Source organism: Tachyglossus aculeatus, chromosome 21, assembly GCF_015852505.1.
Source record: "Tachyglossus aculeatus isolate mTacAcu1 chromosome 21, mTacAcu1.pri, whole genome shotgun sequence".
In the NCBI taxonomy this organism is placed as follows: domain Eukaryota; kingdom Metazoa; phylum Chordata; class Mammalia; order Monotremata; family Tachyglossidae; genus Tachyglossus; species Tachyglossus aculeatus.
This window is the reverse complement of record NC_052086.1, coordinates 37,964,726-38,036,552: the sequence shown is the minus strand read 5'-3', so window position 1 is coordinate 38,036,552 and position 71,827 is coordinate 37,964,726. Positions and strand designations below refer to the sequence as shown.

The 71,827-nt window shown below is 46.9% G+C and overlaps 2 protein-coding genes across 3 annotated transcripts; one reads left to right on the top strand and one right to left on the bottom strand.

Annotated features, from left to right (window-relative positions):
• Nucleotides 1-16,065: 16,065 nt before the first annotated feature.
• DYNLL1 (dynein light chain LC8-type 1) lies at nucleotides 16,066-22,282 on the top strand. Its single transcript, XM_038763951.1, has 3 exons — nucleotides 16,066-16,185; nucleotides 19,225-19,362; nucleotides 21,948-22,282. Exons 2-3 carry the CDS (start codon nucleotides 19,231-19,233, stop codon nucleotides 22,083-22,085), a joined length of 270 nt encoding a protein of 89 aa, XP_038619879.1. The 5' UTR covers nucleotides 16,066-16,185; nucleotides 19,225-19,230; the 3' UTR covers nucleotides 22,086-22,282.
• A 14,475-nt stretch (nucleotides 22,283-36,757) lies between these two features.
• COQ5 (coenzyme Q5, methyltransferase) lies at nucleotides 36,758-71,265 on the bottom strand. 2 transcript variants are annotated; one of them, XM_038763083.1, is made up of 7 exons: nucleotides 71,068-71,265; nucleotides 63,718-63,867; nucleotides 51,878-52,102; nucleotides 43,056-43,162; nucleotides 39,349-39,437; nucleotides 38,289-38,400; nucleotides 36,758-37,351 (listed from the first exon to the last, which is right to left on the bottom strand). In XM_038763083.1, exons 1-7 carry the CDS (start codon nucleotides 71,252-71,254, stop codon nucleotides 37,250-37,252), a joined length of 972 nt encoding a protein of 323 aa, XP_038619011.1. In that variant the 5' UTR covers nucleotides 71,255-71,265; the 3' UTR covers nucleotides 36,758-37,249. The 2 variants fall into 2 exon arrangements, with proteins under 2 accessions (XP_038619011.1, XP_038619012.1); XM_038763084.1 differs by lacking the exon at nucleotides 63,718-63,867.
• Between the last annotated feature and the right edge of the window lie 562 nt (nucleotides 71,266-71,827).

The window sequence follows — 71,827 nt, the reverse complement described above, 5'->3', positions numbered from 1 at the left end:
GGCAAGTCACTTCACTTCTCTGGGCCTCAGTTCCCTCATCTGTCAAATGGGGATTAAGACTGTGAGCACCACGTGGGACAACTTGATCACCTTGTAACCTCCCCAGTGCTTAGAACAGTGCTTTGCACATAGTAAGCCCTTAATAAATGCCATTATTATTGTAACCTCCCCAGCGCTTAGAACAGTGCTTTGCACATAGTAAGCGCTTAATAAATGCCATTATTATTATTATTATGGGGAGGAGGAGCACAGGTAAGGCGGGGGGGGGGGCTCAGTTTAGTCCAGTGCTCTGCACACAGCAAGCGCTCAATAAAGACGATTGAATGAATGGGAAGGCCTCCAGTAAGTGCTCAATAAAGACGATTCATTCATTCATTCAATCGTCTTTACTGAGCGCTTACTGTGTGCACAGCACTGGACTAAGCGCTTGGGAAGTGACGATTGAATGAATGGGAAGGCCTCCAGTAAGTGCTCAGTAAGGACGATTGAATGAATGGGAAGGCCTCGGTAAGTGCTCAATAAAGGCGATTCATTCATTCAATTGTATTGAGCGCTTACTTGTGCAGAACACTGGACTAAGCGCTTGGGAAGTGACGACTGAATGACTGGGAAGGCCTCCGGAAATTGCTCAATAAAGACGATTCATTCATTCAATCGTCTTTACTGAGCGCTTTCTGTGTGCAGAGCACTGGACTAAGCGCTTGGGAAGTGACGACTGAATGACTGGGAAGGCCTCCGGAAAGTGCTCAATAAAGACGATTCATTCATTCAATCGTCTTTACTGAGCGCTTTCTGTGTGCAGAGCACTGGACTAAGCGCTTGGGAAGTGACGATTGAATGAATGGGAAGGCCTCCGGATAGTGCTCAATAAGGACGTACATACCTATGCGCAAGTACTGTGGAGCAGGGAGAGGGAGTCGGGGCAATGGGGAGGAGGAGCAGAGACCAAAATCAAGGAAAAAGGGAATAAAAATGGACAAAAATCCCACAAAGAACACCTGCGATATCAAAAATACCCAGTGGTCCTGAGCCTGACTAGGCCAACCGGAGCCGGAAAATAGTCCGGGGGGTCCAAGCAGGACCTAAACGGGCATCGGTCTGAGGGGGCAGTCCAATTTTTTCATTCATTCAGTCGTATTTATTGAGCGCTTACTGTGTGCAGAGCACTGTACTAAGCGCTCGGGAAGGACAAGTCGGCAACATATCGAGACGGTCCCTACCCATGCCATCACACATGTCCCTCGAGAGCAGATTGTCCCTCGTCCCCCTCTCCATCCCCCCCATCTTACCTCCTTCCCTTCCCCACAGCACCTGTATATATGTATATATGTTTGTACATATTTTTTACTCTATTTATTTATTTATTTATTTATTTATTTTGTACATATCTATTCTATTTATTTTATTTTGTTAGTATGTTTGGTTTTGTTCTCTGTCTCCCCCTTTTAGACTGTGAGCCCACTGTTGGGTAGGGACTGTCTCTCTATGTTGCCAATTTGTACTTCCCAAGCGCTTAGTACAGTGCTCTGCACATAGTAAGCGCTCAATAAATACGATTGATTGACGATGATGAGATTGGAGGCCTGAGCCCAGCAATCGTCCTACTGGGAAAACACGCCCCTGTCCGCTGTCGCTTTGATGGGAAAACCCCTCTCCAAAACCAGGGGCGTCCAGTCCAGATCCCTTCTCCACGAGCTCTGGCCTTCCTGTCGTCTTTTTGGGCAGCAGGCCGGATCCCGGCCTGGGATATTCCCTCCACACCCGACTCGTCCGCAACGCGACAAACGATGCCACACTTACGGGGCGAGGAAGTCTCATTGTCTGGAAGGGGCTCCATGAAAAGGGGTATAATGATCGTAATAATAATAACGATGACGATGATGACCAGAGCCAGAATTTGAACCCATGACCTCTGACTCCCGAGCCTGGGCTCTTTCCACTGAGTCACGCTGCTTCTCTTGGATCTGTGCCCTTTGGGCATTTAGTATTTGTCCCCCCCACCCCAGACCCCCAGGACGTTTGTTCATATTGATACATCATTTATTAATTTTAATGTCTATCTCGTCTTCAAACATACTAACAAAATAAAATAAATAGAATAGATATGTACGAGTAAAATAAATCAAATTTATTATTTTTAAAATAAATAAATAAAATAATAAATTTTAAATGCTAAGCGCTTGGGAAGTCCAAGTCAGCAACATCTAGAGACGGTCCCTACCCAACAGCGGGCTCACAGTCTAGAAGGGGGAAGACAGACAACAAACTAAAATATGGAGACAGGTGTCAAAATCGTCAGAATAAATCGAATTATAGCTCTGTGCACGTCATTAACAAAATAAATAGAATAGTAAATATGGACAAGTACAATAAATAGATTAATAAATCTGTACAAATATATACAACCGCTGTGGGGACCGGGCGAGTGTTCTCTCCCCTAGACCACACTGCTTCTTCGACAGGGTCAGTCAGGCGGTCGTATTTATTGAGCGCTTACTGTCTCAAATGACTTGACCAGGGTCATCGGGCAAGTGCCAAAGCTGGGCCAGATACCTAGGGCTCCTGACTCTCAGTCCAGTGTTCTTCAATAAATACGATTGATTGATTGATTGATTGATTGATTCCCACTAGGCCTCACCGTGGAGAACACTGTTGGGAGGAATCCAGGCCGCAGAACTGATTTTAAGCCCCTTCGAATTCAGCTCTGCGGGCTAGAACTCTGCCCTCTCTTCTGCTCAGGAATTTTCCTTGGCATCCTTTCATTCATTCATTCATTCATTCATTCATTCGTATTTATTGATCGCTTACTGTGCGCAGAGCACTGTACTAAGCGCTTGGGAAGTCCAAGTTGGCAACATCTAGAGACGGTCCCTACCCAACAGCGGGCCCACAGTCTAGAAGGGGGAGACGGACAACAAAACCAAACATATTAACAAAATAAAATAAATAGAAAAATATGGAACGCTTCACGAATTTGCGTGTCATCCTCGATTCCACCCTCTCTTTCGTACTCCATAGTCAATCTGTTGCCTGTTGGTTTTTCCTTCGCAACATTTCCAAAATCCACCCCTTCCTCTCCTCCCAAACAGCCACCACGTTATTCCAGGCCTCATCCTATTCCCAGCCTCCTCCTCCTGTACATCCTTCACTCTGCTGCCCCGATGATTTTTCCAAATTGGTTTAAATAGTTCTTCAAATGATAATAATAATAATTATTATTGTGGTTTGTTGCTTATGGTTCATTCAATCATTCAGTCGTATTTATTGAGCACTTACTGTGTGCAGAGCACTGTACTAAGCGCTTGGGAAGTACAAGTTGGGAACATATAGAGACGGTCCCTACCCAACAGCGGGCTCACAGTCAAGAAGGGGGAGACAGACAACAAAACAAAACACATTAACAAAATAAAATAAATAGAATAAATATGTACAAGTAAAATAAGTAAATAAATAGAGTAATAAATATGTACAAACATATATACACCCTCTTTTCCTCTGCTCCCTCTCACTTACATCTGTACCCTTTCGGCAGTTGAAATTCACCCCACCCTCAGCCTCAGAGCACTTAGGTCTATATCCATAATGCATTTCTTTAAATTCGTGTCTGTCTCACTCTCTTGACTCCCTCATGGGCAGGGAGTTCGTTCATTCATTCAGTCCATCGTATTTATTGAGCGTTTACTGTGTGCACTGGACTAAGCGCTTGGGAAGTACAAGCCGGCAACATAGAGAGAAGGTCCCTACCCAACAATGGGCTCCAACTTGTACTTCCCAAGCGCTTAGTACAGTGCTCTGCACACAATAAGCGCTCAATAAATACGATTGATGATGAACGGGCTCAAAGTCTAGCATGGGGAGGCGGACCACGAAACAAAACATGTAGACGGGTGTCAAAATCGTCAGAACAAATAGAATTATAGCTCTATGCACATCATTAACAAAATAAATAGAATAGTAAATATGGACAAGTAAATAGAGTGATAGATCTGTGCAAACATATATAAAGGTGCTGTGGGGAGGGGAAGGAGGTAGGGCGGGGGAGATGGGGAGGAGGAGAGGAAAAAGGGGGCTCAGTGTGGGAAGGCCTCCTGGAGGAGGTGAGCTCTCAGGAGGGATTTGAAGGGAAAAAGAGAGACAATTTGGCGGATGTGCGGAGGGAGGGAATTCCGGGCCAGGGGAAGGACGTGGGCCGGGGGTCGATGGCGGGACGGGCGAGAATGAGGCCTAACGGTGAGGAGATTAGGGCGGAGGAGCGGAGGGTGCAGGCTGGGCTGGACAAGGAGAGAGTGGGGAACGTGTCTACCATTCCCAGAGAAGCAGCGTGGCTCAGTGGAAAAGAGCCCGGGCTTTGGGGTCAGAGGTCATGGGTTCAAATCCCGGCTCCGCCAATTGTCAGCTGGGTGACTTCGGGCAAGTCACTTCACTTCTCTGGGCCTCAGTTCCCTCATCTGTAAAATGGGGACTAAGACTGTGAGCCCCACGTGGGACAGCCTGATCACCTTGTAACCTCCCCAGCGCTTAGAACAGTGCTTTGCACATAGTAGGTGCTTAATAAATGTCATCATTATCATTATTAACCCGGGCTTTGGGGTCTGAGGTCATGGGTTCAAATCTCGGCTCCGCCAATTGTCAGCTGTGGGACTTTGGGCAAGTCACTTCACTGCTTGGTACAGTGCTCTGCACACAGTAAGCACTCAATTAATACGATTGAATGAATGAATGGAAAGAGCCCGGGCTTTGGAGTCAGAGGTCATGGGTTCAAATCCCGGCTCCGCCAATTGTCAGCTGGGTGACTTCGGGCAAGTCACTTCACTTCTCTGAGCCTCAGTGACCTCATCTGTAAAATGGGGATGAAGACTGTGAGCCCCCCGGGGGACAACCTGATCACCTTGTAACCTCCCCAGTGCTTAGAATGGTGCTTTGCACATAGTAAGCGCTTAATAAATGCCATTATCATTATTATTATTATTATTATTCTCTGGGCCTCAGTTCCCTTATCTGTAAAATGGGGATTAAGACTGTGAGCCCCTCATGGGACAACCTGATCACCTTGTAACCTCCCCAGCGCTTAGAACAGTGCTTTGCACATAGTAAGCACTTAATAAATGCCACCATTGTCATTATTATTATTATTACCAACTCTGTTGCATCATTGTGAGCTCACAAGCCCGACTGCGGGCGCATCCAGCGCTTAGAACAGTGCTTGGCACGTAGTTAAACGCTCGACAAATACCGTCATTATTATTCTTGAGGCCTTCCAAGAGAGAAGAGAAGCAGCGTGGCCCAGAGAAGCAGTGTGGCCTAGTGGATACTGAGTGGTAACTGAGCCTCAGTTACCTCATCTGTAAAATGGGGATTAAAACTGTGAGCCCCCCGTGGGACAACCTGATCACCTTGTAACCTCCCCAGCACTTAGAACAGTGCTTTGCACAGAGTAAACACTTAACAAATACCATTATTATACCTGTATCTATGTATATATGTTTGTACAGATTTATTACTCTATTTATTTATCTTACTTGTACATATATATTCTATATATTTTATTTTGTTAGTATGTTTGGTTTTGTTCTCTGTCTCCCCCTTCTAGACTGTGAGCCCGCTGTTGGGTAGGGACCGTCTCTAGATGTTGCCAACTTGGACTTCCCAAGCGCTTAGTACAGTGCTCTGCACACAGTAAGCGCTCAATAAATACGATTGATTGATTGATTGATATGGCACGGTCTTGGAAGTCAGAAGGACCTGCGTCCTGATTCCGGCTCTACACTTGCGTTGGGTGACCTTGGGCAAGTCACTTCACTTCTCTTTGCCTCAGTTACCTCATCTGTAAAATGGGGATTAAAACTGAGCCCTGTGTGGGGCCGGGACTGTGTCCAACTTGACAAACTTGTATCTACCCCAGTGTTTAGAACAGTTCTTGGCACATAATAAGCACTTAAGAAGTACCATAATTATTATTATAATCATTATTCCTTGATTAAGCTCTCTTTGAGAAGCAGCATGGCTTAGTGGAAAGAGCCCGGGCTTGGGAGTCAAAGGACGTGGGTTCTAATCCCACCTCCACCACTTGTCTGCTGTGGGACCTTAGGCAAGTCACTTAACTTCTCTGAGCCTCAATTACCTCATCTGTAAAATGGGGATTAAAAGTATGAGCCCCACAAGGGACAACCTGATTGCCCTCTGTCTACCCCAGCATAAATAATACCATAATTATTATCATCATCAATCGTATTTATTGAGCGCTTACTGTGTGCAGAGCACTGGACTAAGCACTTGGGAAGTACAAGTTGGCCTCCCTTCTGCATCGCCTATTCCCTTGGATAATAATAATAATAATAATAATAATGGCATTTGTTAAGCGCTTACTATGTGCAGAGCACTGTACTAAGCGCTTGGGAAGTACAAGTTGGCCTCTCTTCTGCATCGCCTATTCCCTTGGATAATAATAATAATAATAATAATGATGGCATTTGTTAAGCGCTTACTATGTGCAGAGCACTGTACTAAGCGCTTGGGAAGTACAAGTTGGCCTCTCTTCTGCATCGCCTATTCCCTTGGATAATAATAATAATAATGATGATGGCATTTGTTAAGCGCTTACTATGTGCAAAGCACTGTACTAAGTGCTGGGGAGGCTATAAGGTGATCAGGTTGTCCCCCCGTGGGGCTCACAGTCTTCAACCCCATTTTCCGGATGAGGTAACCGAGGCCCAGAGAAATGAAGTGACTTGCCCAAAGTCACACAGCTGACAAGTTGGCAGAGCCAGGATAAATAAATAAATAATTAAATAGAGTAATAAATATGTACAAACATATATACATATATACAGGTCATCATCATCATTATTATTATTATTATCTGTCTCCCACAGCTGACAAGTGGCAGAGGTGGGTTCTGGACCTTACTCCGAAGATGTCATAAAGAAAGAATACATGGAGAAGCAGCGTGGCTCAGTGGAAAGAGCCCGGGCTTCGGAGTCAGAGGTCATGGGTTCAAATCCCGGCGCCACCAACTGTCAGCTGGGTGACTTTGGGCAGGTCACTTCACTTCTCTGGGCCTCAGTTCCCTCATCTGGAAAATGGGGACGAAGACTGTGAGCCCCCCGTGGGACAACCTGATCACCTTGTGACCTCCCCAGCGCTTAGAACAGTGCTTTGCACATAGTCAGCGCTTAACAAACACCATCATTATTGTTATTATTATTATTATTAAAGAGGGAGGTAGGACCTCTGAGGAAATTCAGCCTTCTGAGAGCGGAAGCCTCGAAAGGCTTATCATGAGAAGCAGCGTGGCTCAGTGGAAAGAGCAAGGGCTTGGGAGTCAGAGGTCGTGAGTTCAAATCCCGGTTCCGCCGCTTGTCAGCTGTGTGACTTTGGGCAAGTCACTTCACTTCTCTGGGCCTCAGGTCCCTCATCTGAAAAATGGGGATGAAGACTGTGAGCCCCCCGTGGGACAACCTGATCACCTTGTATCCTCTCCAGCGCTTAGAACAGTGCTTTGCATATAGTAAGCGCTTAACAAATGCCACCATTATTATTATTATTATTATTATTCATCGAGAAGCAGCGTGGCCCAGTGGGAAGAGCATGGTTCTTGGGAGTCGGAGGATCTGGGTTCTATTTCTAGCTCCGCTGCTTGTCTGCCGTGTGACCTCGGGCAAGTCACTTCACTTCTCTGGGCCTCAATTACCTCCTCTGTAAAATGGGGATTAAGAGAAGCAGCAGGGTGCAGTGGAAAGAGCACAAGCCTGGGAGTCAGAAGGTCATGGGTTCTAATCCCCACTCCACCACTTGTCTGCTGTGTGACCTTGGGCAAGGTACTTAACTTCTCTGGGCCTCAGTTATCTCATCTGTAAAATGGGGATTGAGATTGTGAGCCCCACATGGGACAGGGACTGTGTCCAACCTGATTTCCTTGTATCCACCCCCAGTGTTTAGTACAGTGCCTGGTACATAGTAAGCACTTAACAAATACAAGAATTATTAATATTATTATATTATAATACTGTGAGCCCCTCATGGGACAGGGACTGTGTCCAACCTGATTACCTTGTATCTCCCCCAGTGCTTAGAACAGTGTCAGAAATATAGTAAGCATTCAACAAGTACCATAACCATAATTATTACTAATTAATATTATTATTGCAGGATGCTCTGCTAAGCACTTGGAGAATACACTAGAACAGAGTTGGTCCAACCTGATGGCCTTGTATTTAATCCAGAGGGAAGGAAGAAAGGGAGAAAAAGGGAGAAAGGGAGAGAGGGAGAGAAGGAGAAAGAGAGGAAGGGAGAAAGAGAGGAAGGGAGAAAGAGAGGAAGGGAGGGAGGGAGGGAGAGAGAGGGAGAAAGAGAGAGAGGGAGAGAGAAAGAGGGAGAGGGAGAGAGAAAGAGAGAGAGAGAGAGAGAAAGAGAAAGGTAAAGAGAGAGAAAGAGAGAGAGAAAGAGAGAGAGAAAGGAAGGAGGGAAGGAAGAAGGGAAGGGAGAAGGGAGAGAGGGAGAAGGGAGAGAGGGAGAAGGGAGAGAGGGAGAAGGGAGAAGGGAGAGAGGGAGAAGGGAGAGAGGGAGAAAAAGAGGAAGGGAGGGAGGGAGAGAGAGGGAGAAAGAGAGAGAGAGAGAGAGGGAGAGGGAGAGAGAAAGAGAGAGAGAGAAAAACAGAGGTAAAGAGAGAGATAGAGAGAAAGAGAGAGAGGAAGGAAGGAAGGAAGGAAGGAAGGAAGGAAGGAAGGAGGGAAGGGAAAAGGGAAAGGAGAAGGGAAGGGAGAAGGGAAGGGAGAAGGGAAGGGAGAGAGGGAGGAAGGAAGAAAGGAAGAAAGGGAGGGAGAGAGGGAGAGAGGGAGGAAGGGAGGAAGGAAGAAAGGAAGAAAGGAAGAAAGGAAGGGGAGAGGGAGGAAGGAAGAAAGGGAGGAAGGGAGAGGAAGAGAGGGAGGAAGGAAGGATGGAAGAAAGGAAGGATGGAAGAAAGGAAGGATGAAAGAAGAAGGAAGGAAAGAAAGAAGGAAGAACGGAAGGAAGGAAGGAAGGAAACAAAAAAGCAAGCAAGAAAAAGCAAGCTAGAAAGCAAGAAAGAAAGCAAGCAAGAAAGGAGCAGGCTTGTCTCTGCCACACCACTTCCTGACTCGTCTAATTGGCAAGACGGGTTCCACCCTCATGAGAGGGTGGAACTTGAACTTTAACCCCAAGGGCACCTGTCCCCACCCTCCAGAGAGACGGCCTTATTCGATTAACACTCATTAGCCAGAGCCCTCGGGGGAAAGAATGCTATTGTTCTTCTAAACCAGAATTTGCCAGGCTGTATCCTGGAAGGAATTTCTGGTGGTCCTCACCAACCTCTCTCATCTTCTCCTGGCTTGGTAGTTCCAACCTTCCTTCCTTCCTTCCTTCCTTCCTTCGTATTTGTTAAGCACTTACTATGTGCCAAGCACTGTTTTAAGCGTTGGGGTGGATACAAGGTGATCAGGTTGTCCCATGAGGGGCCCACAGTCTTAATCCCCATTTTTACAGATGAGGGAACAGAAGCACAGAGATGTGAAGTGACTTGCCCAAAGTCACACAGCTGACAAGTGGGTGGTGGCAGGATTAGAACCCGTGACCTCTGACTTCCAAGCCCAGGATCTTTCCACTAAGCCACACACTTACTGTGTGCAGAGTGCTGTCTGAAGCTTACATATACACTGGTGGACTTGTACCTCCCCGCAACGCTTAGAACAGTGATTGACCCATAGTGAGTGCTTAATAAATACAGTGCTCTGCACGCAGTAAGTGCTCAATAAGTATGATTGAATGAATGAATGAAAACGATTATTATTATCATTATTATTACATAGACTTTGGTGCGGCGATCTGCTTCAAGAGCAATAAATGTGAGAAAGATTAGAGAAAAAAATATTCAAATCCTCAAAAGGAATCAAACTAAGATTTTAATTTAAAAAATTGTCTGATAATTCACTGTGCAGTCTCTATGGACAAATACACTTTTTAAATGGTATTTGTATTATTATTATTAAGCGCTTACTATGTGCAAAGCACTGTTCTAAGTGCTGGGAGGGGGAATACAAGGTGATCAGGTTGTCCCACGTGGGGCTCACAGTCTTAATCCCCATTTTGCAGATGAGGTAACTGAGGCACAATATCTATTCTATTTATTTTATTTTATTTTGTTAATATGTTTGGTTTTGTTCTCTGTCTCCCCCTTCTAGACTGTGAGCCCACTGTTGGGTAGGGACTGTCTCTATATGTTGCCGACTTGTACTTCCCAAGCGCTTAGTCCAGTGCTCTGCACACAGTCAGTGCTCAATAAATACGATTGATTGATTGATTGATTGACGGAGAAGTTAAGTGGCTTGCTCAACGTCACACAGCTGACAACTGGCAGAGTGGGGATTCGAACCCATGCCCTCTGACTCCCAAGCCCGCGCTCTTTCCACTGAGCCATGCTGCTTCTTCCTACATTCATTCAATCGTATTTATTGAGCGCTTACTGTGTGCAGAGCACTGGACTAAGCGCTTGGGAAGTACAAGCTGGCAACATATAGAGACGCCAGGCACTGTTCTAAGCACCGGGGTAGATACAAGCTAATCAGGTTGGACACAGTCCCTGTCCCACATGGGGTTTCCAGTCATCATCCCCATTTCAAGGCCCTGCTGAGAGCTCACCTCCTCCAGGAGGCCTTCCCAGACTGAGCCCCTTCCTTCCTCTCCCCCTCGTCCCCCTCTCCATCCCCCCATCTTACCTCCTTCCCTTCCCCACAGCACCTGTATATATGGATATATGTTTGTACATATTTTTTTACTCTATTTATTTATTTATTTTATTTGTACATATCTGTTCTATTTATTTTATTTTGTTAGTACGTTTGGTTTTGTTCTCTGTCTCCCCCTTTTAGACTGTGAGCCCACTGTTGGGTAGGGACTGTCTCTAGATGTTGCCAATTTGTACTTCCCAAGCGCTTAGTACAGTGCTCTGCACATAGTAAGCGCTCAATAAATACGATTGATGATGATGATGATGATTTTACAGATGAGGTAGCCGAGGCACAAGGAAGTTAAGTGACTCCCTGTCCCACATGGGGCTTACAGTCATCACCCCCATTTTACAGACGAGGTAGCCGAGGCACAAGGAAGTTAAGTGACGCACCCAAGGTCATACGGCAGACAGCAGCGTGGCTCAGTGGAAAGGGCACGGGCTTTGGAGTCAGAGGTCAGGGGTTCGAATCCCGACTCCACCACATGTCTGCTGTGTGACCTTGGGCAAGTCACTTCACTTCTCTGAGCCTCAGTGACCTCAGCTGTAAAATGGGGATTAAGACTGTGAGCCCCACGTGGGACAACTTGATCACCTTCTATCCCCCCCAGCGCTTAGAACAGTGCTGTGCACATAGTAAGCGGTTAACAAATGCCATCATTATTTATTATTATAAGTAGCAGAGCCGGAATTAGAAACCAGGTCCGTCTGAGTCCCAGGCCGGTGCTCTCCCCACTAGGCCATGCTGCTTCTTTGTCTATACTGCACAGTATATACATACCTAAGCCATTTACTGGTTTCCTAACTACTGTATTGTCCATATTTACTATCCTATTTATTTTGTTAATGACGTGCATCTAGCTTTACTTCTATTTATTCTGATGACTTGACACCTGTCCACATCATCGTCATCATCAATCGTATTTATTGAGCACTTACTGTGTGCAGAGCACTGTACTAAGCGCTTGGGAAGTACAAGTTGGCAACATATAGAGACAGTCCCTACCCAACAGTGGGCTCACAGTCTAGAAGGGGGAGACAGAGAACAAAATGAAACATACTAACAAAATAAAATAAATTGTATAGATATGTACAAGTAAAATAAATAAATAAATAAATAGAGTAACAAATATGTACAAACATATATACATATATACAGGTGCTGTGGGGAAGGGAAGGAGGTAAGAAGGGGGGATGGAGAGGGGGAGGAGGGGGAGAGGAATGGGGGGGGGTCTCAGTGTGGGAAGGCCTCCTGGAGGAGGTGAGCTCTCAGTAGGGCCTTGAAGGGAGGAAGAGAGCGAGCTTGGCGGAGGGGCAGAGGGATTGGGGGCATTCCAGGCCCGGGGGAAGACGTGGGCCGGGGGTCGATGGCGGGACGGGCGAGAACGAGGCCTAATGGTGAGGAGATTAGCGGCAGAGGAGCGGAGGGTGCGGGCTGCGCTGGAGAAGGACAGAAGGGAGGTGAGGGAGGAGGGGGCCAGGGGATGGATGGACAGCCTGGAAGTCCAGGGGGAGGAGCTTCTGCCTGATGCACAGATTGATTGGTAGCCACTGGAGATTTTTGAGGAGGGGAGTAATATGCCCAGAGCGTTTCTGGACAAAGACAATCCGGGCAGCGGCATGAAGTATGGATTGAAGTGGGGAGAGACAAGAGGATGGGAGATCGGAGAGAAGGCTGATGCAGTAGTCCAGACGGGACAGGATGAGAGCTTGAACGAGCAGGGGAGCGGTATGGATGGAGAGGAAAGGGCAGATCTTGGCAATGTTGCGGAGCTGAGACCGGCAGGGTTTGGTGACGGCTTGGATGTGAGGGGCGAACGAGAGAGCGGAGTCGAGGATGACACCAAGTTTGCGGGCTTGTGAGACGGGAAGGATGGTAGTGCCGTCAACAGAGACGGGAAAGTCAGGGAGAGGGCAGGGTTTGGGAGGGAAGACAAGGAGTTCAGTCTTGGACATGTAATGTCCACATGTTTTGTTTTGTTGTCTGTCTCCCCCTTCTAGACCGTGAGCCCGTTGGCGGGTAGGGACCGTCTCTAGATGTTGCCGACTTGGACTTCCCAAGCGCTCTACACACAGTAAGCGCTCAATAAATACGATTGAATGAATGAATGAGTGAATGGAAAATGGGGATGAAGACCGTGAGCCCCCCATGGGACAACCTGATCACCTTGTATCCTCCCCAGCGCTTAGAACAGTGCTTGGCACACAGCGTGGCTCAGTGGAAAGAGCCCGAGCTTGGGAGTCAGAGGTCATGGGCTCGAACCCTGGCTCCACCGCTTGTCAGCTGTGTGACTTTGGGCAGGTCACTTCACTTCTCTGGGCCTCAGTTCCCTCATCTGGAAAATGGGGATTAAGACTGTGAGCCCCACGGGGGACAACCACACCTCATCACCTTGTATCTGTCCCAGCGCTTAGAACAGTGCTTTGCACATAGTAAACGCTTAACAAATGCCATCATCATCATCATCATCGAGAAGCAGCTTGGCTCAGTGGAAAGAGCCCGGGCTTTGGTGTCAGAGGTCATGGGTTCAAATCCTGGCTCCGCCAATTGTCAGCGATGTGACTTTGGGCAAGTCACTTCACTTCTCTGGGCCTCAGTTCCCTCATCTGTAAAATGAGGATGAAGACTGTGAGCCCCTCGTGGGACAACCCGATCACCTCGTAACCTCCCCAGCACTCGGAACAGTGCTTGGCACATAGCGTGGCTCAGTGGAAAGAGTCACTTCACTTCTCTGGGCCTCAGTTCCCTCATCTGTAAAATGGGGATGAAGACCGTGAGCCCCCCCGTGGTCCAACCTGATCACCTTGTATCCTCCCCCGCACTTAGGACAGTGCTTTGCGCATAGTAAGCAGTTAGCAAATACCAAAAATATTATTATTATTAACAAATACCCTCGTGATTATGATTACGATTAATAATCAGTAGGCTCGAATGAATGAATGAGGGAGGGAAGCGCCTTCCCAGACTGAGCCCCTCCTTCCTCTCCCCCTCGTCCCCCTCCCCATCCCCCCGTCTTACCTCCTTCCCCTCCCCACAGCACCTGTTATATATGGATATATGTTTGTACGGATTTACTACTCTGTTTATTTTATTTGTACATATCGATTCTATTTATTTTATTTTGTTAATATGTTTTGTTTTGTTCTCTGTCTCCCCCTTCTAGACTGTGAGCCCGCTGTCAGGTAGGGACCGTCTCTATATGTTGCCAACTTGTACTTCCCAAGCGCTTAGCGCAGTGCTCTGCACACAGTAAGCACTCAATAAATACGATTGAATGAATGAATGAATGAATGAATGTTTTGTTGTCCGTCTCCCCCTTCTAGACTGTGAGCCCGCTGTTGGGGAGGGACTGTCTCTCTATGTTGCCAACTTGTCCTCCCCAAGCGCTTAGTCCAGTGTTCTGCACGCAGTAAGCGCTCAATAAATACGACTAAATGAATGAATGAAGCGCCTTCGCCTCAGCTGGGCCCTGCGAAGGGCGCATGATATTTATTCTATTTATTTTATTTTGTTAATGTGTTTTGTTTTGTTGTCTATCTCCCCCTTCTAGACTGTGAGCCCACTGTTGAGTAGGGACCGTCTCTCTATGTTGCCAACTTGTACTTCCCAAGCGTTTAGTCCAGTGCTCTGCACGCAGTAAGCGCTCAATAAATACGATTGAATGAATGAATGACTGTGAGCCCACTGTTGGGTAGGGACCTTCTCTATAAGTTGCCAACTTTGACTTCCCAAGCGCATAGTCCAGTGCTCTGCACGCAGTAAGCGCTCACTAAATACGATTGAATGAATGAATGAAGCGCCTTCGCCTCAGCCGGGCCCTGCGAAGGGCGCATGATATTTATTCCATTTATTTTATTTTGTTAATATGTTTTGTTTTGTTGTCTGTCTCCCCCTTCTAGCCTGTGAGCCCACTGTTGGGTAGGGACCGTCTCTAGATGTTGCCAACTTGTCCTTCCCAAGCGTTTAGTCCAGTGCTCTGCACGCAGTAAGCGCTCAATAAATTCGATTGAATGAATGAATGAAGCGCCTTCGCCTCAGCCAGGCCCTGTGAAGGGCGCATGATATTTATTCTATTTATTTTATTTTGTTAATATGTTTTGTTTTGTTGTCTATCTCTCCCTTCTAGACTGTGAGTCCACTGTTGGGTAGGGACCATCTCTAGATGTTGCCAACTTGGACTTCCCAAGCGTTTAGTCCAGTGCTCTGCACGCAGTAAGCGCTCAATAAATATGATTGAATGAATGACTGTGAGCCCACTGTTGGGTAGGGACTCTCTCTATATGTTGCCAACTTGTACTTCCCAAGCGCTTAGTCCAGTGCTCTGCACACAGTAAGCGCTCAATAAATACGATTGAATGAACGAATGAAGCGCCTTCGCCTCAGCAGGGCCCTGCGAAGGGTGCATGATATTTATTCCATTTATTTTATTTTGTTAATATGTTTTGTTTTGTTGTCTGTCTCCCCCTCTAGACTGCGAGCCCACTGTTGGGTAGGGACCGTCTCTAGATGTTGCCAACTTGTCCTTCCCAAGCGTTTAGTCCAGTGCTCTGCACCCAGTAAGCGCTCAATAAATACGATTGAATGAATGAATGAAGCGCCTTCGCCTCAGCCGGGCCCTGCGAAGGGCGCATGATATTCTATTTATTTTATTTTGTTAATATGTTTTGTTTTGTTGTCTATGTCCCCCTTCTAGACTGTGAGCCCACTGTTGGGTAGGGACCGTCTTTATCTGTTGCCAACTTGGACTTCCCAAGCGCTTAGTCCAGTGCTCTGCACACAGTAAGCGCTCAATAAATACGACTGAATGACTGTGAGCCCACTGTTGGGTAGGGACCGTCTCTAGATGTTGCCAACTTGTACTTCCCAAGCGCTTAGTCCAGTGCTCTGCACATAGTAAGCGCTCAATAAATACGATTGATGATGATGATGTACTTCCCAAGCGCTTAGTCCAGTGCTCTGCACCCAATAAGCGCTCACTAAATACGAATGAATGAATGAAGCCCCTTCGCCTCAGCCGGGCCCCGCTTAGGGCGCATGCGCCGCGCCGTCAGCCTGCCTGGGAACAGCCCCCGGCGCCTCCGGCCGCTCCGGGCCTCCGATTGGCTCCCCTCCGGAGGCCCCAGCCCCGTCGCCGTGGCGACCGACGCCGCGCGCGGGGCATTGTGGCCCGCAACAGAACGCGGCCGAAAGTTGCCGGGGGAGCCCTTGCGGGGCTGAGCCAATGGGGGCCGCGCGCCGGCGGCGGGGCGGCCAATCGCGGCGGGCGGCGGGGGCGCGGGGGGCGGGGCCCGGGCACTAGGCGGCGGCGGCGGGCGGTGGGGCCTTAGATGCGCAACCGCCTTAGCAACGCCTGCACCTGCTGCTGTTGCTGCTGCTGCTGTCCTTGTCCCCACGCCATCGCCATCGCCTCAGGGAGCAGCCCATCGCCGCCCCCAACCCCACGGTGAGAACCCCCCTCCCCAACAAGCCTCCCTCAACTAGGGAAACGCCTCCTCCAGGAGGCCTTCCCAGACTGAGCCCCTTCCCTCCTCTCCCCCTCGTCCCCCTCTCCATCCCCCCCACCTTACCTCCTTCCCTTCCCCACAGCACCTGCATATATGTTTGTACATATTTATTACTCTATTTATTTATTTATTTTACTTGTACATATCTAGTCTATTTATTTTATTTTGTTAGTATGTTTGGTTTGGTTCTCAGTCTCCCCTTTTTAGAAAGGGGCAGCATTTTGGTTAAGACGGTGGACGAAAGGGGCCGAATTTCACTCAGAAGGCGGTGGAAAAGGGCCGAATTTCAGTTAAAACCGTGCTGGAAATGGGCAGAATTTCAGTTAAAACGGTGGTAGAAATGGGCCCCACTTCACTTAAAACGGTGCTAGAAAGGGGCAGAATTTCCGTTAAAACGGTGGTAGAAATGGGCCCCACTTCACTTAAAACGGTGCTAGAAATGGGCGGAATATCAGTTAAAACGGTGGGGGAAATGAGCGGCATTTCAGTTAAAACAGTGGAGAAAATGGGCCCAATTTCACTTAAAAGGGTGGTGGAAATGGGCCCAATTTCACTTACAACGGGGGTGGAAACGGGCAGAATTTCAGTTAAAACGGCGGTGGAAATGGGCCCGATTTCACTTAAAAAGTTGGTGGCAATGGGCAGCATTTCAGTTAAAACGGTGGACGAAATGGGCCCAATTTCCCTCAAAAGGCGGTGGAAGTGCCCCCTTTTAGACCGTCTCCCCCTTTTAGACTGTGAGCCCACTGTTGGGTAGGGACTGTCTCTAGATGTTGCCAATTTGTACTTCCCAAGCGCGTAGTACGGTGCTCTGCACATAGTAAGCGCTCAATAAATACGATTGATCGATTGACCGTTTTCATGGAAACGCTGCCCCTTCCCTCCACCGCCTTTCCCGGGGAATGGGGCCCGTTTCCACCACCTTTTGAACCGAAATTGGGCCCACTTCCACCACCTTTTGAGTGAAATTGGGCCCATTTCCTCCACCGTTTTAGTCGTACTTACTGAGCGCTTACTGTGCACTGGACTAAGCGCTTGGGAAGTCCAAGTTGGCAACATCTAGAGACGGTCCCTACCCAACAGCGGGCTCACAGGCTAGAAGGGGGAGGCAGAGAACAAAACCAAACATATTAACTGAAATGGGGCCCGTTGGCTCCACCGTTTTAATCAATCAATCGTATTTATTGAGCGCTTACTGTGTGCAGAGCACTGGACTAAGCGCTTGGGAAGTCCAAGTTGGCAACATCTAGAGACGGTCCCTACCCGACAGTGGGCTCACAGTCTAAAAGGGGGAGACGGAGAACAAAACCAAACATACTAACAAAATAAAATAAATAGAACCAAAATTTAACCGAAATTGGGCCCACTTCCACCGCCTTTTAAGTGAAATTGGGCCCATTGCGTCCACCTTTTTAACTGAAATGCTGCCCATTTCCTCCACCGTTTATTTATTTTACTTGTACATATCTAGTCTGTTTTATTTTGTTAGTATGTTTGGTTTTGTTCTCCGTCCCCCCCTTTTAGACTGTGAGCCCACTGTTGGGTAGGGACCGTCTCTAGATGTTGCCATCTTGGACTTCCCAAGCGCTTAGTACAGTGCTCTGCACACAGTAAGCGCTCAATCAATACGATTGATTGAAGTGAAATGGGGCCCATTTCGTCCACCGTTTTAACTGAAATGATGCCCATTTCCACCACCGTTGTAAGTGAAATGATGCCCATTTCCACCCCTGTTTTAAGTGAAATTGGGCCCATTTTCTCCCCTGTTTTAACTGAAATGCTGCCCATTTTCCCCCACCGTTTTAACTGAAATTCTGCCCATTTCCACTCCCGTTTTAAGTGAAATTGGGCCCATTTCTACCACCGTTTTAACTGAAATTCTGCCCATTTCCACCGCCTTTTAAATGAAATGGGGCCCGTTTCTACCACCGTTTTAACTGAAATTCGGCCCATTTCCACCGCCTTTTAAGTGAAATTCGGCCTATTTCGTCCACCTTTTTAACCGAAATGCTGCCCATTTCTTCCACTGTTGTAAGTGAAATTGGGCACATTTCCACCACCGTTGTAAGTGAAATTGGGCCCCTTTCTACCACCGTTGTAAGTGAAATTGGGCCCCTTTCTACCACCATTGTAAGTGAAATTGGGCCCCTTTCTACCACTGTTGTAAGTGAAATTCGGCCCATTTCCACCGCCTTTTGAGTGAAATGGGGCCCATTTCCTCCACCGTTTTAACTGAAATTGGGCCAACCTCAACACCTGTTGTAAAGGCAATTCTGCCCATTTCTATGACCGTTTTTAAGTGAAATCGGGCACACTTCAGCTCCTGTTGTAAGTGCAGTTCTGCCCAATTTCTACGACTGTTTTTAAGTGAAACTGGGCCAACCTCAACGCCTGTTGTAAGGGCAATTCCGCCCATTTCTACGACCGTTTTCTAAGTGAAACTGAGCACACCTCAGCGCCTAAGTGTAATTCTGCCCATTTCTACGACCGTTTTTAAGTGAACTTGAGCCAACCTCAACGCCTGTTGTAAGGGCAATTCTGCCCATTTCCACGACCGTTTTTAAAAGAAGTCTGGCAAATCTCAGCGCCTATCGCCAGTGAAATGGTGCAAGCCTCGATACCTATTGTAAGTGCAATTCTGCCGATTTCTACGACCGTTTTAAGTGACATTTGGCCAACCTCAACTCCTGTTGAAATTGGCAGAATTGCACTTACTACGACCATATTAAGTGAAATTTGGCAAACCTCAATACCTATTGTAAGTGCAATTCTGCAAAGTTCTACAACCGTTGTAAGTGAAATTTTGCCAACCTCAGCGCCTATTGTAAGTGCAATTCTGCAAACTTCAGCGCCTATTGTCAGTGAAATTTTGCCGATTTCTCCCACGAATGGTCCAGACCCCACTCAACTTCTTCTTTGCTTCTCCCCCCACACACCCTTTTTCCCCCCTGCCCCCCCCTTCCCTCTCCTTGTACCAGGTAACCATGTGCGACCGAAAAGCCGTGATCAAAAATGCGGATATGTCGGAGGAGATGCAGCAGGACTCGGTGGAATGTGCCACTCAGGCCCTGGAGAAATACAATATAGAGAAGGACATAGCGGCCCATATCAAGAAGGTAGGAGGAACTGTTTGCGAGGGAGACCCCCGGAGAGGGGCTGGGGCGTTTAGGGAAGGGGTCTTTTGGGGCTCTGTGTCCTGTCTAGGCCCTCGGGAAGAATTGTTACATTTCAGCTGGTTACTGGCCCTCCCCAAAGCGATTGGCGTGCTTGTGTCCGTGTTACCGTTGCCCTTAATGAGACTGCATTAAGAGACTGTAATCCAGGGGGTTAGAGAAAGAGCTTCCTTGTCAGGAACCCCAAAGAAAATTGTGTTTAAATGGCCATGTGAACCGGAGTCCTAAAAGGATCTAATAATGAGATGAAACCTTTCAACACCACCCTCCTGTCTTCACCTAGCAATAGTTTCTGTATTGTCCTCTCCAAGTGCTTTAGTACAGTGCTCCGCACCCAAGGAGCGTTCAATAAATGTGAACAGTCGACTCCTAGGTATAGTAGGGGTGGCAGGAAAAAGTGGGGGTGTTCCCAGATGAGCCCTGGGAGAATCCCGGGGCAGGAGGCTTTGCCAAGGGGAAAGTTGAAGCGGGAGGAGGAGGAGGAGAGGATTGGTGAATAGCCCTCTGAAAAAATCTAATAAAAGTGCTAGCTCTCAGACAGAAACTCTGTTGCTCGAAGGGAAGAAAGCTGGCAGTCTCAGGAGTGGGTGGGTTAGGCCCAGGCTCCAAAGATTGTTGGAATAGAAATAAATACCACTTCTGACGAGGGCAACAATGCTGACCGTGTGAGATTTCATGTAGTCAAGCAAGAACAGCTACTGCCTTTTTAATAGGTCTTAAGTAGCTGCAGTCAATCAACAGATATTTACTGAGCGCTCCCCCAAGGGCGCATAGCACTGTTCTTGAGTGCCTAGCAAAAACTATACTCGCTCCCTGCCCTCAACACAATGTAAATGTACTGTTGTGCTTCGAAATCTATACAGGGGGTCCTAGGCCTTGTCTCCCCGCACCACCACCACCATTTCCTTCTTGAAACTCAAACTGTACTCTTGATAGGGCGTTTGGGAAAGAGGGCTCCCCAAATTTATTTATTAAAAAAAAAAAAAATCTTTAAGACTGACATCAGTTGTTCCAGTACTTCACTTATATTTAAAAATGAGTGATGGTCTTGCCCGGGGGGGTGGGAGGGGTGTGTGTGTGTAAGAGAATGCCCGTTACACCCACTGTTCTGGTAAGAGCTTGGCAAACAAGTCTAGAGCGTGGTGGAACTATTTGAAGTGAAATTCTGCCAATTTCTCTTAATAATAATAACGGCATTAAGCGCTTACTAGGTGCAAAGCACTGTTCTAAGCGCTGGGGAGGTTACAAGGCGATCAGGTTGTCCCACGGGGCGCTCACGGTCTTCATCCCCATTTTACGGATGAGGTCACTGAGGCCCAGAGAAGCGAAGTGACTTGCCCAGAGTCACACAGCTAATGGAGAAGCAGCGTGGCTCAACAGAAGGAGCCCGGGCTTTGGAGTCAGAGGTCATGGGTTCAAATCCCTACTCTGCCAACTGTCGGCTGTGTGACTTTGGGCAAGTCACTTAACTTCTCTGGGCCTCAGTTACCTCATCTGTAAAACGGGGATTGAGACTGTGAGACCCCGTGGGACAACCTGATCACCTTGTAACCTCCCCAGCGCTTAGAACAGTGCTTTGCACATAGTAAGCGCTTAATAAATGCCATTGTTATTATTCATGGGCAGAGCCGGGATTTGAACCCCTGACCTCTGACTCCAAAGCCCGGGCTCTTTCCACTGAGCCACGCCGCTTCTCTTGATTGCCGCGTAGTGTCGGAGACCCGGGGTAGGGACCGTCTCTAGATGCTGCCGACTTGTCCTTCCCAAGCGCTTAGTCCAGTGCTCCGCACACAGTAAGCGCTCAATAAATACGATTGAATGAATGAGTGAGAGAAGCAGCGTGGCCTAGTGGGTAGAGCACGGGGCCGGGAGTCCGGACCCGGGTTCTCGCCTTGGCTGTGCCACTTGTCCTGTGTGTGTGTGTGACCTTGGGCAAGTCACTCTGTTGCGCGTCACCTGATGTGCAAACGGGCGTGAGCCCCCAGGGACTGCGTCCAACCGGATTAGCCTGTATCCGCCCCAGTAGTTAGCACAGTGCTTGGCACAGAGTAAAAAAACATTTTAAAAAAAGGCTCCCAGGGGAAAGATAGAGGGAAACGACTTCCCGTAGCACTTCCCAGTTCAAGTCCTCAGTACCGCTCTTCCCCCCGCCAACTCCGATCTGCCACTTCTTAAAGAACAATAACGTGGGAGGAGAAGGATGAAAAGGGGGATGCTTGGATACAAGAGAGCTCTGTGCTGCAGCTGTTTTGAGCCTGCTGGGCTCTGTACTCCGCGGTTCCACTTAACTCAGAAGCCAAGTATGTTTGCATTAATGCGGTACGTAGGCGACTTGGAAACAAGGGACATTCTTGCATTCCAAGAATCCGCAGATGCTAACCTCCCTCCCGATGTCTCCCCTGTCTAGACTGGCTAGGGAAGGAGGCCGGTCCTCATGTCCGACGTGAAACTAAGACTGTCTTTTTATTTTATTTTCGTGAAGCTAAGAGTGTCTTTATTTTATTTTATTTCTTTCCCCTCCTCCCCAGGAGTTTGACAAGAAGTACAACCCCACCTGGCACTGCATCGTGGGGAGGAACTTCGGTAGCTATGTGACACACGAGACCAAACACTTCATCTACTTCTACCTGGGCCAAGTTGCCATTCTTCTGTTCAAATCCGGTTAAAGCATGGACTCTGAGATCCACCGATCCATCCCAAAAAGGACTGCAGCCGAAATTCCAAATACCAGAGACTGAAATCTTCAGCCTTGCCAAGGGAACACCTCGCCCTCCAAGCCTTTATTGTGCTGTTGTTGTTAACGTACAGGGGTCTCCTGTGTACTAGTCTGTTCATCGTGGCTATAAAATGATTAGCAAAACAACTTTACATTTGTATTTATTTTCTATTCTAAACGACCCCGCCCTCTCTTTCCCCCCCACCCCAGAGAATCCCACCCTCTTTTAAAAATAAACCTGTTGGAGATGTATGTGTGTTTAACTAAGACTTTGTTTAGTAATCCTCTAGGCAGAGTTTAGGGGTAGGCTCAGTGTATCATCATCAGTCGTATTTATTGAGCGCTTACTGTGTGCAGAGCACTGGACTAAGCGCTTATGTATGTAAAAGTGTATGCCTTTGCAGGGTTAAACTCTAGTTGGAGGTGAGCCCTGTTAAGGGTGTTTTAAGCTTTATTTTTTTTTCTCCTTCCACTCAACCACAGCATATGAGCCCGTCTCATGGTGGGTTTTGCCCAAACTTTCGAAGCATACCTCCCAAACATTTGTCTAGAACAAATGACGGCTTAGGTGGGTGAGCGTCAACCGTGAGAAGGGACAGCGTGTTCATAAAAAAAAAAAGACTGATGTACCAGACCGAAACTTTTAGGGGCAGGGTCTTGAAAGCCCAGGCCTCCAAAACCACTCGACTACTTTTCTCCCTTCACAAAATACTTCGTTCCTAAACCCCCCCGAGGACGAGACAGTAGCTAAAGTGCTGCGAGGTCTCTGGGTGGTTGCCCTCGAAGCTCTTAAAAGGCTTCTGTTTAATGCGCGGCTCCCTTTGGATGGAAGTACGGTCCTGGCAGGAATTCTAGGCTGTAACGCGTAGCTGCGAACGGAAATTTTCCACGATCAAATGGGATCCCAAGGCGGAGTGGAGGCACTTCCCTGACCCTCGGAAGTGGGTGGATAATCTTCCCCGCCAACTTCCCTCTGGCCCTCGGACCTCCCTCTTTCCGTCTCCCTCCGAGGAGCAGCTTTGGCTGGTAGGGATGGAGGGCGGTGTTCCCGCTTCTTCCCAGCCATGTGGCCAAGGCAGAAGAGTGGGAACAGACCCGTAACAGAACGAGCGCAGACCACGGCCCACGTCGGCGAAATGGCACAGGGGGACGGACTTTTCTGGCCTGCCCCCACACTGCGATTTCACCAGAGTGCCGGGCTCCTTGGGATTCTTTTTTTCCCAACAGAAGGCCGGAATCGAACCAGCTGCTGTCCTGACAAGACGGATGTGGGGGGGATGGCGGAATTGTGAATGGCGGCGGGTCACTAACGCGTGGCTGAAGCTCAATGCTACGAGAGCGTGCGGAAGGAAAAAGGAAACGGTTGACGCGGACTTGAGAAGCAGAGTTGCCTAGTGGATGGAGCACGAGTGTGGGAGTCAGGATCTGGGTTCTAATCCCCCCCTCTCCGCCACTTGTCCGCTAGGTGACCTTGGGTGAGTCCCTTAACTTCTCTGTACCTCAGTAACCTCATCTGTGAAATGGGAATTAAAACAGCCCCGCGTGGGACGGGGACTGTGTCCAAACTCATTCGATCGTATTTATTGAGCGCGCTTACTGTGTGCAGAGCACTGGACTATCATCATCAGTCGTATTCATTGAGCGCTTACTGTGTGCAGAGCACTGGACTAAGCGCTTGGGAAGTCCAAGTTGGCAACATATAGAGACGGTCCCTACCCAACAATGGGCTCACAGTCTAGAAGGCAAAAGACAAAGCATTAACAAAATAAATAGGATAAATATGTACAAATAAAATAGAGTGATAGAGATGGTCCCTATATACATACTTATATAATAATGATGATAATGGTGGTATTTGTTAAGCGCTTACTATGTGCAAAGCACTGTTCTAAGCACTGGGGGGGATACAAGGTGAGCAGGCCGTCCCTCGTGGGGCTCACAGCCTTCATCCCCGTTTTCCAGATAATAATAATAATGATGGCATTTATTAAGCGCTTACTATGTGCAAAGCACTGTTCTAAGCGCTGGGGAGGTTACGAGGTGATCAGGTTGTCCCACAGAGGGCTCACAGTCTTAATCCCCATTTTACAGATGAGGGAACTGAGGCCCGGAGAAGGGAAGTGACTTGCCCAAAGTCACACAGCTGACAATTGGCAGAGCTGGGATTTGAACCCATGACCTCTGACTCCAAAGCCCGGGCTCTTTCCACTGAGCCACGCTGCTTCTCTAAGCAGTTACCAGATGAGGTAACTGAGGCACAGAGAAGTTAAGTGGCTTGCCCAAGGTCACACAGCCGACAAGTGGCGAACCCATGACCTCTGACTCCCAAGCCCGGGCTCTTTCCACTGAGCCACGCCACCTCAGCGCTTAGTGCAGTGCTTGGCACATAGTAGACGCACAATGATACTGCAAAAAATCAATCATATTGAGCGCATACTGTGCAGAGCATTGTACTAAGCGCTTGGGAAGTACAAGTTGGCAACATATAGAGACAGTCCCTACCCAACAGTGGGCTCACAGTCTAAAAACTCGTCCCCCTCTCCATCCCCCCCGATCTGACCTCCTTCCCTTCCCCACAGCACCTGTATATATGTATATATGTTTGTACATATTTTTTACTCTTTTTATTTATTTATTTTATTTGTACATATCTATTCTATTTATTTTATTTTGTTAGTATGTTTGGTTTTGTTCTCTGTCTCCCCCTTTTAGACTGTGAGCCCACTGTTGGGTAGGGACTGCCTCTATGTGTTGCCAACTTGGACTTCCCAAGCGCTTAGTCCAGTGCTCTGCACATAGTAAGCGCTCAATAAATACGATTGATGATGATGATGATAAAAACAAACTTGATTATTAACTCAGCCCGAAGGGACAGTCTGAAAACGACATTCTTTCCTTCTGTTGTCAGTTTTGGGGTCGGGACTTGAGAAGCCTGGGTTAAATGGATCTCTTTAATACCAGGGGAGCGGAGAGGATGCTAAAAATGGGTGGTGGTTGTGTAACACCAAGTGGATAAGTGTGGATAAGTGTGTAACACCAAGTCCCTTCAAGGCCCTACTGAGAGCTACCTCCTCCAGGAGGCCTTCCCAGACTGAGCCCCTTCCTTCCTCTCCCCCTCGTCCCCCTCTCCATCCCCCCCATCTTACCTCCTTCCCTTCCCCACAGCACCTGTATATATGTTCGTGCATATTTATTACTCTATTTTACTTGTACATATCTATTCTATTTTATTTTGTTAGTATGTTTGGTTTGGTTCTCCGTCTCCCCCTTTTAGACTGTGAGCCCACTGATGGGTAGGGACTGTCTCTAGATGTTGCCAATTTGGACTCCCCAAGCGCTTAGTCCGGTGCTCTGCACATAGTAAGCGCTCAATAAATACGATTGATGATGATGACGATAGACTTGTTACACCTCTCTCTCTATAGGCAGACGTCGACTCGTGATGAAAATAGTTTTCTCCCTCGATGGCCGCGGCGCGTGAGCGAAGTTCGCTCGAATGCCTCTGAAGGAAGCGTTTCCACAGCCCATCACGCCTGCGACGACCCGATCCACCCCGGCAACAAATAAATAGCGGCGACCTCGCATTCTGTCGCCATAAATGTCCGAGATCTCCCTACCTTCCAAGCCGAAGCGCTGAATGATTATGGTGAGGCCCCGCGTCTCGGTCTATTGTCAAGTGAAGGCAGGTGACATCTATTTTTTGATTCAGATGCGAGGGAAACGTGTTTCCATGGCGATGGGATTGGGCCGGCGGTGGCGGCGGCGGCGGGTCCTTTCCAGGCCTCTGAAGTTGACGAGGCCGACTGACCCCGGCGGCTGAAAATAAAAAGGTAGCGGGGCTCGCGGGGCTTTAAAAACCTCACACCTAAGGATTTGGCGTTTCATGAAGTGAAGCAGCGTGGCTCAGCGGAAAGAGCCCGGGCTTTGGAGTCAGAGGTCAGGGGTTCGAATCCCGGCTCCGCCACTTGTCAGCTGGGTGACTTTGGGCAAGTCGCTTCGCTTCTCTGCGCCTCAGTTACCCCATCTGTAAAACGGGGACTAAGACTGTGAGCCCCAAGTGGGACAACCTGCTCACCTTGTAACCTCCCCAGTGCTTAGAACAGTGCTTTGCACATAGTAAGCGCTTAATAAATGCCATTATTATTATTATATACACACACACATCATTCATTCAATCATATTTATTGAGCGCTTACTGGGTGCAGAGCACTGTGTGTGGCTTAGTGGAAAGAGCCCGGGCTTTGGAGTCAGAGGTCATGGGTTCAAATCCCGGCCCCTCCCATTGTCAGCTTCGTGACTTTGGGCAAGTCACTTCACTTCTCTGGGCCTCAGTTCCCTCATCTGGAAAATGGGGATTAAGACTGTGAGCCCCCCATGGGACAACCTGATCACCTTATATACTCCCCAGCGCTTAGAACAGTGCTCTTCACATAGTAAGCACTTAATAAATGCCATTATTTCATTATTATTATTATTTTTAGGGACCGTCTCTATATGTTGCCAGCTTGTACTTCCCAAGCGCTTAGTCCAGTGCTCTGCACACAGTAAGTGCTCAATAAATACAATTGAATGAATGAATGAATGAATGAATCCCCCCTCCCAGCCCCATAGCACTTATGTCCATGCCTGTCATTTATTTATTTATATTACTGTCTGTCTCATCTAGACTGTCAACTCGCTGTGGGCAGGGACTATGTTATTGTTGTGTTATTTTATTTATAATGGCATACCAATGGGTATGTGTTTGTACTCTCCCAAACACATACTACAGTGCTCTGCACACAGTAAGTGCTCAATAAATAATAATAATGGCATTTATTAAGCGCTTACTATGTGCAAAGCACTGTTCTAAGCGCTGGGGAGGTTACAAGGTGATCAGGTTGTCCCACGGGGACGGGGGAGTGAGTGAATTGAGTTGGTGGTGTTGAGTCAGTTTGGTCATCAAGGGAAAGTAGTTTGGGTACAGTGGCTAAATTCATTCATTCATTCATTCAATCGTATTGATTGAGCGCTTACTGTGTGCAGAGCACTGGACTAAGCGCTTGGGAAGGACAAGTCGGCCACAGATAGAGACGGTCCCTACCCAACAGCGGGCTCACAGTCTAGAAGGGGGAGACAGAGAACAAAACAAAATGGGGCGTGATGAGTTGAGCAAATAAGATGGGGCTGAAAAATCGGAGGTCTCTGTGGGGGTGCTTCCCAAGCGCTTAGTCCAGTGCTCTGCACACAGTAAGCGCTCAATAAATACGATTGATTGATTGATTGGATGGATGGAAGTGAGTCGACAGGCCAACTCCGGGGGAGGGGGACTAGTGCTCTGCACACAGTAAGCGCTCAATAAATACGATTGAATGAATGAATGAATAATCCTGCCTCCGCCATTTGTCAGCTGTGTGACTTTGGGCAAGTCACTTCACTTCTCTGGGCCTCAGTTCCCTCATCTGGAAAATGGGGATGAAGACCGTGAGCCCCCCGTGGGACCACCTGATCACCTTGTAACCTCCCCAGCGCTTAGAACGGTGCTTGGCACACAGTAAGCGCTTAACAAAAAGCATCACCATCAAGTGGCAGAGCCGGGATTTGAACCCGGGTCCTTCTGACTGCCGGGCCTGTGCTCTATCTACGCGCTTAGTCCAGTGCTCTGCACACGGTAAGCGCTCAATAAATACGATTGATTGATTGATTGGTTGGATGGATGGATGGAAGTGAGTCGACAGGCCAACCCGGAGGGGGACTAGGGATGCTGTTGGGACAGGAGGACAGGGATGGGGCGGAGGGGAGGAATCGGAGGGTCATGGTAGAGTGTGTATTTTAAGTTTCCGTGTTGTAGTTGTGGTAAAAAACAGCAATAACAACTTGATCCCCGAGGAGATTGTCGAGCTGTCTTTGTGTCATTGAGAGCGGAGAAGCCCATGATTAGCCTGTGAGCCCACTGTTGGGTAGGGACCGTCTCTCTATGTTGCCAATTTGTCCTTCCCAAGCGCTTAGTACAGCGCTCTGCACACACTAAGCGCTCAATAAAGAGAGAAGCAGCGTGGCTCAGTGGAAAGAGCCCGGGCTTTGGAGTCAGAGATCATGGGTTCAAATCCCGGCTCTGTCAGCTGTGTGACTTTGGGCAAGTCACTGAACTTCTCTGGGCCTCGGTTACCTCATCTGTAAAATGGGGATGAAGACTGTGAGTCCCCCGAGGGACAACCCGATCACCTTGTATCCTCCCCAGCGCTTAGAACAGGGCTTTGCGCATAGTAAGCGCTTAATAAATGCCATTTAAAAAAATAATAAAAAAATAAATACGATTGATGATGATGATCTCCTTGAGGTTCTCCTAATCATCATCATCAATCGTATTTATTGAGCGCTTACTATGTGCAGAGCACTGTACTAAGCGCTTGGGAAGTACAAATTGGCAACCTATAGAGACAGTCCCTACCCAACAGTGGGCTCACAGCCTAAAAGGGGGAGACAGAGAACAAAACCAAACATACTAACAAAATAAAATAAATAGAATAGATATGTACAAATAAATAAGGAGATGGCCCAATTGTCCTTGGGTCCACCACTTCCACCACCTGTCTGCTGTGTGACCTTTAGCAAGTCATTTCTCTGTGCCTCAGTTCCCTCATCTGGAAAATGGGGATTAAAAGCGTGAGCCCCATGTGGGACACGGACTGCGTTAACCTGATTAGCTTGTTTCTATCCGAGTGCTTAGCACAGTAGCTCGTGGTGGGCAGGGGATATGTCTGTTTCTTGATGTAGTGTAGGATGTGCAGAGAAGCAGCGTGGCTCAGTGGGAAAGAGCCCGGGCTTTGGAGCCAGAGGTCATGGGTTCGAATCCCGGCTCCGCCACGTGTCCGCTGTGTGACCTTGGGCAAGTCACTTCATCATCAATCATCATCATCAATCGTATTCATTGATTTTTATTATATAATATAAATTTTTATCATATAAAATATTTATAGAAAATATATATAAAATATAATATATATTTATAATATAATAATATATAAAATATTTATTTTAATATCAAATAAATATTATTAATATTTATTTATTATTTACTTCACTTCTCAGAGCCTCAGTTCCCTCATCTGTAAAATGGGGATGAAGACTGTGAGCCCCACGTGGGACAACCTGATCACCTTGTATCCCCCCCCCAGCGCTTAGAACAGGGCTTGGCACATAGTAAGTGCTTAACAAATGCCATTATTATTATTATTATTATTATTATTATTATTATGTGTGTGTTGGGGTTGGGGGGGAACAGCGGGAGCGGTGAGGAAGGTTTGGATGGAAGTGAGTCGACAGGCCAACGCCGGGGGAAAGGGACTAGGGATGGTGTTGGGACAGGAGGACAGTGAGCCCACTGTTGGGTAGGGACTGTCTCTATATGTTGCCAACTTGTACTTCCTAAGCGCTTAGTACAGTGCTCTGCACACAGTAAGCGCTCAATAAATACGATTGATGATGATGAGGAGGAGGACAGGGATGGGGCGGAGGGGAAGACTGGGATGGGCTGACTGGAGAGGGCGCATGATATTTATTCTATTTATTTTGTTAATATGTTTTGTGTTATTGTGTTATTATGTTAATATGTTGGAGAGGGGGGAATTGGAGGGTGCTTTAAGTTTACATGTTGTAGTTGCCAACTTGTACTTCCCAAGCGCTTAGTCCAGTGCTCTGCACACAGTAAACGCTCAATAAATACGATTGATTGATTGTAGTTGAGGTACAAGACAGCAATAACAACTTGATCCCCGGGGAGACTGTTGAACTGTCTTTGGGTCACTGAGAGTGGAGAGGCCCATCATCATCATCATCAATCGTATTTATTGAGCGCTTACTATGTGCAGAGCACTGGACTAAGCGCTTGGGAAGTACAAATTGGCAACATATAGAGACGGTCCCTACCCAACAGCGGGCTCACGGTTTAAAACGGATTAGGCCCATGATTAGGAGAACCTCGAGGCGATGGCTCGATTGTCCTTGGGTCCACGAGAGAGAAAAATAATAATGAGGGTACTTATTAAGCACTTACTATATGCCAAGCACGGCTTTAAGCGCTGGGGTAGAGACAGGGTTAATCAGGTTGAAAACAGTCCCCGTCCCCCATTGGGCTCACGGTCACAGTACAGCGTGGCTCAGTGGAAAGAGCCCGGGCTTTGGAGTCAGAGGTCATGGGTTCGAATCCCGGCTCCGCCACAAGTCTGCTGTGTGACCTTGGGCAAGTCACTTCTCTGAGCCTCAGTTCCCTCATCTGGAAAAATGGGGATTAAGACTGTGAGCCCCATGTGGGACAACTTGAAGTGAAGTGACTTGCCCAAGGTCACCCAGCAGTCGAGTGGGTTCTTAGTCCAGTGCTCTGCACACAGTAAGCGCTCAATAAATACGATTGAATGAATGAATGAATAAACCCGCCTCCGCCATTTGTCAGCTGTGTGACTTTGGGCAAGTCACTTCACTTCTCTGGGCCTCAGTTCCCTCATCTGGAAAATGGGGATTAAGACTGTGAGCCCCCCGTGGGTGACTCCACTGAGCTACGCTGGGCTCACAAAGAGCCCGGGCTTTGGAGTCAGAGGTCATGGGTTCAAATCCCAGCTCCACCACAAGTCTGCTGTGTGACCTTGGGCAAGTCACTTAACTTCTCTGAGCCTCAGTTACCTCATCTGTAAAAATGGGGATTAAGACTGTGAGCCCCATGTAGGACAACTTGATTACCCTGTATCTCCCCCAGCGCTTAGAACAGTGCTTGGCACATAGTAAGCGCTTAACAAAAAGCATCATCATCGAGTGGCAGAGCCGGGATTTGAACCCGGGTCCTCCTGACTGCCGGGCCTGTGCTCTATCCATTAGGCCAAGCTGCTAGTGTTTAGCAGCGTGGCTCAGTGGAAAGAGCCCGGGCTTGGGAGTCAGAGGTCATGGGTTCAAATCCCGGCTCTGCCACTTGTCAGCTGTGTGAATTTGGGCAAGTCAACGTCACTTCTCTGGGCCTCAGTTCCCTCATCTGTAAAATGGGGATGAAGACTGTGAGCCCCCCATGGGACAACCTGATCACCTTGTAACCTCCCCAGCGCTTAGAACAGTGCTTTGCACATAGTAAGCGCTTAATAAATGCCATCGTTATTCTTCTGGACTGTGAGCCCACTGTTGGGTAGGGACTGTCTCTATATGTTGCCAACTTGGACTTCCCAAGCGCTTAGTCCAGTGCTCTGCACACAGTAAGTGCTCAATAAATACGATTGATTGATTGATTGATTTAGGAGAACCCTGAAGAGATGGTTGAATTGTCCTGGGGCCCTTGAGAGTGAAAAAAACAGTGTTTACAGTGATTATGAGTAAACAGACTAAGTTGTTGTGAACACAGGAGAAAGGTGTGAAGGCAAGCAGCCCTTGAAATGTAAAAATATACTGAGCATGTGCAGAGCACTGTACTAAGTGCTCGGGAGAGTACAACACAACAGCGTTAGCAAATATTCCCCGCCCACAACAAGCTTACACTCTAGAAGGGGAGACGGACCCTGATAGAAATCTATTATATATAATTTAAAGTATCTACTCCTGCGGGTCCATACAGTGCTTGGCACATAGCAAGAGCTTAAATACTAGTATTCATTCATTCAGTCATATTTATTGAGCGCTTACTGTGTGCAGACTGAGCCCCTTCCTTCCTCTCCCCCTCGTCCCCCTCTCCATCCCCCCCATCTTACCTCCTTCCCTTCCCCACAGCACCTGTATAGATGGATATATGTTTGTACATATTTATTACTCTATTTATTTATTTTACTTGTACATATCTATTCTATATATTTTATTTTGTTAGTACGTTTGGTTTTGTTCTCTGTCTCCCCCCTTCTAGACTGTGAGCCCACTGTTGGGTAGGGACTGTCTCTAGATGTTGCCAGCTTGTACTTCCCAAGCGCTTAGTACAGTGCTCTGCACACAGTAAGTGCTCAATAAATACGATTGATTGATTGATTCCCAGACTGAGCCCCCCTCCTTCCTGTCCCCCCTCCATCCTCCCCGCCTTACCTCCTTCCCTTCCCCACAGCACCTGTATAGCTGGATATATGTTTGTACAGATTTATTACTCTATTTTACCTGTACACATCTATTCTATTTATTTTATTTTGTTAGTATGTTTGGTTTTGTTCTCTGTCTCCCCCTTTTAGACTGTGAGCCCGCCGTTGGGTAGGGACCGTCTCTATGTGTTGCCAACTTGTACTTCCCAAGCGCTTAGTACAGTGCTCTGCACACAGTAAGCGCTCAATAAATACGATTGATGATGATGATGATGCAGAGCACTGCGCTAAGCGCTTGGGAAGTCCAAGTTAGCAACTTATAGAGACGGGCCCTACCCGACAGCGGGTTCACAGTCTAGAAGGGGGAGACCGACAACAAAACAGAACGTTAACGAAATAAAATAAAGAGAATAAATATGTACAAGTAAAATAGAGGAATAAATATAAATAGAGTAATAAATCTGTACCAACATATATCCAGGTGCCGTGGGGAGGGGAAGGAGGTAAGGTGGAGGGGAAGGAGGGGGCTCAGTCTGGGAAGGCCTCCTGGAGGAGGTGAGCTCTCAGTAGGGCTTTGTTCTACTGGGTTTCTTTTAATAATAACGATGGTATTTGTTAGGCGCTTACTATGTGCAAAGCACTGTTCTAGGCGCTGGGGAGCTTACAAGGTGATTGTTAAGCCTCCGTTCAACTGTATTTAATGAGCGCTGCCTCTGTGCAGAGTACTGTACTAAACGCTTGGGAGGGAAGCAGCATGGCTTAGTGGAAAAAGCCTGGCCTTGGGAGTCACAGGATGTGGGTTCTAATCCCGATTCGGCCACTTGTCTGCTGCGTGACCTCGGGCAAGCCACCTCACTTCTCTGTGCCTCAGTTCCCTCATCTGGAAAATGGGGATTAAAAGTGAGAGCCCTACATGGGACAACCTGATTACCCTGAATCTACCCCAATGCTTAGATCAGTGCTTGGCACATAGTACACGCTTAACAAATACCATTATTATTATTATTATTATTATTACAATACATCAATAAACCTGTATATATGCATGTACATATTTATTACTCTATTTATTTATTTTACTTGTACATATCTATTCTATTTATTTTATTTTGTTAATATGTTTGGTTTTGTTCTCTGTCTCCCCCTACTAGACTGTGAGCCCACTGTTGGGTAGGGACCGTTTTCTTAAATGATATTTGTTCATCCATTCATTCAATCGTATTGAGCGCTTCCTGTGTGCAGAGCACTGTACTAAGCGCTTGGGAAGTACAAGCCTCCCAAGCCCGGGCTTGGGAGTCAGAGGCCATTCATTCAATCGTATTTATTGAGCGCTTACTGTGTGCATAGCACTGTACTAAGGTCATTCATTCATTCATTCAATCGTATTTATTGAGCGTTTACTGTGTGCAGAGCACTGGACTAAGTACTTGGGAAGTACAAGTTGGCAACGTATAGACACAGTCCCTACCCAACAGCAGGCTCAAGGTCATGGGTTCAAATCCCGGCTCTGCCCCTTGTCTGCTGTGTGACTTTGGGCAAGTCACTTCACTTCTCTGGGCCTCAGTGACCTCATCTGTAAAATGGGGATTAAAACCGTGAGCCCCCCGTGGGAAGACTTGATCACCTTGTAACCTCCCCAGCACTTAGAACAGCGCTTTGCACATAGTAAGTGCTTAATAAATGCCATCATTATTATTATTATTTGCTGAGTCCTTACTCTGTGCAAGGCGCTGTACTAAGCACTGGGGTAGACATGTTTAACAGACACATTCCCTGTCCGCAACTAGCAACTACGTGCCAAGTATCATGCTACACACTGGAATAGATACAAGCTAATTGAGTTGGATACAGTCCCTGTCCCACATGGGCCTCACAGTCTTAATCCCCATTTTACAGATCATCATCATCATCATCAATCGTATTTATTGAGCGCTTACTACGTGCAGAGCACTGTACTAAGCGCTTGGGAAGTACAAGTTGGCAACATCTAGAGACAGTCCCTACCCAACAGTGGGCTCACAGTCTAAAAGAGGGAGACAGAGAACAAGACCAAACATACTAACAAAATAAAATAAATAGAATAGATATGTACAAATAAAATAGAGTAATAAATATAATAGAGTAATAAATATAATATATATTATATATATACAGATATATCTCTATATATTATATATATACAGATATAGCTATATCTATAACTATATATAATATATATTATACATACAGATATATCTATATATCTATATATAATATATATTACATATAGATATAGATATAGCTATATCTGTATATATATAATATATTATATATATTCAGATATAGCTATATCTATAACTATATATAATATATATTATACATACAGATATATCTATATATCTATATATATAATATATATTATATATAGATATAGATATAGCCATATCTGTATATATATATCTATAGATATATCTGTATATATATAATATGTTATATATTTTATATATATACAGATATATCTATATCTATATGTGTGTGTGTGTGTGTGTGTGTGTGTGTGTGTGTGTGTGTGTATATACACACACATACAGATGTCACTGAGGCACAGAGAGGGAATGTGACTTGCCCAAAGTCACCCAGCAGACAAGTGGCAGAGCCGGGATTAGAACCCAGGTCTCTAACTCCTAAGTCCAGGCTCTGTCAACTAGGGCCATACGTGAAACCACTTTTTTCGCTCATTGCAAAGGGAAGGAGAAGGGCATTCATTCATTGATTCACTCAATCGTATTTATTGAGCGCTTACTGTGAGCAGAGCACTGGACTAAGTGCTTGGGAAGTACAAATTGGCAACATATAGAGACGGTCCCTAGAACGACGAAACAAAACATGAGGACCGGTGTCAAGTCGTCAAAATAAACAGAAAGCTAGATGCACATCATGAACAAAATAAATAGAGTAGTAAATATGTACAAGGGCAGGAGAAGCGGCGTGGCCCAGTGGGAAGATCAGAGGCTTTGGTGTCAGAAGTCATGGATTCAAATCCCGGCTCTACCAATTGCCAGCTGTGTGACTTTGGGCAAGTCGCTTCACTTCTCTGTGCCTCAGTCCCCTCATCTGTAAAATGGGGATGAAGACTGTGAGCCTCATGTGGGACAACCTGCTGACCCTGTAACCTCCCCAGCGCTTAGAACAGTGCTTGGCACATAGTAAGCGCTTAACAAATACCATAAATTAGTTAAAATCAGTTAAAATGGGGATGAAGACTGTGAGCCGCCCTCGGGGGACACCCTGATCACCCTGTAACCTCCCCAGCGCTTAGAACAGTGCTTGGCACATAGTAAGCGCTTAACAAATACCATAAATTAGTTAAAATCAGTTAAAATGGGGATGAAGACTGTGAGCCGCCCCCGGGGGACACCCTGATCATCTTGTAACCTCCCCAGCGCTTAGAACAGTGCTTGGCACATAGTAAGCGCTTAATACCAAAAATTAGTTAAAATCAGTTAAAATGGGGATGAAGACTGTGAGCCGCCCCCGGGGGACCCCCTGATCACCTTGTAACCTCCCCAGCGCTTAGAACAGTGCTTGGCACATAGTAAGCACTTAATACCATAAATTAGTTAAAATTAGTTAAAATCAGTTAAAATGGGGATGAAGACTGTGAGCCCCCCTACCGGGGGACACCCTGATCACCTTGTAACCTCCCCAGCGCTTAGAACAGTGCTTTGCACATAGTAAGCGCCTAACAAATACCATAAATTAGTTAAAATCAGTTAAAATGGGGATGAAGACTGTGAGCCCCCCCACCGGGGGACACCCTGATCACCTTGTAACCTCCCCAGCGCTTAGAACAGTGCTTGGCACATAGTAAGCGCTTAACAAATACCATAAATTAGTTAAACTCAGTTGAAATGGGGATGAAGACTGTGAGCTGCCCCCGGGGGACACCCTGATCACCTTGTAACCTCCCCAGCGCTTAGATTAATAATAATAATAATAATGATGGCATTTATTAAGTGCTTACTTTGTGCAAAGCACTGTCCTAAGCGCTGGGGAGGTTACAAGGTGATCAGGTTGTCCCTCAGGGGGCTCACAGTCTTAATCCCCATTTTACAGATGAGGTAACTGAGGCCCAGAGGAGTTAAGTGACTTGCCCAAAGTCACACAGCTGACAAGTGGCAGAGATGGGATAGTTAAAATCAGTTAAAATAATAATAATAATAATGATAATGATAATTGGCATTTGTTAAGCGCTTACTACGTGCAAAGCACTGTTCTAAGCGCTGGGGAGGATACAGGGTGATCAGGTTGTCCCACATGGGGCTCACAGTCTTAATCCCCATTTTACAGATGAGGGAACTGAGGCCCAGAGAAGTTAAGTGACTTGCCCAAGATCACACAGCAGACATGTGGCGGAGTGGGGATTCGAACCCATGGCCTCTGACTCCAAAGCCCGGCCTCTTTCCACTGAGCCTGATGAAGACTGTGAGCCGCCCCCGGGGGACCCCCTGATCACCTTGTAACCTCCCCAGCGCTTAGATCAGTGCTTTGCACATCGTAAGGGCTTAATAAATGCTATCTTTATTATTATTATGCAGGATTTTTTTCACGCATGAAGACCAAGACAAATATTCAGCATATTTAATTCTATTCGTCACAACGTAAAGCCCGCGGCCACCCCTCAAGCCAAGAAAGGGAAGTTCGCTGGGGCCCCAAATGAACTCCTGAAATTGTATCCTTGGGAATCTTCTGGGCTGAGCCAAAGTTGGGCCTTTCCTTCCCTTTCTCCTTCCACATCGAGTCCTTTATCTGTCCTCCTCCGGTGGCTTCCCCAGCCTCTCAGGGGGCGGATTTCGAGGGAGATGAACGGACAGGAGTTTCCAAATAAAATAAATCTCCCGAGAGACCAAAGGCCACGCAGCCTCCAGCCCTTCGTCGCCTGAAGCCGTGGGGAGGAGAGAACAACCCCAGCTCCGCCGTCCCTTACCACCCAACTTCCACGGCCCAAATTCCATAACAGGGAGAAAATCCCGCTGGGCTCTCCTGAAACTGCCTGGTCCTCCCGGGCGCTGACTTCCCGAAAGGAGAGGCGGGCTGCATCTCTAAGGGCCGGGAAGGATCACAGTTTGAAGCCCGAGTGGACGGCCACGATGCCGGACGTGAGGCTCTGGTACGTCACCTTCCGAAAACCGGCATCTTCGATCATCTCCTTGAACTCTTCCTGAGGAGGAGGAGGAGACGGCGTTAGAAGAGCTGAGCTGAACCCGGGCCTCGTTTCTCTTCAATCAATCAATCGTATTTATTGAGCGCTTACTGTGTGCAGAGCACTGTGCTAAGCGCTTGGGAAGTCCAAGTTGGCAACATGTAGAGACGGTCCCTACCCAACAGTGGGCTCACAGTCTAAAATGGGGAGACAGACAACAAAACCAAGCATACTAACAAAATAAAATAAATAGGATATGCACAAATAAGAGTAATAAATATGTACAAACATATATACATCTGTATGTATATATCATCATCATCAATCGTATTTATTGAGCGCTTACTATGTGAAGAGCACTGTCCTAAGCGCTTGGGAAGTCCAAGTTGGCAATATATAGAGACAGTCCCTACCCAACAGTGGGCTCACAGTCTAAAAGGGGGAGACAGAGAACAAAACCAAGCATACTAACAAAATAAAATAAATAGAATAGATATGCACAAATAAAATATAGTAATAAATATGTACAAACATATATATATATATGTATATATATATATACCCTCGTCCCCCTCTCCATCCCCCCATCTTACCTCCTTCCCTTCCCCACTGCTCCTGTATATATGTTTGTACATATTTGTTACTCTATTTATTTTACTTGTACATATCTATTCTATTTATTTTATTTTGTTAGTATGTTTGGTTTTGTTCTCCGTCTTCCCCCTTTTAGACTGTGAGCCCACTGTTGGGTAGGGACTGTCTCTGTATGTTGCCAACTTGGACTTCCCAAGCGCTTAGTCCAGTGCTCTGCACACAGTAAGCGCTCAATAAATACGATTGATGACGATGATATATACAGGTGCTGTGGGGAAGGGAAGGAGGTAAGATGGGGAGGATGGAGAGGGGGACGAGGAGGAGAGGAAAGAAGGGGCTCAGTCTGGGAGAAGTTACTTACCTGAGCCGGGAAGCGCCGGATGCTCTCCACGAGGTATTGGTAGGACTTCCAGTCCCCGGCAATGACTTCCCCGAGAACTGGGATTACTTGGAAGCTATATAGGTCGTACAGCCTGAATGGGAAGGACACACAGAACCAGTAAGGGAGCAGTATCATAGGCAGAATGCTGCTGCTTAAAAATAATGATAACAATAATAATAATAATGGCATTTATTAAGCGCTTACTATGTGCCAAGCACGGTTCTAAGCACCGGGGAAGTCACAAGGTGATTAGGTTATTGTGTTAATATGTTTTGTTTTGTTGTCTGTCTCCCTCTTCTAGACTGTGAGCCCGCTGTTGGGTGGGGACCATCTCTAGACGTTGCCAACTTGGACTTCCCAAGCTCTGCACACAGTAAGCGCTCAATAAATACTACTGAATGAATGAATGAATGAGGTTGTCCCACGGGGGGCTCACAGTCTTAATCCTCATTTTCCAGATGAGGGAACTGAGGCCCAGAGAAGTGAAGTGACTTGCCTAAAGTCACAGAGCTGACAAGTGGCCCTTGTCACTTGTCTCCCCCTCTCCATCTCGTCTCCCCCTCGTCCCCCTCTCCATCCCCCCCTTCTTACCTCCTTCCCTTCCCCACAGCACCTCTATATATGTATATATGTTTGTACATATTTATTACTCTATTTATTTATTTTACTTGTACATATCTATTCTATTTATTTTATTTTGTTAGTATGTTTGGTTTTGTTCTCTGTCTTCCCCTTATAGCCTGTGAGCCCACTGTTGGGTAGGGACTGTCTCTAGATGTTGCCAATTTGTACTTCCCAAGCGCTTAGTACAGTGCTCTGCACATAGTAAGCGCTCAATAAATACGATTGATGATGATGAAGTGGCAGAACCCATGACCTCCGACTCCAAAGCCCGGGCTCTTTCCACCGAGCCACGCTGCCACAGCACTTGGTACAGTGCTCTGCACACAGTAAGCGCTGAATAAATGCGACCGGACGAGTGAACGCTTCTCTCGCAGGGCAATAAGGGACAGAGCCCGGTTGGAAATTGGCCGCTAACCTGGAAACGAGGGGGTTGGTGACTTGGCTAAACTCCAGGCAGAGGAACCTTCCTCCTGGTCTCAAGACCCGATAGGCTTCCTCGAGTGCCTGGGAAAAACGGAGGGTGAGAAGACATTGTTAGGCCTCATCACCGGCGAAATCCTCAGTGCTATTTATCAAACGCTCACAGTATTCACAGAACTGTACTAACTGCTTGGGAGGGGACGACGCAAGAGAATTAGCGGACACGTTCCCTGCCCATAACGAGCTTCCCGTCTACTTCCGAGAGGGTGTCTCCCCCTTGTAGACTGTGAGCCCACTGTTGGGTAGGGACCATCTCTCTATGTTGCCAATTTGTACTTCCCAAGCGCTTAGTCCAGTGCTCTGCACACAGTAAGCGCTCAATAAATACGACTGATGATGATGATGATGAGAGGGTGGAATTAGACGGTCCTTCAGCGGGCCTACGCGGAGCTCTGGCTGCAGCGCCGCGGCCTGTTCCCTCGGTGACCCCTCCGTCGGGGTAATTGGCGAGGCCTTGTGGAAAGAGCACAGGCTTGGGAGTCAGAGGACCTGGGTTCTAATCCTGGCTCTGCCAACGGCTCGCTGTGAGTCCCCGAGCAAGTCGCTTCAGTCCTCCGGGCCTCAGTTTCCTCAACTGTAAAGCGGGGACCAAATCCTCCTCCCTCCTAGACTGTGAGCCGCACGTGGGCCAGGGATTGTGTCCGATCTGATAAACTCGTATCTAGCCCAGTGCTTAGAACAGTGCTTGACCCATCATCATCATCAATCGTATTTATTGAGCGCTTACTATGTGCAGAGCGCTGTACTGAGCGCTTGGGAAGTACAAATTGGCAACATATAGAGACATGTCTGCTGGGTGACCTTGGGCAAGTCACTTCACTTCTCTGAGCCTCAGTTCCCTCATCTGTAAAATGAGGATTAAGACTGTGAGCCCCACGTGGGACAACTTGATCCCATTGTATCCCCCCAGCGCTTAGAACAGTGCTTTGCACATAGTAAGCGCTTAACAAATGCCATCATTATTATTACTTAAATACCACACACAAAAAAAAACTCTTTCAGTCATCATCCAAGCTTCAAAGACCCAAAATGGCAGCTTCCTGACCAATCGGCTCTTTGAAGCTAATCCTCACTCACCTCTAAATCAATGAACACTTACTGCATTTGGAGAACTGTACTAAGCATTTGGGAGAGTATAACTTTTAACCTCTCTGAGCCTCAGTTCCCTCATCTGTAAAATGGGGATTCAGACTGTGAGCCCCACGTGGGACAACCTGATTACCTTGTATCCACCCAGCACTTAGAACAGTGCTTTGCACATAGTAAGCGCTTAATAAATGCCATTGCTATTATTACAACAGAGTACAGGGAACTTACAGTCTAGAGGGGGAGGCAGACACTAAAATAAATAATAACAATAATAATGGCATTTGTTAATAATAATAATAATAATAATGGCATTTGTTAAGCACTTACTATGTGCAAAGCACTACTCTAAGCGCTGGGGGGGATACAAGGTGATCAGATTGTCGCACGTGGGGCTCACAGTCTTCATCCCCATTTTCCAGATGAGGGAACTGAGGCCCAGAGAAGTGACTTGCCCAAAGTCACACAGCGGACAAGTGGCGGAGCCGGCATTTGAACCCATGACCTCTGACTCCCAAGCCCAGGCTCTTTCCATTGAGCTACTATCATCAATCGTATTTATTGAGCACTTACTATGTGCAGAGCACTGTACTGAGTGCATAGTAGTTAAGCACTTATTATGCGCCAGGCACTGTACTAAACACTGGGGTGGATACAAGCAAATCGGGTTGGACACAGGAGTTTGGGACTGTCTCTATATGTTGCCAGCTTGTACTTCCCAAGCGCTTAGTACGGTGCTCTGCACACAGTAAGCGCTCAATAAATACGATTGATTGATTGATTGATTGACTCTGCACACAGTTAAGTGCTCCACAAATATGACTGACTGACAGTCTAAAGGGGGAAGCAGGATGGAGACCGATGACTTCAACACACAAAGATTTATTACTTTACTTGTCCATATTTACTATTCTATTTATTTTGCTAATGATGTACATTCGGCTTTAATTTTATTTGTTCTGATGACTTTGACACCCGTCCACATGTTTTGTTTTGTTGTCTGTCTCCCCGCTTCTAGACTGTGAGCCCACTGTTGGGTAGGGACCGTCTCTATATGTTGCCGACTTGTACTTCCCAAGCGCTTAGTCCAGTGCTCTGCATCATCATCATCATCAATCGTATTTATTGAGCGCTGACTGTGTGCAGAGCACTGTACTAAGCGCTTGGGAAGTACAAATTGGCAACATATATAGACGGCCCCTACCCAACAGTGGGCTCACAGTCTCAAAGTGGGAGACGGAGAACAAAACCAAACATACTAACAAAATAAAATAAATAGAATAGATATGTACAAGTAAAATAAATAAATAGAGTGACAAATACGTACAAACATATATACATATAAACAGGTGCTGTGGGGAAGGGAAGGAGGTAAGATGTGGGGGATGGAGAGGGGGACGAGGGGGAGAGGAAGGAAGGGGCTCAGTCTGGGAAGGCCTCCTGCATCATCAGTCGTATTTATTGAGCGCTTACTGTGTGCAGAGCACTGTACTAAGCGCTTGGGAAGTACAAGTTGGCAACATATAGAGACAGTCCCTGCCCAACAGTGGGCTCACAGTCTAAAAGGGGGAGACAGAGAACAAAACCAAACATACTAACAAAATAAAATAAATAGAATAGATATGTACAAGTAAAATAAATAGAGTAATAAATATGTACAAACATATATACATATATACAGGTGCTGTGGGGAAGGGAAGGAGGTAAGATGGGGGGATGGAGAGGGGGACGAGGGGGAGAGGAGGGAAGGGGCTCAGTCTGGGAAGGCTTCCTGGAGGAGGTGAGCTCTCAGTAGGGCCTTGAAGGGAGGAAGAGAGCGAGCTTGGCGGAGGGGCAGAGGGATTGGGGGCATTCCAGGCCCGGGGGAGGACGTGGGCCGGGGGTCGATGGCGGGACAGGCGAGAGCGAGGCCTAACGGTGAGGAGATTAGCGGCGGAGGAGCGGAGGGTGCGGGCTGGGCTGGAGAAGGACAGAAGGGAGGTGAGGGAGGAGGAGGCAAGGTGATGGACAGCCTGGAAGCCCTGGGTGAGGAGTTTCTGCCTGATGCGCAGATTGATTGGTAGCCACTGGAGATTTTTGAGGAGGGGAGTAACATGCCCCGAGCGTTTCTGGACAAAGATAATCCGGGCAGCAGCGTGAAGTATGGATTGAAGTGGAGAGAGACACGAGGATGGGAGATGAGAGGAGGCTGATGCAGTAGTCCAGATGGGATAGGATGAGAGCTTGAATGAGCAGGGGAGCGGTTGGGATGGAGAGGACAGGGCGGATCTTGGCGATGTTGCGGAGCTGAGACCGGCAGGTTTTGGTGATGGCTTGGATGCACACAGTAAGAGCTCAATAAATACGACAATGAATGAATGCACAAAGACCCAGCTTTAAAATCAAAACTCGATGACCGTCCTTGGGCCGTCCGACAGCGGAGAGCTGTCGCTGCCCCTCCGCCCCCGGGAAGTGCTTGTCCCCACTTCTCGGTCCAAGGCGCCAAAGCCCTTGAGACCCAGGCCAGCTCGGCTTCCCAGCCCGCGAACGGCTCCGAAGCCAACCTTCCCTCCTCACCTGGTCCACGTGGGTGACGTTCCGGATTCCAAAGGCGATGGTGTACACGTCGAACTTGTCGTCGTCGAAGGGCAGTTCTTCGGCATCGCCCACTACCCAGGCTAGGCCTGAAAGGGGACACAAGCGTTCCTGGCTCCGCTCTGAAAGCCATCCTGTCCCTTCCATTCACACTGTGGGGCTCGCAGTCTCGATCCCTATTTCCCGGTGAGGCCCAGAGAAGTGAAGTGATTCGCCCCGGGTCACACAGCAGACAAGTGGCGGAGCCGGGATGAGAACCCACGACCTTCTCACTCCCGGGCTCTACCCATGCTGCTTCCAATCAATCAATCAATCATATTTATGGAGCGCTTACTGTGTGCACAGCACTGTACTAAGCGCTTGGGAAGTACAAGTTGGCAACATCTAGAGACAGTCCCTACCCAACAGTGGGCTCACTTCCACTTGCCAGGGGTCAAGCCAGCAATCAATCAATCAATCATATTTATGGAGCGCTTACTGTGTGCAGAGCACTGTACTAAGCGCTTGGGAAGGACAAGTTGGCAACATATAGAGACAGCCCCTACCCAACAGTGGGCTCACACTTTCCCTCCCCTCAAAAAAGGTCCAACGTGGGCCTCTTGCTGGCCAAATACAACGGGTGGTTTTCCCATAATAATAATAATGATGGCATTTATTAAGCGCTTACTATGTGCAAAGCACTGTTCTAAGCGCTGGGGAGGTTACAAGGTGATCAGGCTGTCCCACGGGGGGCTCACAGTCTTCATCCCCATTTTACAGATGAGGGAACTGAGGCCCAGAGACGTTAAGTGACTATATAGTCCAGCCTAAAGAGCCTCTCCTGCCTGCCATCCTCATCAATAATAATAATAATGATGATGGTATTTGTTAAGCGCTTACTATGGTGCAAAGCACTGTTCTAAGCGCTGGGGAAGGTTACAAGGTGATCAGGTTGTTCCACATGGGGCTCACAGTTTTCATCCCCATTTTAAAGATGAGGGAACTGAGGCCCAGAGAAGTTAAATGACTATATAGTCCAGTCTAAAGAGCCTCTCCTGCCTGCCATCCTCATCAATAATAATAATAATGATGATGGTATTTGTTAAGCGCTTACTATGGTGCAAAGCACTGTTCTAAGAGCTGGGGAAGGTTACAAGGTGATCAGGTTGTCCCACATGGGGCTCCCAGTCTTCATCCCCATTTTACAGATGAGGGAACTGAGGCCCAGAGAAGTGAAGTGACTATATAGTCCAGCCTAAAGAGCCTCTCCTGCCTGCCATCCTCATCAATAATAATAATAATGATGATGGTATTTGTTAAGCGCTTACTATGGTGCAAAGCACTGTTCTAAGCGCTGGGGAAGGTTACAAGGTGATCAGGTTGTCCCACATGGGGCTCCCAGTCTTCATCCCCATTTTAAAGGTGAGGTCACTGGGGCGCAGAGAAGTGAAGTGACTTGTCCAAAGCCACACAGCTGACAATCGGCGGGGCCGGGATTTGAACCCATGACCTCTGACTCCAAAGCCCGGGCTCTTTCCAGGGAGCCACGCTGCTTCAATCCAACAGAACCCAGGTAACCAGAGCCTCTCCCACTGCCGTGACTTGGGAAACACCTTCCTATGGGATGGCTCCCGGCTTCTCCACCCAAAAGGAGCGTGCCCTCCTGGAAATTCATTCATTCATTCATTCAATCGCAGTTACTGAGCGCTCACTGTGTGCCGAGCACTGTACTACGTGCTTGGGAGAGCACGACACAATAATAAACAGAACTCGCTCCCTGCCCATAATGAGTTGACAGCCTAGAAGGGGAGACAGACATGAACAGAAATGAATCATCATCAATCGCATTTATTGAGCGCTTACTATGTGCAGAGCGCTGTACCGAGAATGAAGTACCGAGATGGACGGAAGCGCTGTGGGGCTGAAGGGGGGGATGATTGTCAGCTGTGTGACTTTGGGCAAGTCACTTCACTTCTCTGGGCCTCAGTGACCTCATCTGGGAAATGGGGATGAAGACTGGGAGCCCCCCTTTGGGACAACCTGATCACCTTGTAACCTCCTCAGCGCTTAGAACAGTGCTTTGCACACAGTAAGTGCTTAATAAATGCCATCATTATTATTATTATTTATACGGGGAGTAAGTGAGGGAGGCGCAGAAGGGAGTGGGAGAAGAGCTTAGAACAGTGCCAGCGTTTAGAACAGTGCTTTGCACGTAGTAGCACTTAATAAATGCCATCATTATTATTATTATTAATAAGGGGAGTGAGGGAGGAGCAGAAGGGAGTGGGAGAAGAGCTGAGAACAGTGCCAGCATTTAGAACAGTGCTTTGCATGTAGTAAGCGCTTAATAAATGCCATCATCATTATTATTATTAATACAGGGAGTAAGTGAGGGAGGAGCAGAAGGGAGTGGGAGAAGACCTTAGAACGGTGCCAGCGTTTAGAACAGTGCTATGCACATAGTAAGCGCTTAATAAATGCCATCATTATTATTATTATTATTAATAAGGGGAGTGAGGGAGGAGCAGAAGGGAGTGGGAGAAGAGCTGAGAACAGTGCCAGCGTTTAGAACAGTGCTTTGCACATAGTAAGCGCTTAATAAATGCTATCATTATTATTATTATTAATACGGGGAGTGAGGGAGGCGCAGAAGGGAGTGGGAGAAGAGCTTAGAACAGTGCCAGCGTTTAGAACAGTGCTTTGCACGTAGTAAGCGCTTAATAAATGCCATCATTATTATCATTATTAATCCGGAGAGTAAGTGAGGGAGGCGCAGAAGGGAGTGGGAGAAGAGCTTAGAACAGTGCCAGCGTTTAGAACAGTGCTTTGCATGTAGCAAGCGCTTAATAAATGCCATCGTTATTATTATTATTAATACAGGGAGTAAGTGAGGGAGGCGCAGAGGAGAGTGGGAGGAGAGCTTAGAACAGTGCCAGCGTTTAGAACAGTGCTTTGTGCATAGTAAGCACTTAATAAATGCCATCATTATTATTATTATTAATACGGGGAGTGAGGGAGGCGCAGAAGGGAGTGGGAGAAGAGCTTAGAACAGTGCCAGCGTTTAGAACAGTGCTTTGTGCATAGTAAGCGCTTAATAAATGCCATCATTATTATTATTAATAAGTGGAGTAAGTGAGGGAGGCGCAGAAGGGAGTGGGAGAAGAGCTTAGAACAGTGCCAGCGTTTAGAACAGTGCTTTGCGCGTAGCAAGCGCTTAATAAATGCCATCATTATTATTATTATCGTTAATACAGGGAGTAAGTGAGGGAGGCGCAGAAGGGAGTGGGAGAAGAGCTTAGAACAGTGCCAGCGTTTAGAACAGTGCTTTGCACGTAGTAAGCGCTTAATAAATGCCATTATTATTATTATTATTATTATTATTATTATTATCATTAATAATAATACGGGGAGTAAGTGAGGGAGGCGCAGAAGGGAGTGGGAAAGATGGGGGCGACGAGACCAACGGCAAAGCGACGGGAACCACGAGCAGGAAATGCCGTGAGACGTCGACCCGGGATGTCGCGTCCCCTTGATAATGACGGTATTTGTTCAGCGCTTACTGTGTGTCAAGTGCCGTCCTCAGCTGGGTAGATCATCATCATCATCAATCGTATTTATTGAGCGCTTACTATGTGCAGAGCACTGTACTAAGCGCTTGGGAAGTACAAATTGGCAACATCTAGAGACAGTCCCTACCCAACAGTGGGCTCACAGTCTAAAAGGGGGAGACAGAGAACAAAACCAAACATACTAACAAAATAAAATAAATAGAATAGATATGTACAAGTAAAATAAATAGAGTAATAAATATGTACAAACATATATACAGGTGCTGTGGGGAAGGGAAGGAGGTAAGATGGGGGGATGGAGAGGGGGACAAGGGGGAGAGGAAGGAAGGGGCTCAGTGTGGGAAGGCCTCCTGGAGAAGGTGAGCTGCTAATTAGGTTGGACCCCGTCCCCGTCCCACTTAATAATAATAATGATGGCATTTATTAAGCGCTTACTATGTGCCAAGCACTGTTCTAAGCGCTGGGGGGGGTTACAAGGTGATCAGGTTGTCCCATGGGGGGCTGTCGGTCTTCATCTCCGTTTTAGACGCGAGGCCCGGAGAAGTGACTTGCTCAGGGTCACCCAGCAGGCAAGGGGCAGAGGCGGGATTAGAACCCAGGACCTTCCGACTCCCAGGCTGTGCTCTGCCCACTAGGCCGTGCTGCTTCCGTGCTACATCCAAGCTGGAATCTTCAGGCCGAATCGAGGCGGGGGGAGAGGACGGAGTCCTGGATTTTGGAAGGCCTGAAAGCAGCCCGGTGATAGGTTTGATGCCAATTTGTACTTCCCAAGCGCTTAGTACAGTGCTCTGCACATAGTAAGAGCTCAATAAATACGATTGAGGATGATGGAAAGAACCCGGGCTCGGGAGTCAGGGGTCGTGGGTTCTAATCCAGGCTCCGCCACCTGTCAGCTGTGTGGCTTTGGACAAGTCACTTCGCTTCTCTGGGCCTCAGTGACCTCATCTGTCAAATGGGGATGAAGCCTGTGGGCCCCACGTGGGACACCCTGATTATCTTGTAGTCCTTCTAGACTGTGAGCCCGCTGTTGGGTAGGGACCGTCTCTATATGTTGCCAACTTGGACTTCCCAAGCGCTCAGTCCAGTGCTCTGCACACAGTAAGCGCTCAATAAATACGACTGAATGAATGAATGAGTGAATCTTGTATCTACCCCAGAGCTTAGAACAGTGCTCGGCACGTCTGTCTTTCCCTCTAGACTGTGAGCTCGTTGTGGGCAGGAATGAGTCTGTTTGTTGTTATATTGTACTCTCCCAGGCGCTCAGTACAGTGCTTTGCACCCAGTAAGCACTCAATAAATACGATTGAATGAATGAATGAATAGTAAGCACTTAACAAATGCCAACATTATTATTATTATTATTCCCCTCTAGACTGTGAGCTCGTTGTGGGCAGAGCTTTTCACTGTTTCTTGTTGCATTGTACTTTCCCAAGTGCTTAATATGCACACAGTAAGAGCTGAATAAATACAATTGATTGAATCATATTTATGATTCCTCCCCTCAGCCCTACCTCCTTCCCCTCCCCACAGCGCCTGTATATATATTTGTACAGATTTATTACACTATTCATTTTACTTGTACATATTTACTACTCTGTTTTCATCAATCGTATTTGAGCGCTTACTGTGTGCAGAGCACACAGTTTAGTTAATGATGTGCACATAGCTATAATTCTTATTTCTTCTGACAGTTTTGATACCTTTCTACCTGTTTTGTTTTGTTGTCTGTCTCCCCCCTTCTAGACTGTGAGCCCACTGTGGGGTACGGACTTTCTCTACCTGTTGCCGACTTGGACTTCCCAAGCGCTCAGTCCCGTGCTCCGCACGCAGTAGGCGCTCAATAAATATGACTGAATGAATGCATGAATTCCGCAGCCCTTGGGACGGTCCCTGGGAACCACGCTTCATTCATTCAATCAATCAATCAATCAATCATATTTATTGAGCGCTTACTGTGTGCAGAGCACTGGACTAAGCGCTTGGGAAGTACAAGTTGGCAATCAATCAATCAATCGTATTTATTGAGCGCTTACTATGTGCACAGCACTGTACTAAGCGCTTGGGAAGTACAAATTGGCAACATATAGAGACAGTCCCTACCCAACAGTGGGCTCACAGTCTAAGAGGGGAAGACAGAGAACAAAACCAAACATACTAACAAAATAAAATTAATAGAATAGATATGTACAAGTAAAATAAATAGAGTACTAAATATGTACAAACATCATCATCAATCGTATTTATTGAGCGCTTACTATGTGCAGAGCACTGTACTAAGTGCTTGGGAAGTACAAACTGGCAACATCTAGAGACAGTCCCTACCCAACAGCGGGCTCACAGTCTAAAAGGGGGAGACAGAGAACAAAACCAAACATACTAACAAAATAAAATTAATAGAATAGATATGTACAAGTAAAATAAATAGAGTACTAAATATGTACAAACATCATCATCAATCGTATTTATTGAGCGCTTACTATGTGCAGAGCACTGTACTAAGCGCTTGGGAAGTACAAACTGGCAACATCTAGAGACAGTCCCTACCCAACAGTGGGCTCACAGTCTAAAAGGGGGAGACAGCAAACAAAACCAAACATACTAACAAAATAAAATGAATAGAATAGATAGGTACAAATAAAATAAATAAATAAATAGAGTAAAAAATATCTACAAACATATATCCATATACACAGGTGCTGTGGGGAAGGGAAGGAGGTAAGATGGGGGGGATGGAGAGGGGGGCGAGGGGGAGAGGAAGGACATATAGAGACATATAGAGACAGTCCCTACCCAACAGTGGGCTCACAGTCTAAAAAGCGCTTAGTCCAGTGCTCCGCACACAGTAAGCGCTCAATAAATACGATTGGATGAACTCATCAATTCAACTCATCAACCGCCCCTTCCCCACTGTATATAAGGCCCCAGGAGGGTGGGCCATCTCTCAGCTGCTGCCTCTTCAGCGCCTTCCCAGAGAAGCAGCGTGGCTCCGTGGAAAGAGCCCGGGCTTTGGAGTCAGAGGTCACGGGTTCGAGTCCCGGCTCCGCCATCCGTCAGCTGTGTGACTTTGGGCAAGTCACTTCCCTTCTCCGGGCCTCAGTTCCCTCATCTGTCAAATGGGGATGAAGACTGTGAGCCCCCCGTGGGACAACCTGATCACCTTGTATCCTCCCTAGCGCTTAGAACGGTGCTTTGCACATAGTAAGCGCTTAATAAATGCCATTATTATTATTATTATTATTATTATTCCCAGTGCCTGCCCTCCTCTCTGTGTTCCCGGGTCATGGTGAGTGAGGGTAGGGGGCTTATTTTGACTTTTTCACTGCTCTCTGGGGGTAGGAGCTTCGGCTCTGTCGGAGTTTGTGTTGTTGAGCCTGAGTCGGGTCGTGGGCAGTTGAATTGAACTCATTCAATCGTATTTATTGAGCGCTTCCTGTGTGCGGAGCACTGGACTAAGCACTTCCTTGGGTAGGGACTGTATATGTTGCCAACTTGTACTTCCCAAGCGCTTAGTACAGTGCTCTGCACAAAGTAAGCACTCAATAAATACGATTGATTGATTCCTTCTTGGACCTACAGGAAGCAGGGCCTTCCACTCTTTGGCCCCAGCTGAAGTTCCTTCTTTAGACCGTAAGCTCATTTTGGGCAGGGGTCACGGGTGTGAATCAATCAATCAGTCGTATTTATTGAGCGCTTACGGTGTGCAGAGCACTGTCCTAAGCGCTTGGGAAGCACAAGTTGGCAACATAATTCTCCTGTCCGCTAGCACTTACCGTGGGCAGAGCACTGGACTAAGCGCTTGGGAAGTTGGGAAGCAGCGTGGCCCAGCGGAAAGAGCCCGGGCTTTGAAGTCAGAGGTCATCGGTTCAAATCCCGGCTCCGCCACTTGTCAGCTGGGTGACTTTGGGCGAGTCACTTCACTTCTCCGGGCCTCAGTTCCCTCCTCTGTAAAATGGGGATGGAGACAGTGAGCCCCACGTGGGACAACCTGGTCACCTTGTAAATTCCCCAGCGCTTAGAAATTCCCCAGCGCTTGCACATAGCAAGCACTTAATACATGCATTCAATCGTATTTATTGAGCGCTTACTGTGTGCAGAGCACTGTACTAAGCGCTTGGGAAGTACAAGTCGGCAACCTATAGAGACGGTCCCCACCCAACAGCGGGCTCACAGTCTAAAAGGGGGAGACAGACAACAAAACAAAACATCTGGACAGGTGTCATCAGAATAAAGAGAAGTGAAGCTAGATTTATTCATTCATTCATTCAATCGTATTGATTGAGCGCTTACTGTATGCATGCCATCATTATTATTATTATCTTTTAGACTGTGAGCCCTTTTAGACTGTGAGCCCACTGTTGGGTAGGGACTGTCTCTATATGTTGCCAATTTGTACTTCCCAAGCGCTTAGTACAGTGCTCTGCACATAGTAAGCGCTCAATAAATACGATTGATGATGATGATTCTTAGCACAGTGCTCTGCACACAGTAAGCACTCAATAAATAGCACCGATCGACTGATTCCTTCCCCACCCGAAACTCCAAGGGGCGAGCCATTTGGGAAACTCCTCACCCTGGGCTTCAAGGCTGTCCATCCCCTCGCCCCCTCCTACCTCACCTCCCTTCTCTCCTTCTACTGCCCAGCCCGCACCCTCCGCTCCTCCGCGGCTAATCTCCTCACCGTTAGGCCTCGTTCTCGCCCGTCCCGCCATCGACCCCCGGCCCACGTCCTCCCCCGGGCCCGGAATGCCCCCAATCCCTCCGCCCCTCCGCCAAGCTCGCTCTCTTCCTCCCTTCAAGGCCCTGCTGAGAGCTCACCTCCTCCAGGAGGCCTTCCCACACTGAGCCCCTTCCTTCCTCTCCCCCTCGTCCCCCTCTCCATCCCCCCATCTTACCTCCCTCCCTTCCCCACAGCACCTGTATATATGTATATATGTTTGTACATATTTTTTTACTCTATTTATTTATTTAATTTATTTGTCCATATCTATTCTATTTATTTTATTTTGTTAGTATGTTTGGTTTTGTTCTCTGTCTCCCCCTTTTAGACTGTGAGCCCACTGTCGGGTAGGGACTGTCTCTATATGTTGCCAATTTGTACTTCCCAAGCGCTTAGTACAGTGCTCTGCACATAGTAAGCGCTCAATAAATACGATTGATGATGATGATGATGATGATGCTGAACGCGCGAAGTCCATCATGCTCCATTCATTTTGTCCGGTTCTTTTCCCAATCGTTCGCCTCCCCGGTGGGACCTACCTTTTCCGTAGCCCAGGGCTTGGGCTTTCTCCTTGCCAACCTTCAGCATTTCCTTGTTAATGTCGCAGACCACTACTTGGGAGCCCCCCAAGGGGTCACGGGCCGCACCCTGATAACTCTTGGCAATTTCCGCCCAGGACAGGTTTTGCTGGGCCTTCAGCTGCTCCCGCTGCCGCCGCCGTTGCTGAGAGCGAATGTAATTAATGAACCGAAAGGCAATGTCTCCTGGAAAAGCAGAACGAAGGGGGAGGAATCAAAACGGCGAGTCTCCGCTGACCCCTCCGACAAATTAATCACAGGTCTAAAGCCGGTGAGTCTCATCAATCAATCAATCAATCAATCGTATTTATTGAGCGCTTACTGTGAGCAGAGCACTGGACTAAGCGCTTGGGAAGTCCAAGTTGGCAACATCTAGAGACGGTCCCGACCCAACAGTGGGCTCACGGTCTAGAAGACTGCTTCTCGTGTAGAGAAGCAGTGTGGCTCAGTGGAAAGAGCCCGGGCTTTGTATATATATATATATATATATATATATATATATACACACACAAATAAATAGACATATATATATATATATGTCTATTTATTTATTTATCTTACTTGGTATATATGTATATACATATTTATTACTCTATTTATTTATCTTGTACATATCTATTCACATTTATTTTATAAATATTTTATAAATATACATATACATTTATTTTATAAATATACACATTTATTACTCTATTTATTTATTTATTTATTTATTTATTTTGCTTGTACATTTCTATCCTATTTATTTAATTTTGTTGGTATGTTTGGTTCTGTTCTCTGTCTCCCCCTTTTAGACTGTGAGCCCACTGTTGGGTAGGGACTGTCTCTATGTGTTGCCAATTTGTACTTCCCAAGCGCTTAGTACAGTGCTCTGCACATAGTAAGCGCTCAATAAATACGATTGATTGATTGATATTCTATTAATTTTATTTTGTTAGTATGTTTGGTTTTGATCTCTGTCTCCCCCTTCTAGACTGTGAGCCCGCTGTTGGGTAGGGACTGTCTCCATGTGTTGCTGACTTGGACTTCCCAAGCGCTTAGTCCAGTGCTCTGCACACAGTAAGCGCTCAATAAATATGATTGATTGATTGGTTGGAGTCAGAGGTCATGGGTTCGAATCCCGGCTCCGCCAACTGGCAGCTGTGTGACCTTGGGCAAGCCGCTTCACTTCTCTGGGCCTCAGTTCCCTTATCTGGAAAATGGGGATTAAGACGGTGAGCCCCACAAGGGACAACCTCATCACCCTGTATCCCCCTCAGCGCTTAGACCAGTGCTTTGCACATATTAAGTGCTTAACAAATGCCATCATTATTATTATTATTATTATTATGTTTGAAAATTGTGATTCCCATGTGGGACAGGGACTGTGTCCAACCTGATTTGCTTGTATCCACCCCAGTGTTTAGTACAGTACCACAATTCTTATTAAAGCCTCCAAACTATGGATGCTAAGTCTCTGTCCTACTCAATAATAACTTCTTACCTTTCAGCACTTTCAACATAAAAGACACCTTATTTGATATTAATAATAATGATAATGATAATAATAATAATAATAATGGCATGTATTAAGCGCTTACTGTGTGCAAAGCACTGTTCTAAGTGCTGGGGGGGATACAAGGTGATCAAGTTGATCCACCTGGGGCTCACAGTCTTAATCCCCATTTTACAGATGAGGTAACTGAGGCTCAGAGAAGTTAAGTGACTTGCCCAAGGTCACACAGCAGGCATATGGCGCAGCCGGGATTCGAACCCATTCATTCAATCATATTTATTGAGCGCTTACGGTGTGCAGAGCACTGTACTAAGTGCTTAGCACTGTACTAAGCGCTTGACTTCTGACTTTTAGCCTGTGGTTACCTAAAGCAATTGTCATTTCTTGTTTCTATTACATGCTGACATAACCTCAAACTCCTGTAATACGGGGAGGAACGTGATATCAATCAATCAATCAATCAATCGTATTTATTGAGCACTTACTGTGTGCAGAACACTGTACTAAGCGCTTAGCACTGTACTAAGCAAGTGACTTCTGACGGTTAGCCTGTGGTTACCTAAAGCAATTGTCATTTCTTTATATGTTGCCAATTTGTACTTCCCAAGCGCTTAGTACAGTGCTCTGCACATAGTAAGTGCTCAATAAATACGATTGATGATGATGATGATTTCTTGTTTCTATTACATGCTGACATAACCTCAAACTCCTGTAATACGGGAATGTGAGATCAATCAATCAATCAATCGTATTTATTGAGCGCTTACTGTGTGCAGAGCACTGTACTAAGCATGTGACTTCTGACGGTTAGCCTGTGGTTACCTAAAGCAATTGTCATTTATTGTTTCTAGTACATGCTGACATAACCTCAAACTCCTGTAATACGGGGAGGAATGTGAGATCGATCAATCAATCAATCAATCGTATTTATTGAGCGCTTACTGTGTGCAGAGCACTGTACTAAGCGCTTGGGAAGTACAAGTCGGTAACACATAGGGACAGTCCCTACCCAACAGCGGGCTCACAGTCTAGAAAGGGGAGAAGGGGGAGATCATCATCATCATCATCAATCGTATTTATTGAGCGCTTACTGTGTGCAGAGCACTGTACTAAGCGCTTGGGAAGTACAAGTCGGCAACACATAGAGACGGTCCCTACCCAACAGCAGGCTCACAGTCTAGAAGTCTATCTTCTCTACGCTGTCTATCATCTCTACGCTGATGACACCCATATCTCCATCTCTGCCCCTGCTCTCTCCCCGTCCCTCCGGGCTCGCATCTCCTCCTGCCTTCAGGACATCTCCATCTGGATGTCCGCCCGCCACCTAAAGCTCATGTCGAAGACTGAGCTCCTTGTCTTCCCTCCCAAACCCTGCCCTCTCCCTGACTTTCCCATCTCTGTTGACGGCACTACCATCCTTCCCGTCTCACAGGCCCTCAACCTTGGTGTCATCCTCGACTCCGCTCTCTCCTTCACCCCTCACATCCAAGCCGTCACCAAAACCTGCCGGTCTCAGCTCCGCAACATTGCCAAGATCCGCCCTTTCCTCTCCATCCAAACCGCTCCCCTGCTCATTCAAGCTCTCATCCTATCGCGTCTGGACTACTGCACCAGCCTTCTCTCCGATCTCCCATCCTCGTGTCTCTCTCCACTTCAATCCATACTTCATGCTGCTGCCCGGATTATCTTTGTCCAGAAACGCTCTGGGCATATCACTCCCCTCCTCAAAAACCTCCAATGGCTACTGATCAATCTGCGCATCGGGCAGAAACTCCTCCCCCTGGGCTTCCAGGCTGTCCATCCCCTGGCCCCCTCCTCCCTCCCCTCCCTTCTCTCCTTCCCCAGCCCAGCCCGCACCCTCCACTCCTCCGCCGCTAATCTCCTCACCGTTAGGCCTCGTTCTCGCCCGTCCCGCCGTCGACCCCCGGCCCCCGTCCTCCCCCGGGCCCGGAATGCCCCCAATCCCTCTGCCCCTCCGCCAAGCTCGCTCTCTTCCTCCCTTCAAGGCCCTGCTGAGAGCTCACCTCCTCCAGGAGGCCTTCCCACACTGAGCCCCTTCTTTCCTCTCCCCCTCGTCCCCCTCTCCATCCCCCCGTCTTACCTCCTTCCCTTCCCCACAGCACCTGTATATATGGATATATGGTTGTACATATTTATTACTCTATTTATTTATTTATTTATTTTACTTGTACATTTCTATCCTATTTATTTTATTTTGTTGGTATGTTTGGTTCTGTTCTCTGTCTCCCCCTTTTAGACTGTGAGCCCCCTGTTGGGTAGGGACTGTCTCTATGTGTTGCCAATTTGTACTTCCCAAGCGCTTAGTACAGTGCTCTGCACATAGTAAGCGCTCAATAAATATGATTGATTGATTGATTGATTGACAGAAGGGGGAGAGGGGGGAGATGAGGTTGCCTAGAAGCTGAACAAAGAGAGTGAGAAAAGGAAGGAAAAAAGAAGAAAAAAACCTGAAGGCGGAAGGTAGAGGAAACAAATAATTAAGTTATAAGATCTCTGGGCCTACAATAGCTTTCTTCTTTGACGGTTCGGTAAAGTGGTAGCTATTGTACTCACTATTGCGACTGGTCCAAACCATGACAAAGCGGAAATATACCCCCATAAAATGTGACCCTTCAGAATGAAAATATAGTTATTCACCCCCAAATTTCTAATAATTTAATACTAGTAAAATATTGACACACATTGTACCTGTTCGGTTGCACTGATATATTCTACTACCGAGCTTGCTGTCTTTTTGGCGGGTTTTCACGTTCCTCATTCCTCCAGGTCACATCTCTCAGAGAGATACTTATCCAAATCCTCAGATTCACTGTCACTATCCCTCTTAAGATATGTTTGTACATATTTGTTACTCTATTTATTTTACTTGTACATATCTATTCTATTTATTTTATTTTGTTAGTGTGTTTGGTTTTGTTCTCTGTCTCCCCCTTTTAGACTGTGAGCCCACTGTTGGGTAGGGACTGTCGATATATGTTGCCAATTTGTACTTCCCAAGCGCTGAGTACAGTGCTCTGCACATAGTAAGTGCTCAACAAATACAATTGATTGATTGATTGATTGATTGAGACTTTGCATTTTCCTCCTTCTGACAAAGCTCTGGCCCTGCCCCTTCCCCACCTGTCCCCACCTTCCCCCTGCGGTTCTAGACCCTTTCCACAATCGTAGTCGCTTAATAATGATAATAATAATAATGGTATTTGTTAAGTGCTTACTATGTGCCAAGCACTGTTCTAAGCGCTGTGTGGGGGGATACAAGCTTCCAGAAGTGGGATTTGCCTCGGCAAAGTCCCCTTTAATGATGGTATTTGTTAAGTGCTTACTCCGTGCCAAGAACTGTTCTAAGCCCTAGAGTAGATGTAAGGTAATCAGGTTGTCCCACGTGGGGCTCACGGTCTTAATCCCCACTTTACAGATGAGGGAACTGAGGCACAGAGAAGGCAAGTGACCTGCCCACAGTCACACAGCTGACAAGCGGCAGAGCTGAGGTTATACCCCATGACCTCCGACTCCCAAGCCCTTAATACCGTTAAGTCCAGGAATTCATCAATCGTATTTATTGAGCGCTTACTATGTGCAGAGCACTGTACTAAGCGCTTGGGAAGTACAAATTGGCAACATATAGAGACGGTCCCTACCCAACAGTGGGCTCACAGTCTAAAATTCATTTGGAAAGATGAGCAAAGCGGAGGGTGGAGTGAAAGGGAGTTTGGAGGGTTCAGTAATAATAATAATAATAATAAAGGAATTCATTTGGAAAGATGAGCAAAGCGGACGGTGGAGTGAAAGGGAGTTTGGAGGGTTCAGTAATAATAATAATAATGATAATAATGACGGTATTTGTTAAGTGCTTACTATGTGCAAAGCACTGTTCTAAAAGCTGGGGGAATAAAAGGTGATCAGGTTGTCCCACGTGGGGCTCACGGTCTTAATCTCCATTTTACAGATGAGGGAACTGAGGCCCAGAGAAACAACTTGCCCAAAGTCACACAGCTAACAACTGGTGGAGCCGGGATTTGAACCCATGACCTCTGACTCCAAAGCCTGGGCTCCTTCCACTGAGCCACGCTGTTTCTCTATGAATTTCCACTGTGTGCAGAGCACTGTTGAGAGTCCTTAGGGGCATAAAATAAATGTAGAAGGCTGGGTCCTGCCCTAAGAGCTTACAGTCAAATAGGGAAAGGCAGTGTGGGCCAGTGGAAAGAGCACGGGCCTGGGAATCAGAGGTTGTGGGTTCTAATCCCGGCTCTATCACTTTGGCAAATCATATTTATTCTATTTATTTTATTTTGTTAGTACGTTTTGTTTTGTTACTCCATTTTATTTGTACATATTTATTCTATTTTATTTTGTTAATACGTTTTGTTTTGTTACTGTATTTTATTTGTGCACATTTATTCTATTTATTTTATCTTGTTAATATGTTTTGTTTTGTTACTCTCTTTATTTTATTTGAGCATATCTATTCTATTTATTTTATTTTGTTAATACGCTTTGTTTTGTTCTCTGTCTCCCCCTTCTAGACTGTGAGCCCGCTGATGGGTAGGGACCGTCTCTAGATGTTGCCAAACTTGTACTTCCCAAGCGCTTAGTACAGTGCTCTGCGCACGGTAAGCGCTCAATAAATACGACTGAATGAATTTCTCTGTGCCTCAGTTCCCTCATTTGTAAAATGGAGATGAAGGCTGTGAACCCCCAGGGGACCATGACTGGGTCCATCATCACCAATCGTATTTATTGAGCGCTTACTATGTGCAGAGCACTGTACTAAGCGCTTGGGAAGTACAAATTGGCAACACATAGAGACAGTCCCTACCCAACAGTGGGCTCACAGTCTATGACAAATAGAAAGCGTTTAACAAACACCTTTAAAAGAATGGGACCAAAAATACTTAGGTGAAGGAATGAGCAGAATAAATCCTTCAGGGACAAGGGTGTCTGATGGGATGAAATGATTAGGGAAGGGGGAATAACTTCTGGGAGAGGAGTTTTTAGGAGGACTTTAAAGGTGGGGATGGACCTGGAATGATGGTTACGGGAGGAGGGAAGAAAGGAGTTCCCTGCGGGAGGAAAGGCATTGTGCTTCGGGGAGGAGAGTTGAGAGTGGGATAAATTCAGGAGGTTAGCTAGGGAGGAGTGAAGAACGCAAAATAAGATCATCATCATCATCATCAATCGTATTTATTGAGCGCTTACGGTGTGCAGAGCACTGTACTAAGCGCTTGGGAAGTCCAAGTTGGCAACACATAGAGACAGTCCCTACCCACCAGTGGGCTCACAGTCTAAAAGATGACAAGGCTGCCGTCCACTCTGTCTCTGAATAATATTCCGCACGCCCTTGAGGCTAGGAATAGTGTCCACTAACTCTACTGTATTGTATTCTCCCAAGTACCCAGCAAGAACTCAATAATACATCCTATTTACTGAGCACTTACGGTGCGCAGAGCGCTGTATTAAGCTCTTGGGAGAGTACAAAATAATGGTTGGTAGACCTCTCCCCCTCGTCCCCCTCTCCATCCCCCCCTTCTTACCTCCTTCCCTTCCCCACAGCACCTGTATATATGGATATATGTTTGTACAGATTTATTACTCTATTTATTTATTTTACTTGTACATATCTATTCTATTTATTTTATTTTGTTAGTATGCTTGGTTTTGTTCTCTGTCTTCCCCTTTTAGACTGTGAGCCCCCTGTTGGGTAGGGACTGTCTCTAGATGTTGCCAATTTGTACTTCCCGAGCGCTTAGTACAGTGCTCTGCACATAGTAAGCACTCAATAAATACGACTGATGATGACCATTCCCTATCCACAATGAGTTTACAGTCCAGAGGGGAACAATACCACTGATGGTTCAATTAAGTGCTTACTATGTGTCAGACACATATGGCCTGGTGGCGAGAGCACGGGCTTAGGAACCGGAAGGACCGGCTCCTACGCTTGTCTGCTGTGTGACCTCGCGCAAGTCGCTTCACTTCTCTGGGCCTCAGTTCCCTCATCGGTAAAATGGGGATTAAGACGGGGCCCCATGTGGGACAGGGACTGTGTCCAAACTAATTTGGATCTCATCCAGTGCCTAGTACTTAGAAAATACCATAAAAAAAACACACGCAGACATCGCTGCTTCTTTCCCCACATATTTTCCCAACTGTCACCTCAGCTCTTCTGAATTCCCAACCACCTGGGCCACTCCTGTCCCCCATATATCGACGGGATACACTTAAAGGCTCTATTGGGTTAAGCACTTAATTCATCCACATATTGGGTAGGGACTGTCTCTATATGTTGCCAATTTGTACTTCCCAAGCGCTTGGTACAGTGCTCTGCACATAGTAAGCGCTCAATAAATACGATTGATGATGATGATGCTGTTCTGTTCTCTGTCTCTCCCTTTTAGACTGTGAGCCCACTGTTGGGTAGGGACTGTCTCTAGATGTTGCCAATTTGTACTTCCCAAGCGCTTGGTACAGTGCTCTGCACATAGTAAGCGCTCAATAAATATGATTGATGATGATGATGCTGTTCTGTTCTCTGTCTCCCCCTTTTAGACTGTGAGCCCACTGTTGGGTAGGGACTGTCTCTAGATGTTGCCAATTTGTACTTCCCAAGCGCTTAGTACAGTGCTCTGCACATAGTAAGCGCTCAATAAATACGATTGATGATGATGATGATGATGATATCAATCTTTCCATTCCCTTCTTCCTCCTTTTGGCCGCTCAAATACGATTGAATGAATGAATGCTATCCCTTGGTCGACTGTAAGCTCCCTGAGGGGAGGGAGTGTGCCTTCCAAACCTCCCAGGACTTACGAGGAATGCACCAAATCCTACTGGTTGAGTTGACCCAAAGGCGAGAATACGATTGATGATGATGATGATGAGAATGAAAAGGTAAGGAAGTTGAGAGGCTTGGATCCGACGTCGGGAATTTGTTGGATGTGCAAAGAGACGAGGAGTCACTGGAAGTGTTTGAGGCGGAGGTGATGCGGTAAGAGGCGTTTAGGAAAGATGATCCAGGCAGTGGGGGGGACGACAACAGATGGGAGAGGGGAGAAGCTGGGAGCAGGGAGATGGGAGAAGCCGGGAGCAGGGAGATGGGAGAAGCCGGGAGCAGGGAGATGGGAGAGGAGGTTGATACAGTCATCCAGCTGGGAGGTGACAAAGACTTAAGACCAGGGTGGTGGCCGTAGAGGGTGGAGAGGGAAGAGCGAATCCGGGAAATATCGGGGAGAAAAAAAAACCAAGCGGTTTAAGAGACGGACTGCACCTGGGCGTGTCGAAGATGAACTCAAGGTTGTGAGGTGGAGGGACGGGCGGGAAGGCGACTCTGTCAACCAGGATGGGAGAAGTAAAAGGAGAAAGTAGCTCAGGACAGCAGAGGCGGCTACTTGAAATTCCTGAAATAACAACCTCAATCAATCAGTGATATTTTCTGAGCATTTACTAGGTTCAGAGCCCTGTACCAAGCACTCGGGAGAGTGCAAAAAACAGAATTAGCAGACACTCTCCCTGACCTTAAGGAGTTAACAGTCTTGAGGTGGAGACAGGCATCAATATAAATAAATCATGTATGCTACATAATTTAAAGATCGGTACATAAATGCCGAAGGATTGAGAGCGGGGCAAATATCAAATTCATTCATTCATTCAATCAATGAATCAATCAATCAATAAATATTTATTTTATTTTGTTAGTATGTTTGGTCTTGTTCTCTGTCTCCCCCTTTTAGACTGTGAGCCCACTGCTGGGTAGGGACTGTCTCTATAGGTTGCCAGCTTGTACTTCCCAAGCGCTTAGTACAGTGCTCTGCACACAGTAAGCGCTCAATAAATACGATTGATGATGATGATTCAATCGTATTTATTGAGCGCTTACCGGACTAAGCGCTTGGGAAGTACAAGTTGGCAACCTATAGAGACGGTCCCTACCCGACAACGGGTAGGGGAAGCAGCGTGGCTCAGTGGAAAGAGCCCGGGCTTTGGAGTCAGAGGTCATGGGTTCAAATTCCGGCTCCGCCACTTGTCAGCTGTGTGACTTTGGGCAAGTCACTTCACTTCTCTGGGCCTCAGTTACCTCATCTGTCAAATGGGGATTAAAACTGTAAGCCCCCCGTGGGACAACCTGATCACCTTGTAACCTCCCCAGTGCTTAGAACAGTGCTGTGCACATAGTAAGCGCTTAACAAATACCATCATTATTATTAACGGGCTCACAGTCTAGAAGGGGGGGACAGACAACAAAACGAACCATGTGGACAGGTGTCAAGTCATCAGAATAGAAATAATGCTAGATGCACATCACTAGAGAAGCAGCGTGGCTCAGTGGAAAGAGCACGGGCTCGGGAGTCAGGGGTCACGGGTTCGAATACCGGCTTGTCAGCTGTGTGACTTTGGGCAAGTCACTTCACTTCTCCGGGCCTCAGTTACCTCACCTGTAAAATGGGGGTGAAGACTGTGAGCCCCACGCGGAACAACCTGATTACCTTGTATCCCCCCCCAGCGCTTAGAACGGTGCTTGGCACATAGTAAGCGCTAAACAAATGCCACCATTATTATTATTATTATCCCCATTTTACAGATGAGGTCACTGAGGCCCAGAGAAGTGCAGTGACTTGGGACCATGCACCCCAGCTGTGTGTGTGTATACGTTTCCCACAGCACCTGTATATATGTGTATATGTTTGTACATATTTATTACTGTATTTATTTTACTTGTACATATCTATTCTATTTATTTTATTTCGTTAGTATGTTTGATTTTGTTCTCTGTCTCCCCCCTTTTAGGCTGTGAGCCCACTGTTGGGTAGAGACTGTCTCTATATGTTGCCAACTTGGACTTCCCAAGCGCTTAGTCCAGTGCTCTGCACACAGTAAGCGCTCAATAAATACGATTGATTGATCATTAACAAAATAAATAATAATAATAACAATGATGGCATTTGTTAAGTGCTTACTATGTGCAAAGCACTGTTCTAAGCGCTGGGGGGGGGATACAATGTGATCAAGTTGCCCCACGTGGGGCTCACAGTCTTAATCCCCATTTTTACAGATGCGGTCACTGAGGCTCTGAGAAGTTAAGTGACTTGCCCAAGGTCACACAGCAGACTTGTGGTGGAGCCGGGATTCAAACCCCTGACCTCTGACTCCAAAGCCCGGGCTCTTTCCACTGAGCCACGCTGCTTCTCTATAAATAAATGCCCAAAGGGCAGGATCCCAGTGCCTAGACGCAGAAGGGAGAGCGAGCTGGGGAAATGAGGGGTTCAGTTGGGGAAGGCCTCACGACCTGAAAATGCGCTTTTGTGTTTCTGGTGCTAAAAGTAGTTTAAAAACCTTGCTACGATTGGGAGTGAGCACTCCCCAACCAGTCCTTTACACCGTAAGCTCACTGTAGGCAAAGAATGCTTATATTGTACGCTCCCGAGCTTTTAGTATAGTACTCTGCACACAGTAAGTGCTCAACAGAGAAGCAGCGTGGCTCAGTGGAAAGACCCCAGGTTTGGGAGTCCGAGGTCGTGGGTTCTAATCCCGGCTCTGCCCCTTAACAGCTGGGTGACTTTGGGCAAAGTCACTTCACTTCCCTGTGACCTCATCTGGAAAATGGGGATTGGGACTGCGAGCCCCACGCGGGACACTCTGATTACCTTGTATCTCCCCCAGCGCTTAGAACAGTGCACATAGTAAGCGCTTAACAAATACCACCGTTATTATTATTACTAAATAGGATTGAGTGATATAGAATAAATATGTTTAGGTGCTGAGAAGCAGTGGGCCTAGTGACTAGAGCCCAGGCCCGGGAGTAAAAAGCAACTGGGTTCTAGTTCCGGCTTTGGTAAATCAATCAATCAATCGTATTTACTGAGCGCTTACTGTGTGCAGAGCACTGTACTGAGCGCTTGGGAAGTACAAGTTGGCAACACATAGAGACAGTCCCTACCCAACAGTGGGCTCACAGTCTAGAAGGGACTCCACAGCCCCTCCGAGGTAATGAAAGCGGAGAAGCGGCCCCCTTTGCGGTATATATGTTTGTACGTATTTATTACTCTATTTATTTTATTGGTACATATTTATTCTATTTATTTTAGTTTGTTAATATGTTCGGTTTGTTCTCCGTCTCCCTCTTCTAGACTGTGATCCCGCTGTTGGGTAGGGACCGTCTCTAGATGTTGCCGACTTGTCCTTCCCAAGCGCTTAGTCCAGTGCTCTGCCCATAGTAAGCGCTCAATAAATACGACTGAATGAACGAGGGTCTGCAGACCCCGGAGGGGCGGGCCGAGAGAGGGTCTCTTACCCGTTCCCCCAGCCACATCGAGCAGCCGGGTCCCCGGATGAGGCCTCATCTGCCGCAGCAGCTGGTCCTTCCAGAGGCGGTGGATTCCCAGACTCATCGAGTCGTTCATCACGTCGTACTTCTCGGCCACGCTCTCGAACACCTGGTAAACTGAGGACCGGGCGCCAAACCCCCAAGCTGGTCACGGCCGTGATCATCATCATCATCATCAATCGTATTTATTGAGCGCTTACTGTGTGCAGAGCACTGTACTAAGCGCTTGGGAAGTACAAGTTGGCAACATATAGAGACAGTCCCTACCCAACAGTGGGCTCACAGTCTAAAAAGTGGGCTCACAGTCTAAAAAGGTCTGTTCTGCTGATTTTTTTTTTCTATTTATGGAACTGTAAAATAGCCACAACTTCTCAAGTTACAGTACAGAAGCCAGAGCAGAGGATTACGAGACAATCAACAATCTCACATAGGGCTCACAGTCTAAGAGGAGAGAGAACAGGTATTTACTCCCTATTAGACAGCTGAGGAAACTGAGGCACAGAAAAGTTAAGTGACTTGCCTGAGCAGACAAAATGGAGTTGGAATTCAGGTCCTCTAACTCCCATGCTATTTCCTTTAGGCCAAGTAGTAGCCCGTTGCTAAGGAATATCCGAATTATTATTATTTTCAAGTGCCGTCATTTCTGATTCATAGCGACTCTATGGATCTATTTTCTCCAGAATGTTCCGTCCTCTGCCATAATCCGCGACCTTTCTAATGGTTCTTCCGTTATCGTCGTGATCTCTATCCATCAACTGCTGGTCTGCCTCTTCCACCTTTTCGCTGAACTTTTCCTAGCATTAGGGTCTTAATAATAATAATAATCATGGCATTTATTAAGCGCTTACTATGTGCAAAGCACTGAGAGCTAGGGAGGTTACGAGGTGATCAGGTTGTCCCACGGGGGGCTCCCAGTCTTCACCCCCATTTTCCAGATGAGGTCACTGAGGCCCAGAGAAGTGGAGTGACTTGCCCAAAGTGACAATTGGCAGCTGTGAGAAGCAGCCTGGCTCAGTGGAGAGAGCCCGGGCTTTGGTGTCAGAGGTCATGGGTTCAAATCCCTGCTCCGCCAACTGTCAGCTGTGTGACTTTGGGCAAGTCACTTTGCTTCTCTGGGCCTCAGTCACCTCACCTGTAAAATGGGGATTAAGACTGTGAGCCCCCCGTGGGACAACCTGATCACCTGGTAGCCTCCCCAGTGCTTAGAACAGTGCTTTGCACATAGTAAGCACTTAATAAATGCCATTATTATTAATAATATTAACACTATTAATTGTAATTAATTAATATTATCATTATTGACAGTAATTAATATCGATATATAATGTCAATAATCAATTATTTGATAACATTCATTATTATTAATTAATAATTAATTAATTAATAATGTTATTAATTGGCAGAGCCAGGATTTGAACCCATAACCTCTGACTCCAAAGCCCATGCTCTCTCCACTGAGCCATGCTGCTTCTCACAGCTGCCAATTGTCAGCTGTGTGACTTTGGGCAAGCCACCTCACTTCTCTGGGCCTCAGTTACCTCACCTGTAAAATGGGGATTAAGACTGTGAGCCCCCCCGTGGGACAACCTGATCGCCTTGTAGCCTCCCCAGTGCTTAGAACAGTGCTTTGCACATAGCAAGCACTTAATAAATGCCATTATTATTATTAATAATATCAATAGTATTAATCACAATAACTAATTAATTGTTTTAATATTCAATATTAATACTTAATAAATAATTATTTAATATTTATGTTATTGTTTAATGATTATTTTAATATCTAATATTTAATGTTGATATTCAATCTAGCATTAAGCACAATAATTAATTAATTATTAACAATGATATCGGTGGCATATAATATTATTAATTATTAATTATAGTAATATTATTGATAGTAATAATAATTAATGATAATTAATAATTAATTAATGATTGATATTGTTAATTGGCAGAGCCAGGATTTGAACCCATAACCTCTGACTCCAAAACCCGGGCTCTTTTCCACTGAGCCACGCTGCTTCTCGCTGTCTTCTCCAGAGAATCAGTCCTCCCGATTACGTGTCCAAAACATGCTCACCCAAGTCGGGTCGTCTGGCCTTCCAAAGACCACTTTGGCTTAATTTGCTCCCAGATATCCATCTGTTTGTTTTCCGGGCAGTCCGCGGCATTCACAATTAGGATTTTAAAAACCCTCTAACAATATCTAGGTTGACCTAAGTAGAGGACCTGGAATCCAACTTTTTACATCTGTTGCAAATGGCCTGGGAATCATTTCTAACTAGCTGGAAGGAGGGGCGAGCGAGGAAAGTAGAGCACCTGGGAATGACAGGGATACGCACAGAAGGCTTCCATCCTTCTCCAAATCCATCAATCATATTTATTGGGCGCTGTGTGCAGAGCACTGTACTAAGCGCTTGGGAAGTCCAAGTTGGCAACATATAGAGACGGTCCCTACCCAAAAGTGGGCTCACAGTCTAAAAGAGTGGAGGGGTGGGTGCCCCTCATTCCTTATCCTCAACTAATCTCCGCTCCACCGCTCGTCTGCCGGGTGACCTTGGACCAGTCACTTCATCCAATCGTATTCATTGAGCGCTTACTGTGCGCAGAGCACTGGACTGAGCGCTTGGAAAGCACAGTTCGGCAACAGATAAGGGACAATCCCTTCCCCAAAACGGGCTCACACTCTGAGAAGCAGCGTGGCTCAGTGGGAAGGGCCCGGGCTTGGGAGTCAGAGGTCATGGGTTCGAATCCCAGCTCCGCCATTTATCAGCTGTGGGACTTTGGGCCAGTCGCTTCACTTCTCTGTGCCGCAGTTCCCTCATCTGTAAAATGGGGATTAAGTCTGTGAGCCCCACGTGAGACCACGTGAGCGCTTAGTAAGTAAGCGCTTACTAAATGCCATCATTATTATTACTGTAACCTCCCCAGCGCTCAGAACAGTGCTTTGCATCTAGTAAGTGCTTAATAAATGCCATCATTATTATTACTGTAACTTCCGCAGCGCTTAGAACAGTGCTTTGCACCTAGTAAGCACTTACTAAATGCCATCATTATTGTAACCTCCCCAGCGCTTAGAACAGTGCTTTGTACCTAGTAAGCGCTTACTAAATGCCATTATTATTGTAACCTCCCCAGCGCTTAGAACAGTGCTTTGTACCTAGTAAGCGCTTACTAAATGCCATCATTATTATTATTGCAACTTCCCCAGCGCTTAGAACAGTGCTTTGCACCTAGTAAGTGCTTACTAAATGCCATCATTATTATTATTATTATTGCAACCTCCCCAGCGCTTAGAACAGTGCTTTGCACCTAGTAAGCACTTAATGAATGCCATCATTATTATTACTGTAACCTCCCCAGCGCTTAGAATGGCTTAGTGGAAAGAGCACGGGCTTGGGAGTCAGAGGTAGTGAGTTCTAATCCCACCTCGCCACTTATCAGCTGTGTGACCTTGGGCAAGTCACTTAACTTCTCTGTGCTTCAGTTTCCTCATCTGTAAAATGGGGATGAAGACTGTGAGCCCCATGTGGGACAACCTGATTACCATGTATCCCCCCCAGTGCTTGGAACAGTGCTTGGCACATAGTAAGCGCTTAATAAATGCCATCATTATTGTTATTATTACTGTAACTTCCCCAGCGCTTAGAACAGTGCTTTCCACCTAGTAAGCACTTAATAAATGCCATCATTATTATTATTGTAACCTCCCCAGCACTTAGAACAGTGCTTTGCACCTAGTAAGCGCTTACTAAAAGCCATCATTATTATTATTATCGTAACCTCCCCAGTGCTTAGAACAGTGCTTTACACATAGTAAGCGCTTGCGTGGCTCAGTGGAAAGCGCACGGGCTTGGGAGTCAGAGGTTATGGGTTCGAATCCATGCTCCGCCACATGCCTGCTGTGTGGCCTTGGGAAAGTCACTTAACTTCTCTGAGCCTCAGTTACCTCACCTGTAAAATGGAGATTAAGACTGTGAGCCCCACGTGGGACAACCTGATCACCTTGTACCCCCCCATCAGCGCTTAGAACAGTGCTTTGCATTTAGTAAGTGCTTAACAAATGCCATCATTATTATTATTATTTTTATTATTATTATTAGCAGTATGGCTCAGTGGAAAAGAGTATGGGCTTTGGGTCATGGGTTCAAATCCCGGCTCTGTCAAGTCTCAGATGTGTGACTTTGGGCAAGTCACTTCACTTCTCTGGGCCTCAGTGATCTCATCTGGAAAATGGGGATGAAGACTGGGACAACCTGATCACCCTGTAACCTCCTCAGAGCTTAGAACAGTGATTTGCGCACACTAAGTGCTTAATAAATGCCACCATCATCAAATCATTTAACTTCTCTGAGCCTCAGTTAGCTCATCTGTAAAATGGGGATGAAGACTGTGTGCCCTCTGTGGGACAACCTGATCACCTTGTACCCACCTCTGCGCTCAGAATAGTGCTCTGCACATAGTAAGCGCTTAATAAATGGGGTGAGCCCTCCGTGGGACAACCTGATCACCTTGTAACCTCCTCAGCACTTAGAATAGTGATTTGCACATACCAAGTGCTTAATAAATGCCATCATCATCATCAAATCATTTAACTTCTCTGAGCCTCAGTTAGCTCATCTGTAAAATGGGGATGAAGACTGTGTGCCCTCCGTGGGACAACCTGATCACCTTGTACCCACCTCTGCGCTCAGAATAGTGCTCTGCACATAGTAAGCGCTTAATAAATGGGGTGAGCCCTCCGTGGGACAACCTGATCACCTTGTAACCTCCTCAGCGCTTAGAATAGTGATTTGCACATACCAAGTGCTTAATAAATGCCATCATCATCATCAAATCATTTAACTTCTCTGAGCCTCAGTTAGCTCATCTGTAAAATGGGGATGAAGACTGTGTGCCCTCCGTGGGACAACCTGATCACCTTGTACCCACCTCTGCGCTCAGAATAGTGCTTTGCACATAGTAAGCGCTTAATAAATGGGGTGAGCCCTCCGTGGGACAACCTGATCACCTTGTAACCTCCTCAGCTCTTAGAATAGTGATTTGCACATACCAAGTGCTTAATAAATGCCATCATCATCATCAAATCATTTAACTTCTCTGAGCCTCAGTTAGCTCATCTGTAAAATGGGGATGAAGACTGTGTGCCCTCCGTGGGACAACCTGATCACCTTGTACCCACCTCTGCGCTCAGAATAGTGCTTTGCACATAGTAAGCGCTTAATAAATGGGGTGAGCCCTCCGTGGGACAACCTGATCACCTTGTAACCTCCTCAGCTCTTAGAATAGTGATTTGCACATACCAAGTGCTTAATAAATGCCATCATCATCATCAAATCATTTAACTTCTCTGAGCCTCAGTTAGCTCATCTGTAAAATGGGGATGAAGACTGTGTGCCCTCCGTGGGACAACCTGATCACCTTGTACCCACCTCTGCGCTCAGAATAGTGCTTTGCACATAGTAAGCGCTTAATAAATGGGGTGAGCCCTCCGTGGGACAACCTGATCACACTGTAACCTCCTCAGCTCTTAGAATAGTGATTTGCACATACCAAGTGCTTAATAAATGCCATCATCATCATCAAATCATTTAACTTCTCTGAGCCTCAGTTAGCTCATCTGTAAAATGGGGATGAAGACTGTGTGCCCTCCGTGGGACAACCTGATCACCTTGTACCCACCTCTGCGCTCAGAATAGTGCTTTGCACATAGTAAGCGCTTAATAAATGGGGTGAGCCCTCCGTGGGACAACCTGATCACACTGTAACCTCCTCAGCGCTTAGAACAGTGATTTGTGCATAGTAAGTGCTTAATAAATGCCATCATCATCAAGTCACAACTTCCCTGAGCCTCAGTTAGCTCATCTATAAAATGGGGGTGAAGACTGTGGGCCCCCCGTGGGGCAACCTGATCACCTTGTAACCTCCCCAGCCCTTAGAACAGTGATTTGCGCATAGTAAGTGCTTAATAAATGCCATCATCATCATCAAATCACTTAACTTCTCTGAGCCTCAGTTACCTCACCTGTAAAATGGGGATGAAGACGGTGAGCCCCCGTGGGACAACCTGATCACCTCGTACCCTCCTCAGCGCTTAGAATAGTGCTTTGCACATAGTAAGCGCTTAATAAATGCTGTCATCACCAAATCACTTAATCAATCAGTCAATCAATCGTATTTATTGAGCGCTTACTGTGTGCTGAGCACTGTACTAAGCGCTTGGGAAGTCCAAGTTGGCAACATATAGAGACAGTCCCTACCCAACAGTGGGCTCACAGTCTGTACACAGTAAGCGCTCACTAAATACGACTGATTGATTGATTGTACTAAGCGCTTGGGAAGTGCAAGTTGGCAACATAGAGAAGCAGTGTGGCTCAGTGGAAAAGAGCACGGGCTTTGGAGTCAGAGGTCATGGGTTCAAATCCCGCCTCCGCCACTTGCCAGCTGTGTGACTTTGGGCAAGTCACTTCACTTCTCTGGGCCTCAGTTCCCTCATCTGTAAAATGGGGATTAAGACTGTGAGCCCCTCGCGGGACAACCTGATCACCTTGTAACCTCCCCAGCGCTTAGAACAGTGCTTGGCACATAGTAAGTACTTAATAAATGCCATTATTATATAGAGACAGTCCCTACCCAACAGTGGGCTCACAGTCTGTACACAGTAAGCGCTCACTAAATACGATTGATTGATTGATTGATTAGACTAAGCGCTTGGGAAGTACAAGTTGGCAACTCCTCTGAGCCTCAGTTGGCTCATCTGTCAAATGGGGATGAAGACTGTGATCCCCACGTGGGACAACCCGATCACCTGGTAACCTCCCCAGCGCTTAGAACAGCGCTTGGCACATAGTAAGGAGGCCTTCCCAGACTGAGCCCCATCTTTCCTCTCCCCCTCGTCCTCCTCTCCATCCCCCCATCTTACCTCCTTCCCTTCCCCACAGCACCTGTATATATGGATATATGGTTGTACATATTTATTACTCTATTTATTTATTTATTTTACTTGTACATTTCTATCCTATTTATTTTATTTTGTTGGTATGTTTGGTTCTGTTCTCTGTCTCCCCCTTTTAGACTGTGAGCCCACTGTTGGGTAGGGACTGTCTCTATGTGTTGCCAATTTGTACTTCCCAAGCGCTTAGTACAGTGCTCTGCACATAGTAAGCGCTCAATAAATACGATTGATTGATTGATAGCAAGCGCTTAATAAATACCATTATTATTATTATTAGTATAATAAATAGGATGGATGGACTGAATGGGGTGGGCAGGCCCGGCCCTTCCCGTGATGCCCCGCGCCCCTGTCCCCTTCACCTTTGCCCCCTTTCTCCGCCTCGGGGACCGTCTGGAACCCGAAATGCGTGTCCGCCTGCCGCTTCTCTGTGGAGAGAAGCCGTCCTGAGGCCGAGGCCCGTTCCCCTACGAGGGCCTGAGGCCATAGGCCGAGGCGAGAGCCTCCCCTCAGGAGGCCCATTGCCCATCCTTTCCCCTGGGCCGCCATCTTGACGGCCCCAAGGCCCACGGCAGGGCGGTGCGAGGACCAGGCGGGAGGGGGGCGGTCACGTGGCGGCGGCTCAGCCAATCAGGAGCCACCATCCCCGCGGGGGCGCGGCGGGCGGCGGTCACGTGGCGGAGGCTCAGCCAATCAGGAGCCACCTTCCCTGAGGCGGCTCGGCGAGAAATTCAGCGGGCCGGGGGGATGACGAGGCCGGTTGGGGGAGGGGTGGGCTTGTGCTGCTTCCAGGGTTTTCTTCCTCCATTTTTGAGAGAGCTTTTAATAATAGTAATAATAATAATAATAATAATAATAATAATGGCATTTATTAAGCGCTTACTATGGCACTGTTCTAAACGCTGGGTACTGTTCTAATAATAGGAATCATAGTAATCCATCCCCCCCATCTTACCTCCTTCCCTTCCCCACAGCACCTGTATATATGTTTGTACATATTTATTACTCTATTTATTTATTTCTTTTACTTGTACATATCTATTCTATTTATTTTATTAGTATGGTTTTGTTCTCTGTCTCCCCCTTTTAGACTGTGAGCCCACTGTTGGGTAGGGACTGTCT

Bases quoted from the DNA above. Each gene is read 5' to 3' on its own strand.
- COQ5 (XM_038763083.1), bottom strand. From the start codon at position 71,254: ATGGCGGCCCAGGGGAAAGGATGGGCAATGGGCCTCCTGAGGGGAGGC. The intron at 52,103-63,717 runs GTAAGAGACCCT...CTGCTTTTCCAG, and splicing joins CGATGTGGCTGGGGGAACGG to GAGACATTGCCTTTCGGTTC. The intron at 39,438-43,055 runs GTGAGGAGGGAA...CGTTTTTCCCAG, and splicing joins ACGTCACCCACGTGGACCAG to GCACTCGAGGAAGCCTATCG.
- DYNLL1 (XM_038763951.1), top strand. From the start codon at position 19,231: ATGTGCGACCGAAAAGCCGTGATCAAAAATGCGGATATGTCGGAGGAG. The intron at 19,363-21,947 runs GTAGGAGGAACT...CCTCCTCCCCAG, and splicing joins TAGCGGCCCATATCAAGAAG to GAGTTTGACAAGAAGTACAA.